The sequence below is a fragment of the Oncorhynchus tshawytscha genome, linkage group LG04, assembly GCF_018296145.1.
Source record: "Oncorhynchus tshawytscha isolate Ot180627B linkage group LG04, Otsh_v2.0, whole genome shotgun sequence".
NCBI classification, from domain to species: Eukaryota; Metazoa; Chordata; class Actinopteri; order Salmoniformes; family Salmonidae; genus Oncorhynchus; species Oncorhynchus tshawytscha.
In genome coordinates this window covers 48,352,047-48,424,135 of record NC_056432.1, presented here as the reverse complement: position 1 = coordinate 48,424,135, position 72,089 = coordinate 48,352,047, and the positions used below count along the sequence as shown (strand labels likewise).

Below are 72,089 nucleotides of genomic sequence, written 5' to 3'. Positions count from 1 at the left end.
CATGCGCAGTGCAATAGCACTATAAAAACGTCCTTCTTCAGACACCCACATACAGGTTGAAAAATCCCTGTTAGGGGTGTCTTCTCATGCAAGACCAAGGGAGTAATCTATCTCATCACCTGTTCATGTGGAAAATCCTACGTAGGACAAACTATTAAGACAACTAAAACAACACATAGCTGATCACCGCAGCTCAATCAGGTGTAAGAACATTGCCTATCCAGTAGCAGCTCACTTTGTTGAAGCTACCCATCCAATCTCCCCCCTCAAATACACAGGCATTGAGCATGTTGCTCTACCAAGGAGAGGAGGTAACATCGAGATCCTACTACTACAAAGGGCGGCTTACTGGGTATTCTATCTCAATTTTGACCCCTAGTGGTCTGAATATTGACTTTGATCTCAGGCCCTTCTTATGAATAATTCTTTCTTTTATGAACAAGTCTTAGAAATTGATATATTCTTTCTACAGCTTATTATCATACCCCTAATATGTTCCCCATGTTGATGATGCTTATTATGCATTAAGATTGAACCAAAAGATAACATGTAACAAATATGAAATTAAATACAAAACAATTAAATATGTGAAATTTCATTAAACAATAATGTATCTTGATGCTAATATTATGTACAATATTCAATTATGTTTCTATATGATAACAACAGACAAATATATTTAATATGCCATAAACTATTTTTTTAACAGTTTCACTAATTAATTCTAATTAATTTAATCGTTATGACACACCCCTCACTATTTTCATTGGTTGCACTAATTGCACTGTTTGTCTTCATAACCTGGTTCAAGTATTCCTGACATTACCCTGAAGAAGGCACAGTGATGCTGAAACGTTGGTAAATACCCAATAAATTACTGGGAGTTTATATATGGAGTGTGCGACTCTCTTTATTTTGATAGTTTATAGTTTATTCGCCGTTAGTCAGCACCTCCACACAAACTAATCTTTCTGGGTGTGTGCCAGCTCATGTTTTTAATTCCAAACGTATTGCTCACCATATGTCTGCTGCAGAGGGACAAGTGAAGGCCATGAGAAAATTAGTTTCGATCAGACTCCCTACATAAAAAGGTGGAGAACAAGATACAAAGGAAAAGTACTAGTTTTGGCGCAAAAATAAGATTGCGTTATTGTCAAAATGTTATGATATATCATCAAAAATAATATCCCGATATGTACTGTAACTGTATCGATTGTTTTTACCCATCATTATGGAGTGGGTGGAGTAGAACGTGTTGCTGGGTATTTAGACCAGAGTCCCCCATAACACCATGTATAGGATTCTACAGACCCCACTGAGTATTCCCAACACAAATTTTACATCGGCACATATAATACTTTTTTCTCTGTAAACCAATATGTATTTCACACACACAGTGTAGTGCATTGTGGGCATTTATTGAACTTTGGAAATATGTTTGAAACCCCCATTTAATGCAAATGTCACTTAAAAATGAACAAGTATGAACCATTGTTGATGTTTTGACAATCCTTTTTCATAAACAATATCATGAATAAATACAGGTTAATGACACTTTTCTACTATTACGTGGGGGACTTTTATTTTTAACGTTTTCCAAAATTCCGTGAACGGATGTACTTTTCAAATGTTGCTGATGAGACGCTGGTCCAGTCTGGGACCTCAAAAACAGCTGGAATCTGGAACTGAGCCTAGAAAATAGTCGAAGACAAAACCTGGGCATTAGCTAACTGAGCTAAAAGGTATTGTAAACGAAAACAATTATTTGTTATAATATTATATATTAAGCTATATGAAATCGTGTTTGTTGAATACTTGTGTAGCTATCTGCATCCCTCTTTTTGATGACCCGATTCGTTTCCAACTGCTCGCTAGCTAACGTTAGCTAAAAGGCTAACCTGCTTGCCTTGAGATGCTGGAGTCGATGGTCATTCCACAGAATGGTGATACTTGCTCAATTAGCTAGCAGTCAGACATTTTTTTCCCATGTCAAATGTTCACTGCCTATACTGCATGTTAATTAGCTTGCTAGTTAGGCATTTAACGTTTGATGTAACTAACGTTAGCTAGCTATTTGTTTTCCAAATGCCAGCCAGCCATCAAGCTAGCTAGCTAACTAGGGACTCCCTAAAAACACATCACTTCGTACGAAGATATTTTCTTAGCAGGTTCGGGAAATATTTTTCGCTTACTACAAGCTTCACTCCGTTGATCTACGTGGGTGGAGTGGGATTTTTGTAGTAGGAGACACCTTTTGGTAGTGTGCAACTGCAGCCTGCAATTCTGGGCGTTGCTGCATGTTCAGCAATGCCCCCCGTCGAGCATCCCATTGGCTCCTTCATGAACACCGCCCATCGAGCGCCCGCATTTGTTCCTCAATGACTGCCAAGGTGTCGCCCGACAATGACTAGGGCGACACCATGTCCTAGCTAGCTACCCCCCCCCATCCCTCCCTACCGAAAATTGTAGTTTATTTTAGACTGGTCTAAAGAAGCATGATATGAAGGAAATGTAGTCTATTTCAGAAGAACAGAAAAGCTTACTCTGAGTTGTCCTTATGTTAGGTCTTGATCTGACTTTGCCAAATAGCTGTGGGCTACTCTAGTTCATTTAGCAGACAAGATTTGCTTAGAATTCTGTGGCATTATTTTATAGCACGAAGAATGAGAAAAAAGAAGAAACCCAGACACTGCTCTTGATAGTATCACTGCTCTTTAATAAGCTTTACTTATCGTCAGTGTTTTCTAGAATACAATTGAAGGATACAATTGGACAAATCTGAATAAAATAGAAAGGATATTTTCTCCAAGCGATTTGAGGGAGTGCGCACATACGGCTATTCTGTGTTGAGCGGTGAACAAAGAAATGGGTGTTGCTGTGTGCTTAATTTAGAGTTAATAATGTAACTTTAGTTGTTCTACAAATGTTGGGCTATATGTTTTGATGTTAATACATTGTAAGGCTGCATGATGCGACTAATGATGATTTGAAAAAAGCATGAGCTCTGCTTTGTTTGTTTTTTTGCGCAGGCTGTACACACTTCATCAGTCACTCATTCACAATTTGACAAACACTTGATAATGCCTAGAATTTCACGGCAGCATCCCCTTTGTGTGGCCAGAATGCACCCTAAAAGAATCCATGCCTTTTGCAGCCAGTGGCCATTGTGCCCTTCTCCCTGAGTGCTGCGTGCTCGGTAGCACCTCACTAACATGGCTCTCCATCATGTGATCGGATCTTTCTCACAGGTACAAGTGAAGACAGACGCATCGGGGACGCAACTGCGGGCGTCCTTATACAATTCCGAGGTGCATATTGAAGATATTGGAAGAACTTTCCACATTTACTTTTCATCAGCCAACAAGATGAGTAGGCCTAACGGACAGCAAAAGCCCTAGCCCATGTCAATCTGTATCCCCCATAGTACAAAAGTCTACCTATTCTGTGTGAGAGAAACATTTCCAAACATAGTCTGGGATAGTTGCTGGATGCGATAGGTCCTAAATTAATATAACCGCGAGCATCAAAAAACATTAATTACGCAATGTGGCTGACACAACAGATCATAATGTTTAGCTTAAAATGTTGATAAACTATTAGGCTATTTCTTCACATAAGCTCAGCAATGCGCACATGGCAGTAGGCTATAAGCGCAAATGTTCTATTAGTGGGAAAACACCATTCTCAAAAGTGACCGCAAATGCAATTATGCATGTAATGCTTTTATTTAGGGATGGACCAGTATGACATTTTTTGGCCGATACGGATATCTGATATTTTCCTTGCCAAAAATACCCGATAACCGATATTAACATTTGTAGCTGACTTTTAAGCGTTCTAGTATAGTTGAAACGCACACACTGACCCAACAGTTATTTTGTTGGCATTTACCTATGTCCCCATCACCAGTCAAACATAATCAAAACATATTTATTTCACTTACTTGCTGTGCTGTTTCGTTGTTCAGTCATTTCATTCTGAACCAGGATTTCATCATACATGTCAAGCAGTGAAGTTTCAGCTCTGTCTGTCCGTGGCCTCTCTTCCTCGGTGCGCACTGTCACTGTGTCCGTTTCCATCTTGTCCAGCTGTGTATGTAACATTTCACGTAAACCCCGTTTCTTGTCTGCATCGAAGTAGCGGTCCTTGTACCTAGCATCGAGCATGGTGGCGACACAGTAAAGAGGCTCAGAGAGAAAACCACCTAATCGCTCGTTCACAGCCTCGAGTACTTTTGTAATTTTTAACCCCACGTCTGTGTCGACAGTATTGTTGAGCAGGCGGTTCAATGCCATGAGAGGGTATCACATCTGCTGCAGACGCTGTTGATTAGCTTATTTCTCGAGTCAGTTGTTCGAATGGCGCTAGGAGTGTGTTCATGTTTCAAACATGTTCTCAAATGCCATTGAAATGGCAGCAGTGATATGAGGACCAGCATATTCTTGAGCATGCAATACGGCTTTCCTCAGCATGCTCATGACATCGCTGGTTCAAATGTCAGTCTTGACACCTTAGCAAGTAGCATAACGAATTCCATTATCTTTGCGTCAATGGATTTTGCCTTTAGTTGTCTCACAATGTTTCTTACACTTTCAAATGACTGCTCAACTTGAACTTGTTTAGTTGTTGGAAGTGTACGTATGTTTTTCTGCGTTTTGTTTTGTGTAGCTCTGTATTTTTCGTGGCGTCATTACGTCATCTACTTACATATGCACGTCAGCTATGACATCGGTTTTGCACATCAGCTTTAAGCTAGACATCGGGCCAATATTGGCATTTTTAGCTAATATCGTCCAATTCCGATATATGCTCACCAATTATATTGTGCATCCCTACTTTATGAAAGACCATTTTCCACCCCCATGCTAGTGGCTAATGCTTAGAAATGATAATCCCAGATGTTGTGTATCGCTTTGAGCCAATCAGGTTGCAGTCTGTTGTTTACCCAAGACTGAACGTAAGGCGCAACATCAGAAGGTAGCATTCCTAGACATTAGCCACTCTAGCACGGTGGTGAAAATGGTGTTTCATAAAGAAAGTATGCCAGTTTTTCTCTGCCTTCTCCCCGTTATAAAGCTAGTTAAGGAGGAATATGATGCCCCACTGGGGACACGAGTGTATTACTGGGAATGCACATTGAGCCTTGGCTTCCCAGGCTAACCCAGTTTGATTTGATTTGCTGCTTGTGTATTCATTCATATATATCAGCTAAAAATAGAATGTTATCATGTTTTGGTCACAGAGTAAAAAAGCACATGGCTAGCTAGTTGTCTACAGTAGGTTCTACCATTTCACAATAGCCTATAATCACCTTTTTGGCGGATTCTTGTTGTTTGGTTTACTGTTTGAACAGTCGTTGAGATTATATTTGGTTAGTAATGCAAAATAGGCTACTTTGATGACTAGCCTATAGATCAGATCAAGGAACCAAGCGACAACACTGCCCCCTCAGCTGCGGAAGGAATGTAGTAACATACTCCGGTAGTAAGAGCATGTTGAATGCCGAAGCATATGACCCTTTACTTGACCTCAGCCTAATTCTCCTAACCTGCTACGTAAATTCTATTAACATGTTACGATAAAGTCACTTTCGGTCATAGCTGTATTGAAGTGGCATGTTTTAGGCTATTCCAGCTTGGGAACGGGACTTGGCGTTTATTACTAATTACCACAGCCACAAAATCAAAATGGTCTATATTGTAAAAATGTATGAAAACAAACATGATTTTTGGTCTTAATTTAAAGTTTGGGTTAGGCATACAGTTAACAGTGTGGTTAAGGTCAGGCTTAAGATCAGATTTTATGAAGCAACATTTTTGAAATAGACAGGGTTTATGACTTTATGTCTGTGGTAACTAGTGACGACCAGATTTAGCCTAGATAGCGTACTAGCCTGGGCAGCCGGTAGTGTGCGCTATAGATAGTGAAGATCCATAGCGCCCATTAGCGGCTTTCCAGGCTATTAGCGGCTGGCCAGGCTATTATCTTGTTTTAAGATGGCGCCGAAGAACATGGCTGTTGTTTTACATTCTCCCAACCAGTTGTGCTATTTTGTTCGTTTTTTTTGTGTTTTGTGTAACTTATTTCTTAACTTATTGTGTACATAATGTTGCTGCTGGCAACATCCGCATCGAACTAAAGAGCTGCCACTTTCAAGGAGCAGGAGCCTAATCCGGGCGCTAAGAAATCCCGCTATGCCCTCAGATGAACCATCAAACAAGCAAAGCGTCAATACAGGATTAAGATTGAATCCTACTACACCGGCTCTGACGCTCGTTCGATGTGGCAGAGAACGGCGCTCAGAACCCAAAACAGCCAGAGGAATATCCACCATTTTGGAGTCAACAAAGTTAGAAACAACACCATAAATATTCACTTACCTTTGATGATTTTCATCAGAAGGCACTCCCAGGAATCCCAGTTCGACAATAAATGACTGATTTGTTCCATAAAGTTCCATCATTTATGTCCAAATAGTCACTTGTTGTTAGCGTGTTCAGCCCAGTCATCTTCATGAGGCGCAGGCACTTTGTCCAGACAAAAACTCGAAATGTTCCGTTACAGTCCTTTAGAAACATGTCAAACGATGTATGGAATCAATCTTTAGGATGTGTTTAACATAAAACATCAATAATGTTCCACCCGGAGAATTCCTTTGTCTTCAGAAAAGCACTGGAACGAGAGGTAACTCTGTCGGGAGCGCGCGTCATGAGACCAAGGCACTCTGCCAGACCACTGACTCAGATGTCTCATGAGCCCCTCCTTTATAGTAGAATCCTCCATTCAAGTTTCTAAAGACGATTGACATCTAGTGGAAGCCATAGGAAGTGCAACTTTATCCATATCGCAATGTGTATTCGGTAGGCCAAGCTTTGAAAAACTACAAACCTCAGATGTCCCACTTCCTGGTTGGATTTTTCTCAGGTTTTCACCTGCCACATGAGTTCTGTTATACTCACAGACGTCATTCAAACAGTTTTAGAAACTTCAGAGTGTTTTCTATCCAATACTACTAATAATATGCATATGTTAGCATCTTGGACATAGTAGGAGGCAGTTCACTCTGGGCACACTATTCATCCAAAAGTGAAAATGCTGCCCCCTATCCCAAAAAGGTTAACCTTTCTTGCACAGGCGTTCCACTAGCGACCCACCTCGACAACATCCGGTGAAATTGCAGAGCGTGCAATTCTAATTACAGAAATAGTCATATTTAACATTCATTAAAATATTCATGAATTCGTGAAAAAAGCTTAACTTCTTGTTAATCCAGCTGCCAGATTTCAAAAAGGCTTTACAGCGAAAGCACACCATGCGATTATTTGAGAACAGCGCCCCACACACAAAAGCATTTTAAAAAACAATGTCAACCAGGCAGGTCCCAGTTACATCACAAATGGTCCTTTTCTTTGACAAAGTCCTTCTTTATATCCCCAAAAACCCAGTTTAGCTGGCGGACTTCATTCAATAATCCACCGGTTTCCCTCCTTCAAAATGCATACAAAATGAATCCCAAATGTTACCAATAAACTTCTCCAAACAAGTCAAACAACGTTTATAATCAAACCTCATGTACCCTAATATGTAAATAAACGATCAAATTTAAGACGTAGAATCGTTATTGTCTTTACCGGAGATAAACAACAAAGAACGCACTCTCATCCACGGGCATGAAAACACTACAGCCAAAATGGGAGCCACTTAGAAAAACTAAGTGCGGTGAACTGGGGACCTCGATCAGACACTATATCCTCAGGCACCCTGTAGTGCCGGAAGAGGTGCTTAAACAAGGCCTTCGCAGTCTGTAGGGCCGTAGGGAGACCATGCAGAGGGATGAGACGACAGGACTTAGAGAAACGATCCACAACGACCAGGATCGCGGCGTTACCCTGTGAGAGTGGAAGATCGATCAGAAAATCCACCGACAGGTGCGACCAAGACCATTGTGGAACGGGTAAGGGGTGTAGCTTACCTCTGGGCAGGTGCCTAGGAACCTTACACTGGGCGCACACCGAGCTGGAGGAAACATGAATCCTCACGTTCTTAGCCAAGGTTGACCACCAGTACCTCCCCCTCAAACAGCGCACTGTCCAACCGATCCCAGGATAATCAGAGGAGGGTGACGTGTGGGCCCAATAGATCAACCGGTCACGAACAGCAGACGATACATACAGACGCCCAGTGGGACACTGGCAGGGAGCGGGCTCTGCACATAACGCCTGCTCAATGTCCGTGTCCAGCTCCCACACTACCGGCTCCACCAGGCAGGAGGCGTGGAGTATGAGAGTGGGATCCATGGGCCGCTCCTCTGTGTCATACAGCCGAGACAATACGTCTGCCTTCACGTTCTGGGAGCCTGGTCTGTAGTAAAAGGTAAACACAAAATGGGTGAAAAACATGGCCCATCTTGCCTGGCAAGGGATCAGTCTCCTCACCGCCCGGATGTACTCCAGATTACGGTGGTCAGTCCAGATGAGAAAAGGGTGTCTAGCCCCAACAAGCCAATGTCTCCACACCTTCAAGGCCTTGATGACATCCAACGGCTCCCGGTTCCCCGCATCATAGTTTCGCTCTGCTGGGATGAACTTCTTCGAGAAGAAGGCACAGGGGCGGCGCTTCGGCGGCTTACCCGAGCCCTGAGAGAGCACAACTCCTATCCCAGCCTCGGATGCATCCATCTCCGCTATGAACGCCAAAGAGGGATCTGGATGGGCCAGCACGGGAGCCGAGGTGAACATAGCCCTTAGGTGATTAAAAGCCCTGTCCGCCTCAACTGACCTCTGCAAGCGTACCGAGCCCCCCTTCAGCAGTGAGGTAATGGGAGCCACTACCTGACCAAAACCCTGGATAAACCTCCGGTAATAGTTGGCAAACCCTAAGAACCGCTGCACCTCCTTTACCGTGGTTGGAGTCGGCCAATTACACACGGCTGAAATGCGGTTACTAGAGCGAGAGCCAAATTGGCATGTTTAGGGGGAATGCGCATGTGGAGACCTGGTCTGGACTCTCCATCGTAGTAGCACCAACGGAAACCCCTAAACACCTCCCCGAGCACTCTCGCGACCACCCCGTGAGAGCCCTCTGTGGCCAAGAAACAGTGGGGTTATGACAAGCTAACCAGGGTAGGCCTAGCACCACGGGAAATGCAGGAGAGTCAATAAGGAAGAGACCAATTCTCTCCTTGTGACCCCCCCCTGCGTCACCATGCACAGCGGTGACCTCCCTAATCAACCCTGACCCTAATGGTCGACTATCTAAGGCGTGAACGGGGAAGGGCACAGCCACGGGAACAATGGGGATCCCTAAACTATGGGCGAACGCTTTATCAATAAAATTCCCAGCCACGCCTGAATCGACGAGCGCCTTATGCTGGGAATGCGGGGAAAACTCAGGGAAAGTGACATACACAAACATATGTACAACAGAGGGCTCTGGGTCAGAATGGTGCCGGCTCACCTGGGGTAGCGCCAGAGCCAATATACTGGTTAACTATTATGCATATAGCAACAAAAAGAAAGGTGCCAATTCTACAGGACACTGAAGATTGTTTCAGAACTGTGGACAGTGACCATATCCAAAATAATATTTGATTTATTAGTGTAGCACCATTATTTTTACATAATACAACCATATACAATTTCAGTATCACTTGTCTTACAGTGATGGGCTTTGCCATCCCCGCAGACTCCGCAATAGATTAGTCCATTGAGACAGGTGCGAATCAGACGGGTGTCTTGTGCACCATGAAAAAGTAATCATAATTGTGACTGCTTGACTAAAGAAATCTGTCGACCAACAGCCTATCGACCAATCAATCGACCAGTCAACTAAATGGGGTCAACCCTAAACACTGCACAGCTAGTCACATTATGTTGAACAGTCTAAGTGAGTCACCTATAGGATTTAGCCTGTAGACATTGATCAGCTTTGTTGGGTGACTTTTGGATCGAGACAGTTCAAACAGCTACTCTAGGTCATAGAAACTTGGTCATCACAGATTTGCAGGAAGTGGCCTATAGTCAATTGTGTGTCCCAAATGGCATCCTATTGCCTATATTCTAGTCTATGGGCCCTGGTCAAAAGTAGTGCACGCAATATGGAAAAGGGTGCTATTTAAGACACGGTCCAGATCTATAAATCACAAAGTTGTCTTTACTTAGGCTGTAAATGAATGTGGAATGCTAATATCAGGCTTTATCAAACAGGTTGCTTCTCACTAGGGTGTCAAGAATAATGCTGACTGAAGATGGATGCTCCTGAGTACTTGGATTTGGATGAGATTGACTTCACTGATGATTCAGTGGTGAGTAAAAGTCCAAAACTCAGGTTGTTCTACAGTAAATAGTTACACACCATCTGGCTATGCCAGGGGATGTAATATAGTCTATGGGACAGTTTCCTGGACACAGATTAAACCTAATCTCCATTGAGTTTGCTTTTTAGTCCAAGACTAGTCTTAATCTGTGTCGTCTGGGGAAACCACCTCTATATGGAGTACTTTCTAGGCTACAGTTGGCTTAATTAATATTTCAATGTAATAAGCACTTATAGACAAACATGTTGATGGTCTCTTCCCTGTAAAAGTATTCTGTGACATCCTTGAAGAACATTCCAGAGCTGTCCAGAAGAAACGATGGTCAGGGAGAAGAAAGACAAGGTGTGGCATGTAGGCTATTATTGCAAATGTATTTTTTTTAAATGAATGTCTTATTATTTTGTAGCACTACAGGTAGCCTAAATGGCAGATAGAAACGTTTTTGTTTTATTTTACCATCTTTAGCCCCAGCCATCAACTGGAGCCGTGGTGTGTCGTCACATAGTGGCGGTGGAATCAAGCCGACCGGCATCGCCGACGTCCACAGCAAATTCCGGCCTGTGAAGAGGGTCTCGCCACTCAAACATCAACCGGAGACCTCTGACAACGAGAGTGACAACGAGGCTCAGGCTCACAATGGGGAAGGCAGCAGCAAAGAAGAAGCCTCAGACAAAACACCTGCAGCCTGCGAAGGCCAGGGATTTAAAGCCAAGAGCCTGGGAACCGGAGGAGCTCTTTTTGGGGAGCTGGAGCACTACGACCTGGACATGGATGAGATACTGGATGTGCCTTACATTAAATCCAGCCAACATGTCTCTACTCTTCCCAGAGTTCCCCATGACAAAAGGACAGTGGGTGGCGGTGGCAACGCCAGTGACAGGTGCCACGGCGTTAAGACCTCCACACTTACCCACCCTGAGAGCCTTGCAAGTGTCACCCAGTACTGTATGCTTTCGCCCGTCAAATGGTCTGATATGAGGAAGTTGAAATCTCTGGACCCGGACAATCACCGGCCACACGCTGGGGGCTATGACCACTCCACACCAGGATCACTTAGCAGTTCCTCTGCCTCAGACATGGATAAACTTTTAGCCAACAGGGCCTACCCAGAGACACAGGCACACAAGACAGGGGCTGACACCCCTGGGAGCAGCCAGGCTATGATGTTCCCCCTCCAGGGCTGTGCTGGGTCTAGGCAGGACAGCAGTAAGACCTGGAACGGTACAAGACTGCACGGAGAGTGTGATGACGAGACCAAGAAATCCCAGAACATCATCAATATCATCCGAGAAGGGCAGATCTCTCTGTTGGTAAGTCAACAGTATGGGGAAAAGCCATAACAATATAGTTGTAGGCTATATGAACAATACCATTTTGTATCAGCAACTCACTGAGTGTTATTCCTGGTGTTCTCTGTCCATAGCCTCACCTGGCCGCTGATAACCTGGAGCTGATCCAGGACGAGGAGGGGAACAACCTGCTCCACATCTCTGCGTCCCAGGGCCATGCTGACTGCCTGCAGCACCTCACCTCCCTCATGGGAGAGGACTGCCTCAACGAGCGCAACAACCACCAGCTTACACCTGCTGGGCTCGGGGTGAAGGTGAGTGAGGGGTTAGAGGACGGGTGAGAGATTGGGTCAGGGCCTCTAGAAAACTTAACTTGTGGACATTGCGAGTCAACCATGTCCAATGATGTCCACCTACCATGTCAACCAAGGCAGACGTCTAGGTTTCATTCTAAATGGCACCCTATGGGCCCTAGTCTAAAGTACTGCGCTATATAGTGAAAAGGGTGCCTTTTGGAACAACTAGAGTTGGTTGTTAGTTAAGACCTTGATATTCCTGTGGGGAAAGATGACACCATGTCTCCGGCTGTGCAAGTCTGGGTTTTGGATACTTATCTGTATTTTTCTCATTTACCCTCTTTCATTCCTTGTCTTCAATAAAAGAGGACACTGTCTATATCAAACTGATCTACAGAATAACTTGTGCATGTTTGTGTGCGTGCAGAACGGCCATTTGGAGTGTGTGCGCTGGATGGTGAGTGAGACGGAGGCCATCGCCGAGCTAAGCTGTAGCCGAGAGCACCCCAGTCTCATCCACTACGCAGCCCGCTACGGACAGGTGAGGGAGACGCACACCGTTTTATAACCCTATCATTGGGGAAATCTAACTATTAGAATTAGAACTATTCGAATTTTAGCAACCATGAAATGGCGGAGCGATTTCTGCGAAGTGCATCTTTTAAGTGTGGAAATTAGAGGTTGACCGATTATGGTTTTTCAACGCCGATACCGATTATTGGGGGCCCAAAAAAGCCGATGCCAATTTAAATAAAATATGTAAAAGTACAACGTTTGAGTTCCTTGCTCAGAACATGAGAACATATGAAAGTTGGTGGTTCCTTTCAACATGAGACTTCAATATTCCAAGGTAAGAGGTTTCAGGTTGTAGTTAATATAGTATTTATAGGACCATTTCTCTCTATACCATTTGTATTTCATTAACCTTTGACTATGGGATGTTCTTATAGGCACTATAGTATTGCCAGTGTAACAGTATAGCTTCCGTCCCTCTCCTCACCCCTACCTGGGCTCGAACCAGGAACACATCGACACCAGCCACACTCGAAGCAGCGTTACCCATCGCTCCACAAAAGCCGTGAGGGAAATAACTACTCCAAGTCTGAGCGAGTGACGTTTGAAACGCTATTAGCGCACACCCAGCTAACTAGCTAGCCATTTCACATCAGTTACACACATTAGGCTGATAGGCTTGAAGTCATAAACAGCGCTGTGCTTGCGAAGAGCTGCTGGCAAAACACACAACAGTGCTGTTTGAATGAATGCTTATGAGCCTGCTGCTGCCTACCATCACTCAGTCAGACTGCTTTATCAAATCATAGACTTAATTATAACATAATAACACACAGAAATACGAGCTTTTGGTCATTAATATGGTCGAATCCAGAAACTATCATTTCAAAAACAAAACGTTTATTATTTCAGTGAAATACTTAACCGTTCGGTATTTTATCTAACGGGTGGTATCCCTAAGTCTAAATATTCTTGTTACATTGCACAACCTTCAATGTTATGTCATAATTACGTAAAATTCTGGCAAATTAGTTCGCAATGAGCCAGGCTGCCCAAACTGTTGCATATACACTGACTCTGCGTGCAATGAATGCAAGAGAAATGACACAATTTCAGCTGGTTAATATTGCCTGCTAACCTGGATTTCTTTTAGCTAAATATGCAGGTTTAAAAATATTTACTTCTTTGTATTGATTTTAAGAGAGGCATTGGTGTTTATGGTTAGGTACAGTCGTCCAACGATTGTGCTTTTTTCACAAATGCGCTTTTGTTAAATCATCCCCCAGCGTTGCATCGATTATATGCAATGCAGGACACACTAATTAAACTAGTAATATCATCAACCATGTGTAGTTATAACTAGTGATTATGTTTGAGTGATTTGTTTTTTATAAGATAAGTTTAATGCTAGCTAGCAACTTACCTTGGCTTCTACTGCATTCGCATAACAGGCAGGCTCCTCGTGGAGTGCAATGAGAGGCAGGTGGTTAGGACGTTGGACTAGTTAACTATAAGGTTGCAAGATTCGATCCCCCGAGCTGACAAGGTGAAAATCTGTCATTCTGCCCCTGAACAAGGCAGTTAACCCACTGTTCCTAGGCCATCATTGAAAATAAGAATGTGTTCTTAACTGACTTGCCTAGTTAAATAAAGGTATAAAATGTAATAATTAAAAACTGCAAAATCGGCGCCCAAAAATACCGATTTCCAATTGTTATGAAAACTTGAAATCAGCCCTAATTAATTGGCCATTCCGATTAATCGGTCGACCTCTAGTGTAAATATATACAGTATATTGCAGTGTGGTCACCACTGCAGCATTTCTGTTACCGCAATATCTATCCACACTTAGTATTATATAGTATGACTTTTGAATCCCATTTTCTTTAATCTTTTTTAGTGTATATTTTGTCCTTTTGGATGTTCATGATCTCTCTTTTAGGAAAAGGTTCTGCTGTGGCTGCTCCAATTCATGCAAGAGCAAGCCATTTCTCTGGACGAAGTGGACCAGTACGGAAACAGTGCAGTGCATGTAGCTGCTCAGTACGGCCATCTCACTTGCATTCAGGTATGTAGCCTTCTGTGGCTGTTGGAAAAGCATGACGCCTTCGAACAAGGTATGGTAGTAGGTGCTAGGCGCACCGGTTTATGTCAAGAACTGAAATGCTGCTGGGTTTTTCACACTCAACTATTTGCCGTGTGCTTCAAGAATGTTATTTTTGAAGATATTGATTCTTTGGCTCCCCAAAGAATATATATATACAGTGGGGCAAAAAAGTATTTAGTCAGCCACCAATTGTGCAAGTTCTCCCACTTAAAAATATGTGAGAGGCCTGTAATTTTCATCCTAGGCACACTTCAACTATGACAGTCAAAATGAGAAAAAAAAATCCAGAAAATCACATTGTAGGATTTTTAATGAATTTATTTGCAAATTATGGTGGAAAAAAAGTATTTGGTCACCTACAAACAAGCAAGATTTCTGGCTCTCACAGACCTGTAACTTCTTCTTTAAGAGGCTCCTCTGTCCTCCACTTGTTACCTGTATTAATGGCACCTGTTTGAACTTGTTATCAGTATAAAAGACACCTGTCCACAACCTCAAACAGTCACACTCCAAACTCCACTATGGCCAAGACCAAAGAGCTGTCAAAGGACACCAGAAACAAAATTGTAGACCTGCACCAGGCTGGGAAGACTGAATCTGCAATAGGTAAGCAGCTTGGTTTGAAGAAATCAACTGTGGGAGCAATTATTAGGAAATGGAAGACATACAAGACCACTGATAATCTACCTCGATCTGGGGCTCGATGCAAGATCTCACCCCGTGGGGTCAAAATGATCACAAGAACGGTGAGCAAAAATCCCAGAACCACACGAGGGGATCTAGTGAATGACCTGCAGAGAGCTAGGACCAAAGTAACAAAGCCTACCATCAGTAACACACTACGCCGCTAGGGACTCAAATCCTGCAGTGCCAGACGTGTCCCCCTGCTTAAGCCAGTACATGTCCAGGCCCGTCTGAAGTTTGCTAGAGAGCATTTGGTTGATCCAGAAGAAGATTGGGAGAATGTCATATGGTCAGATGAAACCAAAATAGAACATTTTGGTAAAAACTCAACTCGTCGTGTTTGGAGGACAAAGAATGCTGAGTTGCATCCAAAGAACACCATACCTACTGTGAAGCATGTGGGTGGAAACATCATGCTTTGGGGCTGTTTTTCTGCAAAGGGACCAGGATGACTGATCCGTGTAAAGGAAAGAATGAATGGGGCCATCTATCGTGAGATTGAGTGAAAACCTCCTTCCATCAGCAAGGGCATTGAAGATGAAACGTGGCTGGGTCTTTCAGCATGACAATGATCCCAAACACACCGCCCGGGCAACGAAGGAGTGGCTTCGTAAGAAGCATTTCAAGGTCCTGGAGTGGCCTAGCCAGTCTCCAGATCTCAACCCCATAGAAAATCTTTGGAGGGAGTTGAAAGTCCGTGTTGCCCAGCAACAGCCCCAAAACATCACTGCTCTAGAGGAGATCTGCATGGAGGAATGGGCCAAAATACCAGCAACGGTGTGTGAAAACCTTGTGAAGACTTACAGAAAACGTTTGACCTCTGTCATTGCCAACAAAGGGTATATAACAAAGTATTGAGATGATAAACTTTTATTATTGACCAAATACTTATTTTCCACCATAATTTGCAAATAAATTCATTAAAAATCCTACAATGTGATTTTCTGGATTTTTTTCTAATTCTGTCTGTCATAGAAGTGTACCTGTGATGAAAATTACAGGCCTCTCTCATCTTTTTAAGTGGGAGTACTTGCACAATTGGTGGCTGACTAAATACTTTTTTGCCCCACTGTATACATACTGAACAGAAATATAAAGTTGCTTGACAATCACCGGCTGATAACATTTTGTGACTGCCGTTATGTCGTTATTAAAGATTGAAAAAAGCAAGGGGCCTAAACAGCTACTCTGGGGAATTCCTGATTCTATCTGGATTATGTTTGAGAGACTTCCATTAAAGAACAACCTCTGTGTTCTGTTAGTCAAGTAACTCTTTATCCACATTATAGCAGGGGGTGTAAAGCAATAACACATACGTTTTTCCAGCAGCAGAATGATCGATAATGTTAACAACATGTCAACACCTCTAACAAGACAGCACCCACAATCATTTTATCAATTTCTCTAAGCCAATCATCAGTCATTTGTGTAAGTGCTGTGCTTGTTGCGTGTCCTTCCCTATAAGTGTGCTGAAAGTCTGTCATTTTGTGTACTGTGAAATAGCATTGTATCTGGTCAAACACCATGTTTACTAAGGGTTGGTAACAGGCTGATTGGTCAGCTATTTGAGCCAGTAAAGGGGGCTTTACTATTCTTCGGTAGCAGAATGACTTTAGCTTCCCACCAGGCCTGAGGGAACACATTTTCTAGTAGGCTTAAATTAAAGATGTGGCAATATCATCAGCTATGATCGTCAGTAATTTTCCATCCAGATTGTCAGACACCGGTGGCTTGTCATTGTTGATGGACAACAATACTTTTTTCACCTCTTCCACAATGACTTTATGGAGTTCAAAAATACAATTCTTGTCTTTCATAATTTGGTCCGATATACTCGGATGTATAGTGGTCAGCATTTGTTGCTGGTATGTCATCCCCAAGTTTGCTTATCTTGCCAATGGAAAAAGTAATTCAAGTAGTTGGCAATATCAGTGGTCTTTGTGATGAATGAGCCATCTGATTCAATGATGGTGCCGAGTTGGCATTTTTTTTTTCATTTAAGGTGCCCCAAAGCTTTTTACTATCATTTTTTAAAATATAATTTTTCTTTGTTTCATAAGTTTATCTTTATTTACTTTAGTCACATGATTTCTTAATTTGTAGTACATTTGCCAACCAGACTTATTTGCCATACTTTTGCCTCATCCCTCTCAACCATACATTTTTTAAATTCCTCTTTGGTCCAAGAGGATCGAACAGTTTTTACAGTCATTTTATTACTGGATGCATGCTTATTAGTAACTGGAATAAGCAATGTTGTAAATGTGTCAAGTGCAGCGTCTGGTTGTTCCTGGCTTGCTGAATCAACAGCAGGAAACAAATCAGGAGTAAATGATCCGCTCATTCTATTGTGCCCTTGTCTATAAAAGAGAGGATCTGGACTTTAGACTGTGCTTTTACAAAATAGAATGAGGATGCGGGCCGGCTGTTGATTCAGCAAGCCAGACGTATCAAAGTACGGTCGGTGACCACATTAACTATGTTTCAGAGAGACAAGCTGGGCCTAGGAAACATTGAAAACACTGTTTTACTTTGTTTCTGCACTTCTATGTACGTTAGATAATACAGATTTCATTTGCATGTTTTGTTGTTAAACTAAGTTGTTTTAGAGGAAGAATACTGGACGATAAGGACATTTGTAAATGTACTTTTTGGATGTTTGCCCATCCATTTGCACTAAATGCTTTCTGTACCATTTTCTTGAACAGCTATTCATTATTTTGGTAAGGCTTCAATGCCATTTCAGACACTACTAACAGCCGATAGGTCTTTGTTTGGAGCGCCTACTACATGAACTGACAAAGCAGCATGTCTTTCTTTCCTCAGACCCTGGTGGAGTACGGCTCCAACGTCACCGTGCAGAACCAGGGCGGCGAGAGGCCTTCCCAGAGTGCCGAACGGCAGGGCCACACCACCTGCGCCCGCTACCTGGTGGTGGTGGAGACGTGCATGTCGCTGGCCTCCCAGGTGGTCAAGCTCACCAAGCAGCTCAACGAGTGAGTGGGAGGTTCCTGTCTGACTCTTTTGATCTGTCCCAAAAAGCATCCTATTGCATACATAGTCCACTACTTTTGACCAGAGGCCTATGGGTCCTGGTCAAAAGGAGTTCCCTATATAGGGAGCAGGGTGTTATTCAGGATGCGGCCTTTAACTCACCTCAGATTACTTGTGTTGTCTGAAATTACTCCCTATTCCCTATATAGTACTATTAGCAGAGTTCTGGATTTGAGTCACATGACTTGGACTCGAGTCTCAAATTTGATGACTTGAGACTCAACTTAATAGAAAAGAAAATAACTTAATACTTGATTTGGACTCTCAAGACTTGAGACTGATGACTTGAAATTATCCGGACAGGTTTTGTAACATTTTGTCACTCATTGTGGCACAGAGTCTCCGTGGATCACTCTCCATGCAGTCAGAGACAGTAGCCACAGCATCGCCTTAGCAAAAAAGGCGGCAGATTGGCTAGTGAAATGCACACTCGACCCTCACACCCTCAACACAGGTCGGGTGAGCTAGCGAACAGATTGCTGATTTGCTGTACAGGTGCAGCGAGAGGATTGCCATAATAAATAAATATGCATCTCCCCAAAAAATTGGTGATCAAGAATATTAACTGCAGACAGCCTAGTGGTTAAGAATGTTGGGCCAGTAACAGAAAGGCTGTTGGTTCGAGTCCTCGAGCTGACTAGGTGAAAAATCTGTCTGCCCTTGAGCAAGGCACTTAACCCAAATTGCTCCTGTAAGTCGCTCTGGATAAGTGCATCTGTTAAGTAATTAAAATGTAAATGAAATTTCACCAGCAATGGGGCATCAAGGTACAATTAGTAGCATAGGCTTACTGGTCTATTGGTATGTCAAAATTGCTTAAAATTTATAGTTTACTCATGAATCTTGCATTTGGAATTTGATGTTAAAATTCATTATTACTGTGGCGCAATTCTCGCCAGTGTAGAGAGCTTTGTTTTCTTGTTGAAATGGTTGCTGTTACTTTCACATGTTTTAAATGCATACATGGTAAATCTATATTTAATCTAATCCGACAATAATTGCTAGCGTTTCATCATTCCATGCCCGTACTGTTTATTGCAACACTTGGACTTTTCTGTTTGATACGATACATTTTAATTGACCATTTCTTACACTCTGAGGCGGCACAAGGTTTATTGTACACATGAGCGTTTGAGACTCGTGGTGGAAGCTCTGTTTATTTAATTCAATGTATCGTTTCTCATATTTCCCTGTTTATGTCGGAGTTCCGTGTGTCTGTGTCCTATGTCTCTGTCATTCTTGTTGCGCCCACCTCAGTGCCTATTCTAGGCTACGTGGACTGTGTGCCACACTTTGGAGTCAGTACGTTGCACAAGAGAGAATTATTGTTCCATGTATGAATGTTGATGAAATATTATTAATAATCAATAAGTCTGATGAAGACGTATGTACCATTGTTACAACACTTGTTTCTCGAATAATAGGGACTTGGTCTCACCTCTGGCTATCAGTGCACTTCATCTCTGGTCAGAAGTAGTGCACTACATGGGGAATAGGGTGCCATTTGGGATGCACATAAACCTAGTCTTTACACCAATGTGGATAAAAATAAATAATAATTTCTTTAAAAGGGTGTAATAACCGCAGTATTTCAGAAAATGTACATTTTTAGCATGCAAACTTCTTCTTTACAGCGTTTTGGAAAGGGAGATGCACTGAGGATTTTCTGGAGGTTCATTTTAATGAAATAATGTTTTAAAAATGAAGATTTCCTTAGCTGGTTAATTTACCTTGCCTGCATGTCAGTGTTATCATTATATATTGTTCCAAAACATTTCAGACAAGCAACAAAGACGAATGCTCTACAGAATCAAGTTCAGCTACACCTGGATCCCTTAAAAGCAGAGGGAACTTTGCCACGATCGCCCAGGTCTGATCTTCCACCACATTCTGTACTGTACACCATTCACACATTGATTACAAGCACGTACATGTAAATTAAATATATCCATTATATCCATGTCATTTCTGCCTTTTTGATGATCAGCTCCCATGTCCCGTCTGTGGAGGCGTGGCCTGAGATGACCCTGACCGCAGAGGGGACACCCGGGGATGGCCACTGGATCCTGAGGCAGAGGAGCGTCGACTCAGACACCGTCCTGCGCCAACTACTGGGTAAAGACATCTCAGACAAGGTGTGCACCAAGGAGAAGCTGTCCCTGGAGTTCCAGGAGGGCTCCAAAGCGGGGCCTCCTAGTCTGAACGGGGCCAACCCTGGGCCCCTGCGCAGGATGGGGGTGGTGGAAAGACGGGAGCTGAAGCTGGCCAGACTCAAGCAGATCATGCAGCGCTCTCTCAGCGAGTCCGACTCGGACACCTACCCCCCTGAAGAGGCCAAACATGGGCCCCCCCCAGGGGTGCGCCTAGAGAGACCCAGCCACCTACCCATTGCAGAGAGCGAGGAACCTGTCGGCAGCCTGCATCTGGGCATGAAGAAGCACACCTCGACCACCGAGCACAAGTCAGCTTTCGCCCTCAGCACCTCCAAGTCCATGGATGGATACCCCTCGCCCACATCGGACAAAAGCGAGCTTGACGCTGACGGGAAACCGGAGGCCGGTGGAGATTTCCCCGACTACAACAATGGACAAAAGATCACGACGAGCCCCAAAAGTGCACTCAAATCGCCTACCTCTCGAAGGAAGACCTCCCAGAACCTGAAACTGAGGGTGACCTTTGATGAGCAGGTGGTTCACAAGACGGGGCCACCAGAGAGTGAGCCGCCCAAGGGTGCCCACAGTAAAGAAGGAGCCGGAGGTAGGACTCCCACAGGGTCTGAGACGGTGAAGCGCCCGTTCGGGACATTCCGCTCCCTAATGGAATCGCTGAGTGGAAATCAGAACAGCAACAATAATAATGTCCAAACGTCTCCCTCTGTCAAACAGTCAAGCTGTGGTGTGTCCCAGGGCTCGCCTGGCAGGAAAACTGAGGTTAAAACCAGTCCATGTGGGCACTCCAAGGGCAAGAGCAAAGCTAGTGCTGTTTAGGGGCCTTTGTTGTTGTTTTTTAAAGGACACAATAAAAAGCATTGTACTTTCTCTCACAGTATTTGATCAACTTGACAATTTATCTGTAACTGAAGTGTCCTCTGAAGTATCCAATACAATTGTATTAGAGTATGTATACTTATGCACACACAGTTATACCATTGGTAAAACAATCTGTGGTTTTTCTCATGCACTTAATGTGCACTAGCACAAAGCGTATACACTGAATTAAAAATATAAACGCAACATGCAACAATTTCAAAGATTTTACTGAGTTACTGTTCTTATAAGGAAATCACTCAATTGAAATGAATTCATTTGGCACTAATCTATGAATTTCACATGACTGGGAATAGAGATATGCATCTGTTGGTCACGGATACCTTAAAAAAAAGGGTAGGGGCGTGGATCTGGTTTAACCACAATTTGCCTCATGCAGTGTGACATCTCCTTCACATAGAGTTGATCAGGCAGTTGATTGTAGCCTGTGGAATGTTGTCCAACTCCTCTTCAATGGCTGTGCGAAGTTGCTGAAAATTGGCGGGACATGGAACATGCTGTCGATCCAGTGCATCCGAAACATGCTAAATGGGTGACATGTCTGGTGAGTATGCAGACCATGGAAGAACTGGGACAGCTTCCAGGAATTGTGTACAGATCCTTGTGACATGGGGCTGTTCATTATCATGCTGAAACATGAGGTGATGGCAGTGGATGAATGGCACGACAATGGGCCTCAGAATCTCGTCATGGTATCTGCATTCAAATTGCCATCGATAAAATGCAGTTGAGTTCATTGTCCTTATCTTATGCCTGCCCATATAATAACCCCACCACAACCATGGTGCACTGTTCACAACGTTGACATCAGCAAAACGCTCACACACACAACACCATGCACGCTGTCTGCCATCTGCCCGGTACAGCTGAAACCGGGATTCATCCGTGAAGAGCACACATCTCCAGCTTTCCAGTGGCCATCGAAGTTGAGCATTTGCTCACTGAAGTCGGTTACGACACCAAACTGCAGTACGGTCAAGTCCCTAGTGAGGATGAGCATGCAGATGAGCTTCCCTGAGACGGTTTCTGACAGTTAGTGCTGAAACTCTTTAGTTGTGGGCTCCTGAGTGGCGCAGTGGTCTAAGGCACTGCATCTCAGTGCTAGAGGTGTCACTACAGACCCTGTTTCAATTCCAGGCTGTATCATAACTGGCCGTGATTGGGAGTCCCATAGGGCGGCGCACAATTGTCCCAGCGCCGTTCTGGTTAGGGTTTGGCCAGGGTAGGTCGTCATTGTAAATAAGAATTTGTTCTTAACTGACTTGCCTAGTTAAGTAATGGTTAAATAAAAAACACTGTTTCATCTTTATTTACCTTTATTTAACCAGGTATCTGGTTATCTTATCTGCTGCCGGGGTGGCTGATCTCAGATGATCCCACAGGTGAAGAAGCCGAACATGAAGGTCCTTGGCTGGCATGGTTACACATGGTCTGTGTTTGTGAGGCCGGTTGGGCGTACTGACAAATTCTCTAAAAGGATGTCAGAGGCGTCTTATGGTAAAGAAATTAACAGTAAATTGTCAGGGAACAGCTCTAGTGGACATTCATGCAGTTAGCATGCCAATTGTACACTCCCTCAGAACTTGAAACATCTGTGGCATTGTGTTGCGTGACAACTGCAACTTTTGTCCCCAGCACAAGGTGCACCTGTGTAATGATCATGCTGTTTAATCAGCTTCTTGATATGCCTCCCCTTTAAGGTAGATGGATTATCTTGGCAAAGGGGAAATGCTCACTAACGAGGATGTAAACAAATTTGTGCATTTATTTTTTTATTTTTTTAAATAAGCTTTTTGTGCATGTGGAACATTTCTGGGATCTTTTATTTCAGCTGATGAAACATGAGACCAACACTACATTTTGCGTTTATATTTTAGTTCAGTGTATTTGCAACCACTGTATATATTTAAAGCTTCCTTCACATCACTTCTAGTCATTCGTAGTTTCATTATCTATGCAGTGGTTGGTTATTGCCAATATTTGAGTTCCTGTCTGTATCAGTGACATGTATTGATGAGAGGTTTGAATGCAGTGATTTAATATAACCACACTTCGAGAATGAGGACAGGTGTCCTTTTCTAATTATGATAGCATTGTTAGGGCTCTGGTGGAATATAAATGGTTGATCATGTTTTTTGTTCTTATCTTTGGTGTAACACATATTTGACAAAATGTCAAATGATGAATTTGACACTTCCTTCAGTACAAATGCAATAGTTGCTCTAGTCTATGTGCGGTGTTAAACCTAAAGTGTATTTTACATTTTGTAAAAGAGTTGTTAGGTTTTGTATGCACAAAGACGGAATTAACCAAATGTTGATGATGCTTTGTGCCCTCCCACTAGTTTACGACAAACTCAGAGCTGAAATAAACCATTACTTGTCTTCTGTCTCCTGTTTGTCTGTATGATTCTGTGGATTCAAAACAAGTCTGAAATTGTTACGGTTTGAAACATTACCTGGGTCGTTCTCAGATGTTAGTCCAAATGCAGTCATGAGTCAGTATTGGCTCACCACAATCCATAATCAAGATAAAATGCCATCATGATGAGGTAATACAGAGTTATTACACATGTAATGTAAGTTGTGTCCCCCCAAGTATTCAATTCAAGTAACTTTATTTTCCTGTGCAGGGAATGTCTTGTGGGGTGTGGTTCAATAAACAAAAATACAGTACATACAAATAATCAGAACAGGAAATAAAGGAGTCCATTAAATTGTGCCCATTCAATCATTTCTTAGCAAGCATAGTTAAAGATGACTACTCTATGTTAAGGAGCCTGACAGGTTGGCACATTCTTTTTAGATACAACACATTGGGTTTATGCTGTTTTTTAAACCCAATTCAACCAATAGATAGGCTGTATCAAAGTGTAATATGTCATTGGTTCGTTCTATTGAGATAGATCATTGAGACTGATGGGTTTAAATAAGATCATATATTTTTCATGGGGTGACACTTAAGACAATCTTTCAATATGGTTTGTTCAGACATCAAAATGTATGTTAAAAACAAGAATAATGTCAGCTTGTTGTTATAGCCACTATACATGTTGTGGCTTCATGCTATCAGAAACACATTACTGTAACGTTATACATAACAATATTTTGGTATTTTGCAGGAAATCAACCTATATTTACCTGTAAGTATCCCAAAGGAATCTAATGGATCTTCACTAATTGTAGTTTTTAATCTTAGTCCACAATATGAAACATTTTCCATAGGTACACAATTAGCCTAACAATAATTCACAGATGTGAGTAGTGTCAATTGAATAGATTCATGAAATGCATCAGTTTGGGAATCGGTTGAGAGACATTTTCATTTTATACCACAGGAGCAGATCGCAGTTCATGTTCCAAAAAACGAGCAATTTTTTGGTGAAGTTAAACTGACAAATTAGACCTCATTTATTGGACAACAGTTTGAGTCAATATCCCAGGGAGCCATTCCACACCTTTGAAGACCCAGGGAGTTTAATTGGGTGATGGTGTGAGAGGAAACGTTTAAGCATGGGGCGCCAGGCCTGGTGTGCAACATGAAAATGGAGGAGACAAGCACTTGATTTGACAAGGGGAGTCATATATAGATTTTTGTGTCCATTGTTTTGGCTTATTTGTGTGTGCTTTACTCAGTCAATCAAATATAATTGACACCACTGGGCTCTGTTGTTTCTGGGATGACAGCAGTAAATGCCAGTGGAAAAAAACGCTAGGAGGAAACTTCTCCCTGTGAAGGATGGGAAAAGGTTTCTGCCTGGCCTGTGACAATCTTTCACCCGTCAACAGCATTAATTGATGTAATGGCAGAGATGATGGATACTAATAAATGCAACCTTTGAAAAAAGGTAATTGTATTGCTCACATGCGTGCTGGTTGAACCTGGGAGCCGGTAAACAATGATACATCACAAAAGCCCCACGTATTATTTTGTTCATGGCATAGGAACAACTTGAAAAGCACATTTTTGTAAGACACAGTTTTGTACATACACAAGCAAACACATTTGCATGTAAAAAGATTGTAAAAAAAAATAATGAAAGTATCCAGCATTCACTCGTTGTATTGCAATGGAGTTTGTTATTTTATAGATTTGCTCACAATAAGACATTTGCAACTTTATATTGTATATGGTTAGTCATTGTTGCATTATATTAAGATAGCAAATGGCCATCTACTCATTCAGAAAAATGCTTGGTATCCAGTAGGGTAGATTGTTCCTTCCACAGTGTACCAGAAGAGGGAAGCATTGCTGTTCAAGTTGCACCACATGCAAAAAGACAAAATAACAGCAGCATTCATTCTCTTAGTACTGTTTTACATCTTGTAACTCACAAACCAAAGCCATTTTTGTTTATCTCAACATTTATTTGCTGATATTATTTACCTGTGCTGACAAAAGCTGTCATCTTTATCCAGCAATGAACAGGTAGTCTTTCAAAGCAATTTTATTTTTACTTAAAGACATTTTGAGAATGAAAAATTAGGTGGAACCTGAAAGTCCAGTGATTTTCAATCTGGCTCCAAAAGTCTTAGGTCACATGGACTAATTGTCTGTTGGTATATTGAAGTCGTTAAGTAAGGGTTATCCACAAAGAAAAGGAGTTAGGTCTTGTCTCTGTGCCGTATTAAACATATACCCGGTATATTGCCATAGTATGTTTAAAGTAATACTACACTCAAAACGTTAATGCAATCCTCCCAAAAATGTGCATGCCAGCAGTCAAGTTTTCAATATAGAGCATGTTCATAACAGAGCAAAAACTCTTACGATGATGCAAACTCATTAAAACCTCCAAATGTATCATTTATTTATGCTAAAAACATTAAGTGATTGGTAATAACGTAATAATCATAACTATTTTAATATACATAACCAGAGAGTAGAAAAGATAACTTGCAAATAAAAAATTTTTTTTTTCATATTCATGGAAGAAAGAATAATGGCTATTTGGTTTTTAAGCGAGTGCTATTTTGGAATTAGAAAGCAGCACCATTCACACTCCGTATTTGGACTGGAATGCTTGGGTTTTTAAGTTATTCCTGATGGACCCCTTATAAACATACCACACATTACATAGTGTATATTTGACTTATGTGGGCATGAGACTGGTATGCATCAAATGTGTTTTAGAAATATACTGCAAAACAGGGGTCATCTGGCAGATGTATATTACAACCACTATTTAACTGTCTGAAAATACCTCATGAGCACATCATGAAATTGTAATGTCAACTTTTTGATTTGCATTAGTGAGGAGGAAATAGATAATAGAGAATGATATCTTTCCCTTTTTTACAGCATTAATAATGATGCTTGTTTGTAGAGCACCTTGTAAATCATAACAACATGAAGTCTGTCAACACAGCCACTAGAGACAGGCAGCTCATTGTTAATCCCTAGTCCCCGGAGATGGCTCCAGACCAAACATGGGGCCTGTCCCAAATGGCACCCTAGGCTATTCCCTATATAGTGCAGTACTTTAGACTAGAGCTCTATGGGTCCTGGTCAAAATTAGTGCACTACACAGGGAATAGGGTGCCATTTAGGACACATTCCATAATAGTAAAACACTCTATTTAACATCTCAAAGGGGCAATCCAGAATTTGAAAAACAACAAAGCGGAGACCTCACCCCTTGATTTGGTAAACAGCTGTGGGATGAGGCTGAAGAAATGTAACCACTCTCAAATTTTTAAACAGAGCTATTGAAGCAAGGACTAACCATCCATGAGAATTATAGTTTTAGCCATGCTTTAAGTTCGTTTACAATCACATTGCTTACAAATGATGCAGTAAAACAATCTTATATTTTAGGTTCTGATGGCGAATGACAGTTGAACTGAGCTCATGAGGCGTTTATAAATTATATTCTTCAAGAATCAATGGCTATATATCATTAGTTTATACGTCCAAAAATATATCTACCAATCCCAGATTGCTCCTTTAATAACAGTCACTCATAAGAGGAGAAGAGGGCAAATAATGGTCACCCAACAAATTAAAGATTGAAATGTGAAAATAGCATCAGTAGAAGATCATGATAAACAAATGGGTTTTTATTGCAGTTTACATATTTTGAAAGTTGCAACATATGGTACCCATTTTCCCTTTGGAAGAGAGAGAGAGAGAGGAAAACATTTTATGTACATACAGTACAGTGTTGCAGCACAGTATGAAGTCAAGTATGTGTTGAAATATGTGTGTAGTGGGCATCGCTTGAATTATGTCATGAAAATCTCTCATGGACATATCTCCGTAAACGTAACTGGTACCGGTAGAATATGTCAGGAAGGAATGGGATGCGTGGGATAACGAGCAGCAGCAGTTCCGGTGTTTGAATTTTTCAGCACTGGTTATTTGGACAAATTACGGTTTTGCAGGTGTTAGCATCTTTCGAATTTCTGAAGCGGATGGGACATTCGGCCCATAAACAAAGAGATAGGGTGGAGCTCTTTGTTCTGGTTCCACTCCTTGTTCTAGCATCTCTTCGAGCAGCTGACCAATTACGGAGACTTTAATTAATTAAGGGTTAACCGAGATTACTGAAATGATAACAATAGATTGGATTTATTTTGTGTATTTCCGTGTTTAACACTACTTTGTAATGGGGAATTTACCTCATCCACCACCAATGGTGCGCATACCTGGTTGATACAACTGTGCACAGCTGCCATTGGAGAGAATAGAGAAAACAATAGCTGCTGTCATATTCAGAGAGATTGTCAAATTATTCCTTATAGATGGTACCTATGTCTGTCAGTCCACTGAGTGTCCGTACAGAGTGGTGTTCTTGTACTGCTAGAAATTACCCTTGACCTGCTGTCAGGCTGCTTGCCTGCCTGAGAACTCCTTCTCAAACAAGTAGCTGACAGGTATTCTGGAAACAATACAACTCAATCTTAAAAAATATATTTCCCAAAAACTTCTGTGGCTGTTTTTATCTCAACGTCCTTTCTTACTCTAATACTTTCCCATTCCAATTGTAAAAAATAAAAAGTTTTTCAGCAAAAGTCTATTTCTCAAGCAAGAATTTTGCTAGGACTGTCTGGGAGTGGTCTGAGTGAGGAGCCTAATTGGAGGGGCCAAATGGGAGGGATATGTAACCTGAAAACGATGGTGTTATTGGCAGAGGTTTCGAATTCTCTTTGTTATTGGTCTATGAACTTATACTGCCTGGGGATGTCACCCATCAAGCCAAAACTCCACACATGCCAAACCTACAGGATTAGAAGGTCCTGTGTAAATTATATTTTCAACCAGCAACTATCAGGAAATAACACTGATCACATTTTTCACACATTTAGTGTTAGTTACATGTATATGATACAAATCACAGGAAAACCCAATTTGATTGCACTGGGCCTTTAAAGAGTACTTCTGTCATCTATCCTATGCTGTCTGTCTGTCTCACTTTGTGTTGCAAGCCACTTTATTCACCCAAATGCTTTTCTATGTTGTCATTTCATGAAAGCGTTCCAGTTGGACAACTCTTCCCGCTGACTCAATCTGCAGTGTGTACAGATTCCTCACATTACCATTTCCTGAAAGACACACATTTCTTGAAATTTCTAATGTAAAAGTTATGAAAGAACAAAGCATGACTAATTGTATACTTCCTGGGCTGTTTTCCCAGACACCGATTAAGACTAGTCCTGGAATGCACTTTCAATGAAGATTCTCCATCGAAAATGATTTTTATTCCAGGACTATAGGCTTAACCTGGATCTGGGACATCAGCTCCAGTAGTTTTACAAATGATATCCTTTGTAGTGGACTTCAAGTACAGTGCAGCCTTGAGGTCCTGCAATACTGAGTTTTATAAAACATTATCATGCTTACGAACAGGAAGAAAAAGCTTACTCCATTACTGGGCATCCTTTACCATAACCAGGAGTTATATTGACGGAGGAAAGGTGACGTTTCCACCACCTTCTATTTCTGAAAACTATTATGAAAGAGTTATTTGCTGCCTAAAGCCTACCAGTGTTTCCCAAATGGATCAGTCAGGAGCCAGCTAGCCAATTCCTCTTGGGTCCTCCTGGTTTGGGTGTGGCAAGAAATATGGTTAGAGAACCACTGACCTAGTCCCACTTTGACCTTCTATATACCGTTACCAAAGTTGATTGTGAAAATTGTGCCTTGGTTTATGATTAGAAATTATTCAATTTCTAGGACATAGGGTAATCTATAGCCTGGTCCCAGATATGTTTGTGCTCCATGACAAGGAGTTGACATTATTGCACGAACAGATCTGGGATCAGATTAGGTAATCTAGTGTTAAAAAATAGTGATGAGTTCTTATTAAACAGAAGGGGAAATGTCTGCAAGTGCAACCAATGATCCAAGGAGAACCCTCTTTATTCTAACATCCAGTCATTATTCAACTTCTTTATCATGCCCTGGATTTATTATTTTCCTATTAAATTGTAGCCTAATATTTCCGGGGCTGCACTTTTCATTGCGTATGTCACACTGTGCTTCAACCCACTCCAATGCCATAGTCGGATGGGCCCAGCATACATTTATTGGAATGCAATGGCTCCTTTAACCTATTCCATTGATTGGTGAGTGTCTCCCATTAAAGCTCAGAAGTGTGTCCACGGAGAAAGGAATAAGAAGTCCCTCAATGCCGGCCTGCCTCCCTACCAGGCCCTTGGCCCTGCCCTCAGGGGAGTGGCAGCTTCACCAGCGCTTCATTTAGGCCTGTGTTCTCTTAGCCACCTTATTTGCTGTAAATAGCAGCTCATTATCGCGGGGCAGACAAGTGCACTGTCGTTACAGCTCGATGCCTGCGTTCAGCCCGTCTGCGATTCTGGACTGGGGGGGTCTAGGGGGTTGAGGGTGCAGGGAGTGGGGGATGGTGTCCCGTGGGGCCCTATCTTGGGCTCTCAAACTGTCAGGGTTCAATGCGAGAGTTTAGTTTGAGGATTTAAAACATTTTGTCACCCTTGCATCCCGGCAAATGACCTTTACAGTTGTCATTTAGTTAGAGACAGATGTGGTCGCAGTTTCCTTAAGTCACCCATAGTCCTGTGCGATGCAATTCATCCAACACAGTTTTATACTTCTTTAACTAATAGCCTAGTCACCCTATTTTGTGACATCAATAAAATAATCTCCCCATCTCCCTTTCTCTCTTTGTATCCTGTTGGAACATGTCTCCCATACTGCTGATGTGATATGTGACACAATGGATTAGACAAGGTAATGGAAACCTCCCATGTTTCTAAGCATTCTCTGTAAAGTTATGTCAAGATGTCTTCACCAATACATTGTCTGACGAGATATTCCAACTTTTTACACAGAGTAGCCTAGCTAGTATCTTCTACAAGTAATCCTATGCCTATCTTTATCATGAGTGGCAAAACCTTTAAAATATATATCACAAACTAGCATAGAGGTAGGTGTACAGTAATGTGTATAAACTGTGATCAAACATCTACAGCAAGTCTTTGTGTCTGGGTATAACATCCCTTATTCATCAATGAGCCATTTCTGTGTAAAAAGTGGTAAATGTAAAATGTATTTACATTGCAATTATATTACAGCATAGGTACACATAATTACAGTGCAGGTATACTGTAGGCCTATTTACATTGTTACTGTACACATGGTAGATCTGCAGGCCTTTTAGAAGCCCCTTTTCCATAGGCAAGGTTCCGAAGAGTGTGCAAAGTTACTGTGGAAATTAAATAGGTCAATTTTTTTCAATTGCTCTCCAGCTAGTGATACTGGAAATACATAAATATCATGTGAGCAGTGTTAGGGAAGGTACTCTGAAAATATACACTGAACAAAAATATAAACGCAACATGTAAAGTGTTGGACCCATGTTTCAAAAGCTCCTTGAAATGTTCCATATGCACAAAAAGCGTATTTCTGAGGCCCATTGTGAGGCCCTTTTTTTTTTTTAAAGGTATATGTGACCAACAGATGCATTCATTGTTCTTCACCTTTATATAACTCTGTAAGCAAGTCAGTTATGAACAAATTCTTATTTACAATGACGACCTACACCAGCCAAACCCTCCCCTTACCCGGACGAAGCTGCGCCTCCCGTTCAAGGCCGGTTGTGAAACAGCCTGGGATCAAACCAGGGTCTGTAGTGACACCTCTAGCACTGAGATGCAGTGCCTTAGACCACTGCGCCACTCGGGAGACCCTAGAATGTATTATCAGTTTTTTTTTTCACCTTTATTTAACAAGGTAGGCTAGTTGAGAACTAGTTCTCATTTGCAACTGCGACCTGGCCAAGATAAAGCATAGCAGTGTGAACAGACAACACAGAGTTACACATGGAGTAAACAATTAACAAGTCAATAACACAGTAGAAAAAAAAAGAGTCTATATACATTGTGTGCAAAACGCATGAGGAGGTAGGCGAATAATTACAATTTTTCAGATTAACACTGGAGTGATAAATGATCAGATGGTCATGTGCAGGTAGAGATACTGGTGTGCAAAAGAGCAGAAAAGTAAATAAATATAAACAGTATGGGGATGAGGTAGGTAAATTGGGTGGGCTATTTACCGATAGACTATGTACAGCTGCAGCGATCGGTTAGCTGCTCAGATAGCAGATGTTTGAAGTTGGTGAGGGAGATAAAAGTCTCCAATTTCAGCGATTTTTGCAATTCGTTCCAGTCACAGGCAGCAGAGAACTGGAACGAAAGGCGGCCAAATGAGGTGTTGGCGTTAGGGATGATCAGTGAGATCCACCCATGCACGCGCTCCAGCAGGTGTGTGTTGCCATCATGACCAGTGAACTGAGATAAGGCGGAGCTTTACCTAGCATGGACTTGTAGATGACCTGGAGCCAGTGGGTCTGGCGACAAATATGTAGCAAGGGCCAGGGGACTAGAGCATACAGGTCACAGTGGTGGGTGGTATAAGGTGCTTTAGTAACAAAACGGATGGCACTGTGATAAACTGCATCCAGTTTGCTGAGTAGAGTATTGGAAGCTATTTTGTAGATGACATCACCGAAGATCGGTAGGATAGTCAGTTTTACTAGGGTAAGTTTGGCGGCGTGAGTGAAGGAGGCTTTGTTGCGGAATAGAAAGCCGATTCTAGATTTGATTTTAGATTGGAGATGTTTGATATGAGTCTGGAAGGAGAGTTTATAGTCTAGCCAGACACCTAGGTACTTATAGATGTCCACATATTCTAGGTCGGAACCATCCAGGGTGGTGATGCTAGTCGGGCGTGCGGGTGCAGGCAGCGAACGGTTGAAAAGCATGCATTTGGTTTTACTAGCGTTTAAGAGCAGTTGGAGGCCACGGAAGGAGTGTTGTATGTCATTGAAGCTCGTTTGGAGGTAAGATAGCACAGTGTCCAAGAACGGGCCGGAAGTATACAGAATGGTGTCGTCTGCATAGAGGTGGATCAGGGAATCACCCGCAGCAAGAGCAACATCATTGATATATACAGAGAAAAGAGTGGGCCCGAGAATTGAACCCTGTGGCACCCCCATAGAGACTGCCAGAGGACCGGACAGCATGCCCTCCAATTTGACACACTGAACTCTGTCTGCAAAGTAGTTGGTGAACTAGGCAAGGCAGTGATCAGAAAAACCGAAGCTACTGAGTCTGCCGATAAGAATATGGTGATTGACAGAGTCGAAAGCCTTGGCAAGGTCGATGAAGACGGCTGCACAGTACTGTCTTTTATCGATGGCGGTTATGATGTCGTTTAGTACCTTGAGCATGGCTGAGGTGTACCCGTGACCGTCTCGGAAAACAGATTGCACAGCGGAGAAGGTACGGTGGGATTCGAGATGGTCAGTGACCTGTTTGTTGACTTGGCTTTCGAAGACCTTAGATAGGCAGGATGGATATAGGTCTGTAACAGTTTGTGTCCAGGGGGTCTCCCCCTTTGAAGAGGGGGATGACTGCAGCAGCTTTCCAATCCTTGGGGATCTCAAGACGATATGAAAGAGAGGTTGAACAGGCTGGTAATAGGGGTTGCGACAATGGCGGCGAATAGTTTCAGAAATAGAGGGTCCAGATTGTCAAGCCCAGCTGATTTGTACAGGTCCAGGTTTTGCAGCTCTTTCAGAACATCTGCTATCTGTGAAATCCAGAGATTAGGGCCTAATCCTAATGTATTTATTTATTTCAATTGACTGATTTCTTCACATGAACTCAGTAATATCAATTAAATTGTTGCATGTTGCGTTTATATTTTTGTTCAGTATAGTTTACCAAGCTATCTATCAAATGTATTTATAAAGCCCTTTTTATATCAGCCGATGTCACAAAGTGCTATATAGAAACCCAGTTTAAAACACCAAACCACAAGCAATGCAGATGTAGAAGCACAGTGACTAGGGAAAACTGCCTAGAAAGGCAGGAACCTAGGAAGAAACCTAGAGAGGAACCAGGCTCTGAGGGGTGGCCAGTAATCTTCTGGCTGTGCTGGGTGGAGATTATAACAGTACACGGCCAAGATGTTCAAACGTTCATAGATGACCAGCAGGGTCAAATAATAATAATCACAGTGGTTGTAGAGGGTGCAGCAGGTCAGCACCTCAGGAGTAAATGTCAGTTGGCTTTTCATAGCCAATCATTCAGAGTTAGAGACAGCAGGTGCGGTAGAGAGAGTCGAAAACAGCATGTTCGGGACAAGGTAGCACGTCTGGTGAACAGGTCGGGGTTCCATAGCCGCAGGCAGAACAGTTGAAACTGGAGCAGCAGCACGACCAGGTGGACTGGAGTCATCAGGCCAGGTAGTCCTGAGGCATGGTCCTAGGGTCCTCAGAGAAGAGAGAGAATTACCATCTAGCAATTACTTTACACTGAAAGAAGTCTAGCTACACTAAATCTACCCTTAAAAAGTGACAGTTCCGGATTTATCTACTTCCCCAGAGTTAGATGAACTCACAGATACCATGTTTATGTCTCTACATCCAGTAATAAGGAAGTTAGAAGTAGTTGTGTGAGCCAATGCTAACTAGCGTAAGCACAATGACTGGAATCTACTAGCATGCTAGCAATTACTATAGAATCAGTAATTGCGCTAACGCTAGTTAACAACTTCCTACAAACTGCAGGCAGTGACATAAACATGGTATCCAAGCATTCATCAGACTGAAGTACATACACAAAGGGCTTTATTGCCAAAATCCAAACATATCGGTTTAAGAAAAATATTATTTACTTAACCAACGTTACTTTGAAAAAGGAAGTTCACTAGATCCAAACTACTTTGTGAAAAACTCATATGTAAATCTTAAATGTCATAGACTACAAATTGCAAGAACGTATCACTTTGGGGTCATATGTTAATTAACAATGCATTAAACACTAAAACAATGTGTCAAGTGGGAATTAGGCAGGTCTGATGCCGAAAAAGAAAGGAAATGACTGCCTACTTAATCCATATTCTCTTGCCTTTTAGCAAAATAACTAGTGTAGTTCCAGTAGTTAGCTACACTGCTACATGGCAAAACAATTTGTATTAACTACTGAAACCAGATTTGAATTTAGTTCAACTACTTCAAAATGTAGTTGAATTACATGTAATGTTACTTCACTTCACCCAAACACTGCACTTTTCGTCATCAGCATAAACTAAATGAGTTACTGCGACCAGAGCGAAATATGATCTCCATGAAAGCGCCAGCTGTCACAAGACTAAATCAAAGATTAAATTATATGGACAAGATAGCCAAGTGACCGCTCTAACAATGAACATACACTCCCTCAATAATTGAAGAAGGGCGATGAGAGGGCAGATACGCTTGTGAACAACAGGTACAACTGTCGTGGTCGTTTTTCTCAAAGTTGCCGTAATGCCACGTACATTTCCTTATATCAGTGCAAAAGACTTCTGTTACAAACTTCTATTCGGTCAAATAAGCCTCACGTAATTCAACACTCACTCGTGTACCTCGATACAAACAGGGCATAGTTTACGCGGACAGATTTTTGGGCGGAGTAAATGCTCTCGCTTCGCCTCTTCCTCTCTGACTAAACTGTTCCTGTGAGTCACATGACAGCTAGCGAACCTCCTGACTCCTTTCTGTCGATTGTTTTCTTACTCGGATATTATTGCTAAAGGAAGATGGCTGCGGAGATGGAACCGCCACCACTGGGAGATGCAGGACAGACTGACTTCAGGGAAATAGAAGATGGAGAAGGCTTTTTTGTCAGTACTGTCACTACACTAGAGGTAAGAGTGATCCGAGGCCGAGGATTGAAAGCAACTAGGGGCTTGATGCTCATTGATACAGTACTAGACGACAAGTAAGTCAGGCGACCTTCCGTTGTTGTGAGATAGATGCTGCTAGGCTTATGACACGGTTGTGCTTCGGGTGTTAGTTTCTTTAAATGAAAATCATGCAACAAAGTAGCCACTACAGTTTATTATAATCATGAATGATAATCTGTAGCCAGCTCACTATCCTGATGATGGCCAATAACGCATACTGGGAGGGGGTTTGTTCTTGAGATTCAGCCGTGCGTCAGAAAAACGCAGAACGTCTGCGCTGTTTACTGGTTTCCGGGTTTTCAATAGATCAGGGGATGTGTGGTACAATTTTAATTTCATATTATTTGTTTAAAATGGGATAAACCAACAATGGGACACTAATTGGAGTTCTACAAACATTAGCTTGGTCTTTAGCCGAATTTGTTGCTGTGCAATTTATATTTGATATTTTAGTTATTTAACAGGCGGTCTTATGCTCTTAGTTGTAAAAGCCTAATATTCTACAAACGTTTAGAAATATCTCTTTGGAATATCACCAATTATGGGAGAGTGCACGAGCCCAATCCTAGAAGTTGACTCTCCTGAAATGTAGACCATAATCTCTCCGTCAGTCATACATTTCCCTTGTGAGCTGTGAATTTACAGGTGTAAGTCAGGTGTATGTTTATTGCATAGCTGGTCCTTGGAAATGTCCAATAAACAAATGAAAAATGATGAGCATACATGTTAACTAAGTGGACCTCTTTCTGCACTTTTAAGTGGAGTGGGACTAAGGTTAAGAGTAGTCTCCATTGACCGCTGCCTCACCCCCCACACAATTCTTCTTCTTATTATTGTTATTATTATTATTATATTTTTTTTTTATTAATGTTCTGTCATATCTTTTCTACTATCAAGGAAGTGGTAGGTTTTTGCCCCAACTTAGTTTGGTAACTTTTACTTTTCAAAAGCTAAAAATGTTGATTGAATGTGAAGCCTGAAGGCCCATCAGATAAGACACTTCCAGATCATGTTGCACAATGAAGCTGTATGTGTGCAGCAAAAGTTCAACATTCACCTTTTGCTACCCTTTCCGTCAAGCCATCTACATGTGCCATTTGATGCATACGTTTGATTAATCCAACCTATGCACTACACAGAATGCACCGCAACTGCCTCTGCAACGCAATGCTGCAAGGCAAACGCAGCATTCCTTTGGAAATGAATGTACTTCTGGTGTACCAAAACGCAATGACAATGTAGGTGTGATCGAGGCCTCATTAACATGTTACACCTACAGCGTCATTCCGTGAATGTCGAACTTTTGCTGCACACATCCAGATCATGCTGCATACCATTTTGCGCAAACACGCTGTAAGTGTGATCGAGGCATACGGCTTTGCTGCTGCTGTTTTTTTGCCTGTGGTGGACTTTAATTTTGAACTCAGCAGCATAACATTGATGCCAAGGAGAGTTTCCTGATTTCTGTTATCCTGTGCTGAGTAGTAGGTGGAGGAAACCTCCCATTATCAGTCCCACTTCCGCTCCTTTCTCCTTAGCTCAGCTTTTATTTACGTACACTCTAAAGTGTTCTTGAATTGTGACGGTGTCTTTTACTTTGTTTTGTACACCAACTGAAAATAACATTTTTGGTTATTGAAAATACATTTCACAGTGGTTTAGATGGCACAATGATACTCTACATTATACATGGCTTATTTTTATTTTTTTATCACAAACTGAAATTAGGCAAAGTATTAGAATTTTAGCAACCAGGAAATTGAGTGTTCTGCATATTGCACCTTTAAATTCATTTAAAACAATATTTTCCCGCCCATTATGATTCCTCCTTTTTACAGTATGGCTGCTCATATCCTATTTCATTGGAACCTGACATGTGTTTTTTTTGTGTGTTTACTTTCCAATAAAATAATGTTGTCATCTGAGGATGTGATGATGCAACAGTTTCAGTTTTTGTACTTGGTTCCTGTAGGCCCATATGCTAGTTTGTTTCCAACATGTCACATAATAGGCCTATACTGAAATTAATTGGTTTTTAAGTTAACATTGGTTTAACCTTTTATCTAGGCCTATGTTCCCCTAATAAGATTAGTCTTAACTGATCAGATTTCTTTTGGTCTTTGGGCTTCTGTTATTTTTATTACGTTTGTGCTTTTCTGCAGTCTCCAGAACCCTCATCTCCAGATCCACCCAGCATGCCTGCAGAAGGCATCAGCACAAATGGACCTAAGCAAGAAGACATTTCATTGGATGATGACCCAGAGGATCTGTTTGCAGGTATTCCCATCACCTCTGATTAAATGCCTCTCCTCGGTTAACTCTATTATTTAAGGGATAGTTAACCTAAATTACAAAATGTCCTATTGGTTTCCTTACCCTTTAAGCCGGGGGGTAGGCAACCCTGTTCCTGGAGTGCCGCAGGATTTTGTTCCAGCTAGGCACCATACCTGACCAACTGAGCTAATTGAGCAGTTCAGTGATTGCCTAAATTCTACACACCTGGTCTTCAAAAACTGTAGCACTCAAGGACCAGGCATCCCTACCCCTGCTGTAAGCAGTCTATGGAAGACACCAATCTATTCTTTTTGGTTTTGTTTACCTGGCCACTGTCTTAAAATGCTAACTTTTTTTGCACTTATGGCGCAAAACCAATCCAAGTGGATATCCCCTAGGGGTCATTCCATTTGATTTTAATCACTTTTTGACCGCAGCCCTTTTGATTTGAATGAAACTTTTTATACATATTTGTCCATGGTATAAATGCAAATGCAAAATAGCTATGCACAAGGACTACTTTTAACAATTTACACAGAACATTTACAAAAACAGATTTACTTGAACAGTGCAGCTGCAAAGCATGGTAACAGAATGATGGCACCAACAGCACAAACTGTCATTCTGTTACCAAGCTTTGCATCTGCACTGTTCCTCAAGTGTTTTTGTTAAATTTCCTGTGCGAGTTGTTAAAAGTAGTCTTTGTAAATTGCAGTGGTCTGAAGTAGAGGTCGACCGATTAATTGGTATGGATGATTAACGAGGGCCAATTTCAAGTTTTCATAACATTCGGAAATCGGTATTTTTAGGCGCCGATTTGCCTATTTAAAAAATAAAAATAATAATATATATATATATAAATAATAATAAAAACATTTTTTTTATATATATATTTTATTTAACTGGGCAAGTCAGTTAAGAACACATTCTTATTTTAAATGACAGCCTAGGAACTGTGGGTTAACTGCCTCGTTCAGGGGCAGAACGACAGATTTTCACCTTGTCTGCTCGGGGATCCAATCTTGCTACCTTACCGTTAACTCGTCCAACGCAATAACGACCTGCCTCTCTCTCGTTGCTCTCCACAAGGAGACTGCCTGTTACACGAATGCAGTAACCCAAGGTAAGTTGCTAGCTAGCATTAAACTTATCTTAAAAAACAATCAATCATAATCACTAGTTAACTACACATGGTTGATGATATTACTAGATATTATCTAGCGTGTCCTGCGTTGCATATAATCTGACTGAGCATACAAGTATCTAAGTATCTGGCTGAGCGGTGGTAGACAGAAGCAGGCGCGTAAACATTCATTCAAACAGCACTTTCGTGCGTTTTGCCAGCAGCTCTTCGTTGTGCGTCAAGCATTGCGCTGTTTATGACTTCAAGCCTATCAAGTCCCGAGATGAGGCTGGTGTAACCGAAGTGAAATGGCTAGCTAGTTAGCGCGTGCTAATAGCGTTTCAACTGTCACTCGCTCTGAGTCTTCTAGTAGTTGTTCCTCTTGCTCTGCATGGGTAACGCTGCTTCGATGGTGGCTGTTGTCGTTGTGTTGCTTGTTCGAGCCCAGGGAGGAGCGAGGAGAGGGACGTAAGCTATACTGTTACACTGGCAATACTAAAGTGCCTGTAAGAACATCCAATAGTCAAAGGTTAATGAAATACAAATGGTATAGAGAGAAATAGTCCTATAATAACTATAACCTAAAACTTCTTACCTGGGAATATTGAAGACTCATGTTAAAAGGAACCACCAGCTTTCATATGTTCTCATGTTCTGAGCAAGGAACTGAAATGTTAGCTTTTTTACATAGCACATATTGCACTTTTACTTTCTTCTCCAACACTTTGTTTTTGCATTATTTAAACCAAATTGAACATGTTTCACTATTTACTTGAGGCTGAATTGATTTTATTGATGTATTATATTAAGTTAAAATAAGTGGTCATTCAGTATTGTTGTAATTGTCATTATTACAAATAAATAAATAAAAATCGTCAGATTAATCGGTATCGGCTTTTTGGGCCTCCAATAATCAATATCGGTATCGGCGTTGAAAAAAATCATAATCGGTCGACCTCTAGTCTGAAGTAGGGCTGTGGCGTTCGTGACATTTTCTTAGCCGGTGATTGTCATGCAAATAACTGCCAGTCTCACGGTGATTGGCTTTCATTAACATAAACACATTTAGCGTCTCCTGGCTTCCACACATAGCCTTACAAGCCTCTGATGCAGGCCTTTGGAACATGTACTTTTGAAAAAGTCCAATTAATCCTTGTAATATAACCTACACCATCTCATTAAAGCCATTATTTATTTTAGACAGGTCCAAAGAATTATGATATGAAGAAAATGTATTCTATTTCAGATTAACAGAATAGCATACTCTGAGTTGTCCTTATGTTAGGCCCTGATCTGGCTATGCTAGTTCATTTAGCAGACAAGATTTGCTTAGAATTCCATGGTGTTATTTTATAGTATGAAGAATGCAATTAAACATTGCTGAATAACACATGAGTAGGCTCTCTATTAGCAAAAGCACTAGGCTATGTCAATCTACTGTCCCCCATAGTACAAAAGTTGACCTATTCTGTGCTATAAATAAATATTTCCAACATAGTCTGAAACTGTTGTGGGATGCGATAGATCTCAAATTAATACAACCACTAGCGTCAAAAAACATGTTTTAAGCAATGAGGCTGATGCAACAGATGAGAACGTTAAGCATAAAATGTTGATAAACTGTTAGGCTATTTGTTTACATAAGCGCAGCAAGGCGCACACAGCGCAGCGCATATGTTCCATTAGCAGGAAAACACCATTCTCAAAAGTGACCACAAATGAGATTATGCATTTAATGCTTTTATTATAAAGGTGCATTTTTATGTTGAAAATTATCTTTCCCAAACTTTAAACTCACGCGCTGTGCATGAATGGCAGTTCGGCTCTACACCCATTGTAAAGTGAATTAATGTGATTCATTTTAAGTAATTTGGCCACTTTAGTTGTGATACAAACCTTAGCAAGTTTGGTAGGTTACTAATGACAATCAGCAGCATCAGAGCTTGGAGAAGCATAATTACCGTGACTAAACGGTAATGTTGTATTTGACTGCCATCATGACTCGTGACCGCTGGTGTGGCGGTAATACGGTCACCGTAACAGCCCTAGTCTGAAGTAGGGCTGGGTGATATATCGAATTAATTTTATTAATTCAAATTTGTTTTTGCGCAATACTCCAAATGTCTGTATTGCAGAATCTAGTTTTTTTTTTTTTGTATTTAATGTTTTTATGAGAGTTTCTGTCCTCTTGTTCTCATGTTGTCTTTTTGGTCTAGTTTGCTCCTTCTGTGCTGTGCATCTTCCCATTTACACCAGAGATCTCTATATAATGACGAGATGCTCATGTCTCCGCCCTAACAATGGGAGTCGTTGTGAGAGAGAGCTTTCCACTTTGTGCAGATAATGTGTATACAATTTAAAATAAATTGGAAATATAGTTTATTTATTTATTCTCCTATCATGATGGAACGGTCTCCAACCCTATACCCTAGACACCCAACTGAGCAACCCATACACTAAGGAGTAGTCCTTCTCTTTTATGTGCCTGAAATGTATTTTAATTTTTTAAATTTCACCTTTATTTTTGGTCCCATTTGAGACCAAGGCCTCTTTTTCAAGGGATCCCTGAATTAACACAATTTATCAAATTTACATCATTCAAGCATACAGTGTAATAAAAGCATACAGTGCTACAAGCAATTTAAGGTATTTTTCACACAGTTTTGAGCTACAGTTCAAATCCGAGTTTGGCTATTTGTTGTTACATTTGTATTTTTCTTCAGGGGCGGCAGGGTAACCTAGTGGTTAGAGCGTTGGACTAGTAACCGGAAGGTTGCAAGTTCAAACCCCCGAGCTTAAAAGGTACAAATCTGTCATTCTGCCCCTGAACAGGCAGTTAACCCACTGTTCCTAGGCCGTCATTGAAAATAAGAATTTGTTCTTAACTGACTTGCCTGGTTAAATAAAGGTTACATTTTAAAAAATTGGTCTGGTTGGTTTCTCATTGTCAAATGAACAAAATTCTGAAACAAAACCATGTGTCCATGCAAGTCATTTGTTTAATGGACAAAAATACTCAAGTTAAATCCATTTATGATTGATTGTCATGAAGCATCACTTGTCTTCCAACAACATGCAGGAGTAAATAGTTCAATAGCTGCTCTAACTGCGACGTGAATAGGACTATAGCCTATATCAGTAGCCTGTATCCCCGGTATAGCCCCCGTCTTCTCTAATCTGCATCAGATGAGTTCATAAATGTGCTGGTACCTACAGAATATTTCAGAGATCTAAGGTTATAAAAAAGTTATAATGCTGCACAACCAATAATAATGTGCAACTCTGGTTCTTTTCCTGTGTTTGGTCCGGTCTGCGTTCGGGCCGAGACCACCCTTTTTGAACAAACCACAGTGCGTTGTTTAGTGTGCTCCCAAGTGCAGATGGTGTTCACACCAGTCCAAACTAAACAAACTAAGGGTGTGTGAAAGCCCCCTAAGAAAGAAACACATTCCTCAACAATGACAACAATGAGGTCCTCCATTAACAACCTTAACTTTACTAGAGGCACCAGAGCATCAAGGTGCAGAGAGCTCTGCAGATCATTCCATACACGGGTTGCAAAAAACGAAATGCAGATTTCCCTAATTCTGTAATAATCAACGGGACCTCAAGAGTTCGTCATCCCTGTGATCAGGTCTGGTGACTCGTACATTATGTCTGTAATTCTCCCCCACGATGAATAGATCTGTCTCCGTTCGTTCGTACGTACATTAATCACACGAGATATCTCAGACACCGCTGGCCTGATTTTGACCAAACTTGGGTGAATGATGCTTCTTGCCATAGAGGACCGGCATTTACACTGATTGGCCCAAGGGGGTGCTATAGTAATCAACTGAATTTTGAACAAGCATATCTCCTGTCCTGTTAGAGCTACAGTCATGAAATGTTGTACGAATATGCAGCCCCTCATGAGCAATGTGTCCTATAAGGACCTATAAGCTCCGCCCATTAGAATTTCAGCAAATTAGACTTTGTCTCCCACCAAACTTTGAACAAACATTTCTCCTGCCCATGTTTGAGCTACAGTCATGTAATTTTGTACATACACTATATATACAAAAGTATGTGGACACCCCTTCAAATGAGTAGATTCGGCTATTCCAGCACACCCATTGCTGTTTGGTGTATAAAATCACACACAAGTCTGTCCATAATAAAGCGCTACTCTGCATTCTTAACACTATCAGGCCCTAGTTTTGTCGCACCTGGACTACTGTTCAGTCGTTTGGTCAGGTGCCACAAAGAAGGACTTAGGAAAATTACAGAACAGGGCGGCACGGCTGGCCTTGTAAAAAAAATATATATATATATCTCAACCGTCAAGGATAGTCATGGTAAGTTATGCAAAATGGGTAAAACTTGAGCTTCTCTATCTCCTAAATGTTTTTGCATTCAGGTCCAAAAAGATTCTTTCTACCATGGGCAAATAGATACAGTTGAACTCGGAAGTTTACATACCCTTAGGTTGGAGTCATTGAAATTCGTATTTCAACCACTCCACAAATTTCTTGTTAACAAACTATAGTTTTGGCAAGTCGGTTAGGACATCTACTTTGTGCATCACACAAGTAATTTTTCAAACAATTGTTTACAGACAGATTATTTCACTTATAATTAACTGCATCACAATTCCAGTGGGTCAGAAGTTTACATACACTGAGTTGACTGTGCCTTTAAACAGCCTGGAACATTCCAGAAAAGGATGTCATGGCATTAGAAGCTTCTGATAGGCTAATTGACATCATTTGAGTCAATTGGAGGTGTACCTGCAGCTGTATTTCAAGGCCTACCTTCAAACTCAGTGCCTCTTTGCTTGACATCATGGGAAAATCAACAGAAATCAGCCAAGACCTCAGAAAAAAAATGGTAGACCTCAACAAGGCTGGTTCATCCTTGGGAGGAATTTCCAAATGCCTGAAGGTACCACGCTTATCTGTACAAACAATAGTACATTATTATAAACACCATGGAATCACACAGCCATTATACCGCTCAGGAAGGAGACGCGTTCTGTTTCCTAGAGATTAACGTACTTTGGTGCGAAAAGTGCAAATCAATCCCAGAACAACAGCAAAGGACCTTGTGAAGATGCTGGAGGAAACAGGTACAAAATTATCTATATCCACAGTAAAACGAGTCCTATATCGACATAACCTGAAAGGCCACTCAGAAAGGAAGAAGCCACTGCTCCAAAACCGCCATAAAAAAGCCAGACTACGGTTTGCAACTGCACATGGGGACAAAGATCATACTTTTTGGAGAAATGTTCTCTGGTCTGATGAAACAAAAATAGAACTGTTTGGCCATAATGACCATTGTTACGTTTGGAGGAAAAAGGGGGAGGCTTGCAAGCCGAAAAACACCATCCCAACCATGAAGCAGCATCCTGTTGTGTGGGTGTTTTGCTGCAGGAGGGACTGGTGCACTTCACAAAATAGATGGCATCATGAGGGAGGAAAATGATGAGGATATATTGAAGCAACATCTCAAGACATCAGTCAGGAAGTTAAAGCTTGGTCACAAATGGGTCTTTGAATTGGACAATGTCGCCAAGCATACTTCCAAATTTGAGGCAAAATGGCTTAAGGACAACAAAGTCAAGGTATTAGAGTGGCTATCACAAAGCCCTGACCTCAATCCCATAGAAAATGTGTGGGCAGAGCTGAAAAAGCATGTGTGAGCAAGGAGGCCTACAAACCTGACTCAGTTACACCAGCTCTGTCAGGAGGAATGGGCCAAAATTCACCCAACTTATTGTGGGAAGCTTGTGGAAGGCTTGAAACGTTTGACCCAAGTTAAACAATTTAAAGGCAATGCTACCAAATACTAATTGAGTGTATGTAAACTTCTGACCCACTGGGAATGTGATGAAATAAATAAAAGCTGAAATAAATCCTTCTCTCTACTATTATGCTGACATTTCATATTCTTAAAATAAAGTGGTGACCCTAACTGACCTAAGACAGGGAATTTTTATGAGGATTAAATGTCAGGAATTGTGAAGAACTGAGTTTAAATGTATTTGGCTAAGGTGTATGTAAAACTTCTGACTTCAACTGTCCTTTAAGTTTTGTTCAAATAAGGTGTGTGGTCAAAAAGTGATTGGTGTCAAATGGAATATAACAATTTTTCACATTTCATGTCCAAATCATCCCAAAGTGTAAAATTCATTGTTTAGCTCAATAAAGTTATTGTAAGATGTTTTGGATGTGAAACAAGAGAAATGCAAATTATAATTTGGGTGAACTATCCCTTTTTAAAAATAAACCGTTTAACTCTGAAGCGTTCATATTTCGCTCTTCAAAGGTTAAACCGTAGCACTACGTGAATACCATAATTCTCCAAGTGTTTCCCTTTCCATTTGGAGTCATCACTTGTATTTTGTTTCTCCAGTGTAATGTTTTGTTTGTATCATTCTCTATTCTTTGTCTGTATTTCAGAAGCAACAGAGGAGGTTTCTCTGGATAGTCCAGAGAGGGAGCCCATCCTGTCAGACGGTCCATCTCCGGCCATCACCCCAGTCACCCCCACAGCTATGCTCACCCCCAGGATGGGCCTGGGCACTGCCGAGATGTTTGAGAGATCCCTGGATGAGGTAAGTTGGCCCTAGATTCTGATCTTGGGCCAGTTTTGGATTTTCCCAAATAATAGTTAAGGTTCGTATTGGGGGAGGAGATGCTGATCCTAGATCTGTACCTTGGGAAACTTCACCATGGAGCATTCTCATAACACAAAGGTCAAGGTGGACTTTTAATACCATCAATGTTAGCCTCCAAAACACTGTTCACTGCAAGGAGAGGTTGAGAGTGCAACTTTCATTATATATTTTTTCCTTTTAGATTGAAGAGGACGATAGTGGTGACACCTTTGACATGCATATAGCAGTGTCCGATCCAGAAAAAGTTGGTACGTTTAATACCGTGTTAATGTATTCATACATTAAAGTGATACTTTGGGATTTTGGCAATGAAGCCCTTTGTCTATTTCCCCAGAGTCAGATGAACTCATGGATACCATTGTTATGTCTCTGTGTTCAGTCTGAAGGAAGTAAGAGGTGGTTTTGCGAGCCAATCCTAACTAGCGTTAGCTCAATGACTGGAAGACAATGCTTTTTTTGTTTTTGTTATTAATGAAAAATAAAACACCAACTTCATTAGATAAGTATTCACTCCCCTGAGTCAATACAATCTTTTTTGGTAAGTCTCTGAGAGCGTTTGCATACCTGGATTGTGCAATATTTGCCCATTTTATTATTTTCTTAACTCTTCAAGCTCTGTCAAGTTGGTTGTTCATAAACATTCATTTTCAAGTCTTGCCAAATATTTCCAAGTACATTTAAGTCAAACTGTAACAAGGCTACTCAGGAACATGAACTCTCTTCTTGGTAAGCATCTGCTGTATAGATTTTAGGTTATTGTCCTGCTGAAAAGGAATGAATGAAATCGTCTCCCAGTGTCTGGTGGAAAGCAGACTGAACCAGATTTCCTCCAGTCCTTGCCGATGAAAAGCATTTCCACAACATGATGCAGCAACCACTACGCTTGGAAATATAGAGAGTGGTACTCAATGATGTGTTGTGTTGGATTTTCCCAGAATACAACATTTAGGACATTTAGTGCCTTTTTGCAAACAGAGTGCATGTTTTGGAGTATTTTCTTTTCTCTCTATAGGGTTTCCTTTTCACTCTGTCATTTAGGTTAGTATTGTGAAGTAACTACAATGTTGTTGATCCATCCTCAGTTTTCTCCCATCACAGCCATTAAACACCGTAACTGTTTTAAAATCACCATTGGCCTCCCTGAGCGGTTTCCTTCCTCTGGGGCAACTCTGTTAGGAGGGACGCCTGTGTCTTTATAGAGACTGGGTGTATTTATACACCATGTAAAGCCAAATTAATACATTTACCATGCTCAAAGGGATATTCCTTGTCTGCTCTTTCTATTTTTACCCTGCCAATCGGTGCACTTCTTTGCGGGGCATTGGAAAAGCTCCCTCGTCTTTGTGATTTGAATCTGTTCTTGAAATACACTACTCAATTGAGTGACCTTACAGATAATTGTAAGTGTGGGGTACAGAGAGGGGACAGTCATAAATAAATCATGTTAACCCCTATTATTTCACACCGAGTGAGTCAATGCAACATTATGTGACTTGTTAAGCAAATGTTGACTCCTATGTTTATTTAGGCTTGCCATAACAAAGGGGGTGAAGACATTATTATTATTATTCATTTATATAATTTTCTTTTCATGTTGACATTAATGCCGCATTTTGTGTAGGTCCGTGAGGGGGGAAAACAATTAAATCCACTTCAATCCCATTTTGTAACGCAACAAAATTTGATAAAATCCAAGGGGATGAATACTTATGATATACATTGTATTATTCTCTCAAGTAGAAAATGAGCGACAATGCTGTTGTATCGAGGAGAGAATAGTTAAACCAATGCCGTGACTTTGGTTTACGCTAATATTTATGTTTCTTCTTTAAGGGGATGGAATGAATGCTTACATGGGATACAAAGTAACTACAAAGGTAAGGAAAATATCTTCATATTCTACTTTTTTTTGGGTTTTTTTTCACTTGGGACAAGTTCAGAGTAGGGTTGCAAAATTCTGGTAACTTTCCCCAAAAAGTTATCAGGGAAGGTTGCAGTTGAAGTTGATATTAAGATTATACACATGTACTGCACATTCATATCCACACTTTGAGTGGGGTATACTGTATGTTAGGTCAGAAGGCAACAAATAGATTGACAGTGTTAATAGGCATGGTTTTAGTGCCCATATTTGATATCGCTGTAGTTATTATTTGTAAACTGTATCATGAGGTGACTCAAGACAACAAAGTGATTCCCCTTTTTTTTTTTTGTACCTGTACAATAAGTATATTTGTGTTAAGTTTTTATTATTAGATGAATGGGTCTATTCTTTTAAATATGTTTTTGGACAGATTTGGCTCATTAATCTAAATGGTCTGAATAATGATGATCCAAGCTTCTTTGAAAATACATATAATAATTTATCAAACCTACAAGCAATACAAGACTCTTGTTATGGTGGGAGATTATAATAGAGTTTTAAATACCTCAGTGGGCCGTAAAGGAAATCACACTACAAACTACAAACTATCACCCTTATGCTCTTATGGAAATCACGAATATCGTGGATATATTGGAACTAGTGGATATATGGAGGCTGAAATATCCTGACCTGGTGAGATATACATGGAGGAGGATTAATCAAGCTAGTCATCTTTCTTATGTCATTCTCGCTGGCACCCAAAAGAATTAGGAGACAGAATGAGATCGGACAGTCAAATAATTGGCATATATATATATATATATATATATATATTACTCTTACAGAATTTCCATATGGGCACAGATATTACAAGTGTAACCAAAACCTATTGCATGAAAATGTTTTTTTAACCAGCACAGAAGAATTGATAACTGACTTTTTCCCACGTAAAAATATGCAGTGCCTTCGGAAAGTATTCAGACCCTTGACCTTTTCCATATTTTGTTATGTTACAGCCTTACTCTAAAACAGATTTTTTTTAAATACTCCACAATATACACACAATATCCCATAATGACAAACTGAAAACAGGTTTTTAGAAATTTTTGCAAATCTTTTTTTTGTGTTTTTTTTACAGAAATACCTTATCTACATAAATATTCAGACCCTTTGCTATGAGACTCGAAATGCATCCTGTTTACATTGATCATCCTTGAGATGTTTCTGCAACTTGATTGGAGTCCACCTGTGGTAAATTCAATTGTTTGGATTTGGAAAGGCACACACCTGTCTATATAAGGCCCCACAGTTGACAGTGCATGTCAGAGCAAAAACCAAGCCATGAGGTCGAAGGAATTGTCCGTAGAGTTCTGAGACAGGATTGTGTCGCGGCACAGATCTGGGGAAGGGTACCAAAACATTTCTGCAGCATTGAAGGTCCCCAAGAACACAGTGGCCTCCATCATTCTTAAATGGAAGAAGTTTGGAACCACTAAGACTCTTGATTGAGCTGGCCGCCCAGTAAACTGAGCAATCGGGGAAGAAGGGACTTGGTCAGGGAGGTGACCATGGTCACTCTGTCAGAGCTCTGGAGATCCTCTGTGGAGGTGAGAGAATCTTCCAGAAGGACAACCATCTCTGCAGCATGCCACCAATCAGGCCTTTATGGTAGTGGCCAGACGGAAGCCACTCCTCAGTAAAAGACACATAACAGCCCACTAGGAGTTTGCCAGAAGGCACCTAAAGACTCTGACCATGAGAAACAAGATTATCTGGTCTGATGAAGCCAAGATTGAACTCTTTGGCCTGAATGCCAAGCGTCACGTCTGGAGGAAACGTGGCACCATCCCTACGGTGAAGCATGGTGGTGGCAGCATCATGCTGTGGGGATGTTTTTCAGCGGCAGGGACTGGGAAACTAGTCAGGATTGAGGCAAAGATGAACAGAGAAAAGTACAGAGAGATCTTTGATGAAAACCTGCTCCAGAGTGCTCAGGACCTCAGACTGAGGCAAAGGTTCACCTTCCAACAGGACAACGACCCTAAGGGGCGGCAGGGTAGCCTAGTGGTTAGAGCTTTGGACTAGTAACCGAAAGGTTGCAAGTTCGAATCCCCGAGCTGACAAGGTACAAATCTGTCGTTCTGCCCCTGAACAGGCAGTTAACCCACTATTCCTAGGCCGTCATTGAAAATAAGAATTTGTTCTTAACTGACTTGCCTAGTAAAATAAAGGTAAAAAAAATATATATATTTTTTAAAAAATAAGCACACAGCCAAGACAACTCTGTAGTGGCTTCAGGACAAGTCTCTGAATGTCCTTGAGTGACTCAGCCAGAGCCTGGACTTGAACCCGATCAAACATCACTGGAGTGACCTGAAAATAGTTGTGCAGCAATGCTCCCCATCCAACCTGACAGCTTGAGAGGATCTGCAGAGAACAATGGGGCAAACTCCCCAAATACAGGTGTGCCAAGCTTGTAGCGTCATGCCCAAAAAGACTTGATGCTGTAATCGCTGCCAAAGGTGCTTCAACGAAGTACTGAGAGAAGAGTCTGAATACTTATGTAACTGTAATATTTCAGTTTTTTTTTTATTTTATAAATGTGCAAAAATGTCAACCTGTTTTTGCTTTGTCATTATAGGGTAGTGTGTGTGTGTGTAGGGGGAAAAAAAATATTTAATCCCTTTTAGAATAAAGCTGTAACGTGACAAAAGTGAATGGGTCTGAATACTTTCCGAATGCACTGTACATAATAAGTTGTATTATTTGTGATAAGTTTAAAAAGAAAAATTACGTTTTCCACTCTTGCCTTGTCAATGTCTTCTTCCTCCTTCTTCTAGACCTCTATGACCATTTTCAGCAAGAATGAAACCACTGTAAGGAGAAGGTTTAGTGACTTTCTAGGCTTGCACAGCAAACTAGCCTCCAGGTACCTGCATATAGGATACATAGTCCCTCCTGCTCCAGAGAAAAGCATTGTGGGTGAGTGAATTCTGCATGGATGTGAATTGAATTGAATACGGTATTATTGTTGTTGCATCAGCTAGTTTAGTCATGTATGTCATGAATTGTGGTAGCAAAACAGCAGAGCTGATTTTTCCTACAGTAGTGTGTAAAGAGGGCAGTCATTTTGCCTGGGCAACATTGTTCATCTACAGGAATGACTGTGTGTAAACATTTGTATATGTCTTCATCTACAGGAATGACTAAGGTCAAAGTTGGGAAAGAGGATTTGTCTTCTGCAGAATTTGTCGAGAAGAGAAGATCAGCCTTAGAAAGGTATCTATGAACATACAAGAAACCCTTCTCAAAATCAGTAGTTTTTCAGTACTTCAGACCTACTGCAAACATGTAACCATTCCATCAAATCATTATTCTGCTGTTTCATTTGTTTTGGCGATCTTTACGACATACATCCACGCCTGTCCTCCAACAGGGAATGATCCTCGCCACGCAGCTCATTTAATGCCCTACTTGTCAGACGAGACAGCTCTCATGTCTTACACAAAACGTTTACGTGAAAAGCCCCTTCAGTCTAAAGAGCATTCTTGTTCTGGTCTTTTGTGGCTTGAAAGGTTAACCTAGAAATATTAGGTAAAAAATTATCACAGCGCTCCAGGGATTCGAGCCTGTCAACACGTGAATGGGGGGGGTTTCCTCCCGAGCTTCACACCGTATCCTCTGGACAGAGCTGTCCAACATTTTCGATGTTCAGCCCGAGGATGACTACTGCTGCCCCATCCCTGGTTTTAGCCCATTCTGATGAATCGAATAACAATTTACGTTAAGTGAGGCCCTGACATTTCTCTGCCCTTTTTATCATCTGCCCATTGACTGACATGAAGGTCAGTGTTTACAAGTGGACAGGGTGTCAGATTTATACACCTCACTGTTAAAGAACTGAATCCTGATGGCCAAAACAATTAATTTTAATTGTAACATAAGGTATTTTAATATATATGCATTCAAATAACTTACTTTAAATTAATTGTTTTGGCCATCAGGATTAGGTTCTTTAACAGTGAGGTGTACAAAGCTGACACCCTGCCCACTTGTAAACGCTGACCTTCATGTCAGTCAATGGGCAGATGATATATACAGTTGATGTCGGAACACTTAGGTTGGAGTCATTAAAACTCGTTTTTCAACCACTCCACAAATTTCTTGTTAACAAACTAGTTTTGGCAAGTCGGTTAGGACATCTACTTTGTGCATGACACAAGTAATGTTTCAAACAATTGTTTACAGACAGATTATTTCACTTATAATTCACTGCATCACAATTCCAGTGGGTCAGAAGTTTACATACACTAAGTTGACTGTGCCTTTAAACAGACTGGAACATTCAAGAAAATGATGTCATGGCTTTAGATGCTTTTGATAGGCTAATTGACATCATTTGAGTCAATTGGAGGTGTACCTGTGGATGTACTACCTTCAAATGCAGTGCCTCTTTGCTTGACATCATGGGAAAATGAAAATAAATCAGCCAAGATCTCAGGAAAAAATGGTAGACCTCCACAAGTCTGGTTCATCCTTGGGAGCAATTTCCAAATGAAGGTACCACGTTCATCTGTACAAACAATAGTACGCAAGTATTAACATCATGGGACCACACAGCTGTCATCCTGCTCAGGAAGGAGACATGTTCTGTCTCCTAGAGATGAACGTACTGTGGTGCGAAAAGGGCAAATCAATCCCAGAACAACAGCAAAGGACCTTGTGAAGATGCTGGAGGAAACGGGTACAAAAGTATCTATATCCACAGTAAAACAAGTCCTATATCAACATAATCTAAAAAGGCCGCTCAGCAAGGAAGAAGCCACTGCTCCAAAACCTCCATAAAAAAGCCAAACTACGGTTTGAAACTGCACATGGGGACAAAGATCGTGCTTTTTTGGAGAAATGTTCTCTGGTCTGATGAAACAAAAATAGAACTGTTCGTCCAAAATGACCATCATTATGTTAGGAGGACCAAAAGGGGAGAACACCATCCCAACCGTGAAGAACTGGGGTGGCAGCATCAAGTTGTGGGGGTGCTTTGCTGCTGGAGGGACTGCTGCACTTAATAAAATAGATGGCATCATGAGGGAGGAAAATTATGTGGATATATTGAAGCAACATCTCAAGACGTCAGTCAGGAAGTTAAAGCTTGGTTGTAAATGGGTCTTCCAAATGGACAATGACCCCAAGCATACTTCAAAAGTTGTGGCAAAATGGACAACAAAAGTCAAGGTATTGGAGTGGCCATCACAAAGCCCTGACGTTAATCCCATAGAAAATTTGTGAAAAAACGTGTGTGAGCAAGAACTGAAAAAACGTTTGTGAGCAAGGAGGCCTACAAACCTGACTCTGTTACACCAGCTCTGTCAGGAGGAATGGGCCAAAATTAACCCAACTTATTGTGGGAAGCTTGTGGAAGGCTCCCCAAATTGTTTGATCCAAGTTAAACAATGTGAAGGCAATGCTGCCAAATACTAATTGAGTGTATGTCAATTTCTTACCCACTGGGAATGTGATGAAATAAATCAAAGCTGAAATAAATCATTCCCCTAGTATTATTCTGGGGGGTTACCAAACCAATTTTTGAATTGGATGACAATTTTGAGTGATAGTTCCATATTGCAATATTATTTTGGATGCTATTATATCGATATTTTGTCTCCACATACCGATTTTTGTTAAAAATAAAAAATAAAAAAAATTAAAAAAAATTGCTAGTTACCGTTAGTTAACACTAGTCTGCTGTACCTGCGCCAAAACTCTGGTGTTTTTTTATCCTATAGATCCTATAGCTTGTTCTCCATCTTCCTTTTTTAAATGGTGAGCCATGTTTTAAGCACAAGGATCAAAACTAATTTTCTCATGTGCTTTTGTCTCTCTGTAGCAGAAATATAGAGAACAATCTGTTTGGAACATCAAATTGCAATACATATAGAATTGTGAAAATCAAAATACATTTTGTATTGGCACCTAAGTACATTTACATTCATGTAGTTTAGCAGTCCCTCTTATCCAGAGCGACGTAATGTAGTGAGTGCATACATCTTTGTATTTTTTTCATACTGGTCTCCCTTGGGAAATGAACACACAACCCTGGTGTTGCAAGCACCATGCTCTACCAACTGAGCCACACAGGATCAAGTGTCGTGATATGGTATTGTGAGGTCCCTGGCAAATCCTAGCCCTACTGTATTTAATATTTTTTCATTAATTGTTACCTCTGCAATGAGCATGGTAATGATTTATCTACACAATGTAACCTTTTCTTTTATGCTCAATAGGTATCTGATGAGAACAGTGAAACATCCCATCCTGCTGAAGGATCCGGATGTCATGATGTTCCTGGAGAGTTCAGAGGTAGCGTTTAATCTCAATCTGTGTACGACACCCAATTGAGAATGAATTTTAAAAAAGCACATTTTTTGTTATTTTGTGGTGGTATTTTTCCCCTATTTTACTATCCTTTAATAAAGCCAACTTCTGGAAATAGTTTGGGATAAGCTTAAGAACATATGTGACCTTTGTTTTGAAAATGGCCAGTGTCACAGCAACATGTTCCAATGAAATTACTGTATTAATCCAGATGTAATGAAATGCCACTGTAGAAAAGAAGGATAAATGGCTGAAAGCAATTGAAAGCTATTTTTGCCCATTGTTCCTCTGAGAGTTTTCCCAGTAAATGGATTAAATTAGATTCTAACAACATTGAAATGTATGGGAGTGGAGAAAACCCCACACAGCTCCTGGCGCGGGGCTCCCTCTGGGATTGGGTCGGAGCCCTAGCCTGTTAACCGGTTTGTTTGCACTTATTTGTCATTTTATCCCAGCTGCCGAGAGCGGTTAGCACCCAGGCGCTGAGTGGGGCCGGAATATTGAGGATGGTAAACAAAGCTGCCGACGCTGTCAACAAAATGACAATCAAGATGAATGAATCGGATGCGGTAAGGGCTGATTTTTGGACTTGAATAATGAGACGAATTAATGAGGCTTTCCACTTGAATTCTAAGATTGTGTGAGTGAAAAGAAGTAGAGGCACAAGCCAGGTGCTGCTCGGGGGGTGGTCCTTTCCTTCCTTACTGGGAAAAGCTATATTATTTTTATTTTCTACTTCATTGCAATTTATTAACTGCCTTTTATTTTTGATACACTTGTCATTCAAATGTAAACTGTAAAAGCGTTTTTGGCATTGGGTAGCTTGTGGATATGGGGCCTGTCTTACACCGTCAATGTGTTGAATGTAAACCTAGCATCTCGCACAGGGTGACTCAGTATGTAAAAATAATTTCAAATTTAATGTGTTAATTTATTTATTAATCAATAATTGCAAATGTTTTGAAAACATACATAGTTACTAGTTACTATCATTACTTATTCATACTATTATAATTTAATTCTGTGGAGAAACTGTATTATGTTTCAGCTTGATTTTATTTCTGTGAGTGTCAACAGTGGTTTGAGGAGAAGCACCAGCAGTTTGAGAACCTCGACTTGCAACTCAGAAAACTGCATGCTAGTGTGGAGTGTCTGGTCTGCCACCGGAAAGGTAATCCTCCCATGAGTCCTGACCCTGAGCCCCAGTTTAGACAAATACTCTAGACATGTAAGGCCACATTCTGCTCTTTTAAATGCACAAGCAGTGCGTAAAATATCTGCAACTCTGCAATTACTCCAAAACTTGATTGCACAGCGTGTAGTGCTTTTTCACAAACTGCCAGTAAAATTCTTCCTATAATGTATATTTAATATACTACAGTTGAAGTCGGAAGTTTACATACACCTTAGCCAAATTAATTTTAACTCCGTTTTTCACAATTCCTGACATTTAATCCTAGTAAAAATTCTGTGTCTTAGGTCAGTTAGGATCACCATTTTATTTAAAGAATGTGACATGTCAGAATAATAGCAGAGAGAATGATTTATTTCAACTTTTATTTCTTTCATCACATTCCCAGTGGGTCAGAAGTTTACATACACTCAATTAGTATTTGGTAGCACAGCCTTCAAATTGTTTAACTTGGGTCAAACATTTCATGTATCCTTCCACAAGCTTCCCACAATAAGTTAGGTGAATTTTGGCCCATTCCTCCTGACAGAGCTGGTGTAACTGAGTCAGGTTTGTAGGCCTCCTTGCTCGAACACGCTTTTTCAGTTCTGCCCACAAATGTTCTATAGGATTGAGGTCAGGGCTTTGTGATGGCCACTCCAATACCTTGACTTTTGTTGTCCTTAAGCCATAACTTTGGAAGTATGCTTGGGGTCATTGTCCATTTGGAAGACCCATTTGTGACCAAGCTTTAACTTCCTGACTCATGTCTTGAGATGTTGCTTCAATATATCCACATAATTTTCCTCCCTCATGACGCCATCTATTTTGTGAAGTGCACCAGTCCCTCCTGCAGCAAAGCACCCCCACAACATGATGCTGCCACCCCCGTGCTTCACAGTTGAGATGGTGTTCTTTGGATTGCAAGCCTCCCCCTTTCTCCTTCAAACGTAACGATGGTCATTATGGCCAAACAGTTCTATTTTTGTTTCATCAGACCAGAGGACATTTCCCCAAAAAAGTATGATCTTTGTCCCCATGTGCAGTTGAAAACCGTAGTTTGGCTTTTTTATGGCGGTTTTGGAGCAGTGTCTTCTTCCTTGCTGAGCGGCCTTTCAGGTTATGTCAATATAGGACTCATTTTACTGTGGATATAGATACTATTGTTTGTACAGATTAATGTGGTACCTTCAGGCGTTTGGAAATTGCTCCCAAGGATGAACCAGACTTATGGAGGTCTACAATTCTTTTCTGAGGTCTTGGCTAATTTATGTTGATTTTCTTATGATGTCAAGCAAAGAGGCACTGAGTTTGAAGGTAGGCCTTGAAATACATCCACAGGTATACCTCCAATTGATGATGATGTCAATTAGCCTATCAGAAGCTTCTAAAGCCATGACATCATTTTCTGGAATTTTCCAAGCTGTTTAAAGGCACAGTCAACTTAGTGTATGTAAACTTCTGACCCACTGGAATTGTGATACAGTGAAATAATCTGTCTGTAAACAATTGTTGGGAAAATTACTTGTGTAATGCACAAAGTAGATGTCCTAACCGACTTGCCAAAACTATAGTTTGTTAACAAGACATTTGTGGAGTGGTTGAATAACAAGTTTTAATGACTTCAACCTAAGTGTATGTAAACTTCCGACTTCAACTGTATATATCGTGTGCTGTCTAATTCTGGACAATATCTGGTGTTACAATTATCAAACAATTGCCATGTATAATACAATTCTCAATTGAACAATGTTGTTATTTAGTTAAAGGCCCAGTGCAGTCAAACACGTGATTTCCTGTGTTTTATATACTGTATATTTCCACACTGAGGTTAGAATGATACTGTACATGTTTGAAAGTTTGATAATACCCGTTTTAGTATAAGAACTATTTGAAAAGACTGCCTGAAATTTCAGTCTTGTTTTGGCGGGATGGAGTTTTGGCCTGCCTGGTGGAGTTACCAGTTAATAGACCAACAAGAAAGAGCATTCCAAACCTCTCTGCCAATAACAGCTAGTTTTCCGTTTTCCTCTCCCCACTCAGACCACTCCCAGACAGTCCCTCCGATATTCTTGCTTGAGAAATTGCTCTTTGCTAAGAAGCTGTTTTTCTTTATATTTGATTGTTTCAAATTAAAACACAAATTGTTTTAAATTAAAACGATCACCGTAAGGTACTTAATTTTTAGCCAGAAATGATTTGATATTGAGATAAAAATGGCTGCATTGGACCTTTTTAATTGTCTTGCACATTATTTGTGAACCATTTAAATTGGACCACTTTGCAATTCTTCACCTATGAACCTGCTCTCTTTCTGAACAATGTCATGATCACTTTCTCTTCCTTTCTCTTCTCTCCTCGTCTTCAGAGCTGTCGGTAAACACGGCATCCTTCGCCAAGTCGGCAGCCATGCTTGGGAACTCCGAGGACCACACAGCTCTGTCGCGGGCCCTGTCGCAGTTGGCCGAGGTGGAGGAGAAGATCGACCAGCTGCACCAGGACCAGGCTTACGCTGATTTCTACCTGTTCTCCGAGCTGCTGGGGGACTATGTACGTCTCATCACTGCAGTCAAGGTATTCACTGGAGACCTATACCACTGTGCTGGAATAAAGCACTGGGGAACAGATATATTCTGTGTGGGCCTCAAATTTCTTTATCTGTATTATTTTTTAGCCCATACCGATATTCTCAGGTTTAGGATGTGCGTATCACCTTCTTTTTTTGATCATTGGACACCTAGCACAGTCCTATGAATGTATACCCTTACCAAGGCTTCATTATCTGCAATACATTTCCAATGTTCCTTAGTTGTTGAATTTCACCTAGAGTAAAATAACTTACACACCAGCCTTCTGCTGCTATAAACCTTGTTGCAGGCCCTAATTCTGCTTTTCAACATTTTGTCTTGGCTGTTGTAATAAAGGCACATTCCCATTTCGATTCCTTTTAATGTGAGGTTAGCAGTGAACCTAAACGTATGCTTTGTCTCTTTCCGTAGGGTGTATTTGACCACCGGATGAAGACTTGGTCAAAGTGGCAGGACACCCAGCTCTTGCTGCAGAAGAAGCGTGAGGCTGAGTCCAAACTCCAGTTCGCAAACAAGCCTGACAAGCTACAGCAGGCTCAGGACGAAATCAAAGAGGTAAGCGAAAAGTGCACCTCACTAACAAGCAAACAGACATTTTAATGATATTTGTGCTCAAATAGGCTGGATAGAATTGCAAGGGAGGGCAGCTATATAGTGGCAGGACACCCAGAACAAAAACATAAACGCAACATGTAAAGTGTTTCATGAGCTGAAATGAAAGATCCCAGAAATGTTCCATATGCACAAAAAGCTTATTTCTCTCAAAATGTTTGCAGAAATGTGTTTACATCCCTCTTAGTGAGTATTCCTCTTTTGCCAATAATGGCATATCAAGAAGCTGATATTTTTTATAGATTCTTTTTTACCTTTATTTAACTAGGCAAGTCAGTTAAGAACCAATTATTGTTTTCAATGACAGCCTAGGAACAGTGGGTTAACTGCCTGTTCAGGGGCAGAATGACTGATTGTCAGCTCGGGGGTTTGAACTTGCAACCTTCCGGTTACTAGTCCAACGCTCTAACCACTAGGCTACCCTGCCGCCCCAATTAAACATCATGATCACTGCACAGGTGCACCTTGTGCAGGGGACAATAAAAGGCCACTCTAAAGTGTGCTGTTTAGTCACACAACACAATGCCACAGATTTGTTTTGAATGAGCGTGCAATTGGCATGCTGACTACAGGAATGTCCACTAGAGCTGTTGCCAGAGAATTGAATATCTCTACCATGTTTATTTCTCTACCATAAGCTGCCTCCAACAACCTTTTTAGAGAATATGCCAGTACATCCAACCGGCATCACAACCGCAGACCATGTGTAACCACGCCAGTCCAGGACCTCCACATCTGGCTTCTTCACCTGCGGGATCATCTGAGACCAGTCACCCAGACAGCTGTTGACACTGGGATTGCAAAACCGAAGAATTTCTGCACAAACTATCTCAGGGAAACTAATCTGCATGCTCGTTGTCCTCACCAGGGTCTTGACCTGACTACAGTTCGGCATCGTTTCCGACTTCATTCGGCAAATGCTCACCTTTGACAAGTGTGCTCTTCACGGATGAATCCCAGTTTCAACTGTACCGGCGTCTTATGGGCGAGCGGTTTGCTAATGTCAACTTTGTGAACAGAGTGTTACCCGGTGGGGTTATGGTATGGGCAGGCATAAGCTACGGACAATGAACACAATTGCATTTTATTGATGGCAGTTTGAATGCACAGAGATACCGTGACGAGATTCTGAGGCCCATTGTCGTGCCATTCATCCGCCGTCATCACTTCATGTTTCAGCATGATAATGCTTGGCCCCATGTCGCAAGGATCTGTACACAATTCCTGGAAGCTGAAAATGTCCCAGTTCTTCCATGGCCTGCATAATCACCAGACATGTCACCCATTGAGCATGTTTGGGATGCTCTGGATCGACGTGTACGACAGCGTGTTCCAGTTCCCACCATTATCCAGCAACTTCGCACAGCCATTGATGAGGAGTGGGACAACATTACACAGGCCACAGTCAACAGCCTGATCAAGTCTATGCAAAGGCGATGTATCGCCCTCATGAGGCAAATGGTGGTCACACAATATACTGACTGGTTTTCTGAGCCATGCCCCTACTTTAAAAATAAAAAAAGTTATCTGTGACCAACAGATGCATATTTGTATTCCAGTCATGTGAAATCCATAGATTAGGGCCTAATGAATTTATTTGAACTGCAACTCAGTAAAATCTTTGACGTTGTTGCATGTTGCGTTTTATATTTCTGTTCAGTGTAATTAGTTACAAAATGTATTCAAGAAGTTAGTTTTCATTAAAATGGTATTGAGAATAGTATCTGGATGCTACTCAATCAAGCGGAGTCGAACCCAAAACATAAGCTTAATTAAATTCACCTCCTAAAGCTTTATTTCACATTCCATTACTGACTGGAAATTCAGGTACTCCTGAAGGGGTGTTTAAACTTGAATGTTGCATGTTAACCCTAGTTGCTCTCCTTGATTTGGAATAGCAAGCCAACCTTAGTGTGTTGGTTGTTTTGGTAAAAAATTACTTGAGTTTATTTTGGCATTCATCTCTAGATCTGTTATTTGGGCATCAGCTTGGAAAAACTGGTTAAAGAGTCACAAATGATTAGCGTTAGCTTATATTGCTCATTTGAATATGATCAGTTTTGACATGCTTACAATTAGGCCATCATTACATGTTCCACTACTCAACTTAAATGTCATTAGCTTTATGAGAACACTATTTATTTCTCTCCTTTTCCTCTCCTGCTACATCTCCTCCCTATGTGTATTGCCATCGATTCAATTGTTAAAACGCTTCTGAATTGTATGCACATACTTTACACTTTATTTTAAACATAAGTAAATGTTTGCATTAAATATGAGAAACCTAAGAAATACTTTGCTTAGGATGTTTGTAACAGACAAGGTGAAAAATCTATCTATGCCCTTGAGCAAGGCACTTAACTATAATTTGCTCCAGGGGGGCCTGCTATTATGGCTGATCCTGTAAAACAACACATTTCACTGCACCTATCCTGTGTATGTGACAATAAAACATATTTTTGTATTATCCATGTACTTACTAATTTACCAAATATTGAACCATACTGCCCCCTCTGGTCAATAATAAGTATTACACTAAGGACAATAAGATTCGGGGGATGGTAGATTAATCCAGACATTTTGTCATAACGCATGCTACTGGAGATCTTCACAAAGGGGTTGTTTTTTAAGTTGAATATCTCCCCTTTCTGTTTTGGGCATTGCATGCTAACCAGGGTGACTCCTGTAACGGCTACTACCCTATTAACTGTTTGCTTTGATCAGTGGAATGCCATTCCTCTATAGTTCACCTGTGTTTTGCAACAGTGGGTTCATGTTTGAATTATTTTAAGAACAAAACATTTTCAGCCTCTTTAATTTCTGCATTTTCCCTGCCATGCCTCTACCAAGGAGATTGAGGAGGTAGGACCCTGGGCTTGGCTTTTTTAAATTTACTTTTCTTCATCACTTACAGTTCCCTCCATTTCACCACTAAACTGCACCCATTGGAGTGCCTATCTAGTGTCACATGGATCATCTTTGTCAAAAGACTGTTTGGCTGGTTCATTTGAAACTTATAATGATATCAATAGACAAGTGATCACTTTGGGACTAGGGCAGGGTTTCCCAAACTCTGTCCCCGGGACCCCAAGGGGTGCACGTTTAGTTCCCCCTGCACTACACAGCAGATTCAAATAATCAACTAATCATCAAGTTTTTTTTTTTTATCGTCTGTACTATTAGGGCAAGAAACAAAACGTGCTCCCCTTGTGGTCCCAAGGACAGAGTTTGGGAAATGCTGGACTAGGGGATGAGGATTTGACAAAGTGAGGGTTGAAAACCTAATGAACTGAATATATAAATGGACTGTGCAAATTGGCACAGCATTGTGCAAACTGCTTCATGTGACTGTCTTACACTATCTATACAAACAGGACTGTTTCGTATTTGCAAGTGTAAAAATGGGCTTGTCTTAAATTCAAACTTTTTTTACTCCAACTTAATATGCATTGCTTCACCATTAACTTGGTATTGTCAATCATCTCCAGTGAATAGTGAGTTTGCTTTAATTTGTCTATCCTCATTACTAGTAATTACTTAATACCTTTTTACATTTTTTTTCAAATGCAATTGACTAATGGATAATGTATACAGTAGTAACTGACCAGTAACAGTTAATTATGCAACAGGTTAGTGTATAAATCCAGTACACCAGTGTAGAATACATCTGTACACTTGTGTACTTGTTTTGGACCGTGGACTTTCTTAGTGGAGAGAACTTGTCATTTTGTCTTTGCAGCTGGAGGGGAAGGTCCAGCAAGGTGAAAAAGACTTTGAGCTGATTTCCAAAACCATTCGAAAAGAAGTGAGCCGATTCGAGGTATGATGAACACGATAAAACACCTTTTGTGTATTTGGTTTCGCCCCAGAATATGGGCATCATGTGGATGGGAGGGGCCTGTTAAACTAAAGTTTAGAAATAAGACAAGTGCAAATGTTTACCCTTATTGGTAGTTTGATATTTCCATAAAGACTGAATTGTTGATTTGTGATATCAGGACAGCCCTAACTAAAATATATATTTAAAAAATTCTGCAGTATTATGATAGTTTTGATAGTGATTTATTACACCGACCGTATGTGTTCTCATCATAATGTTATTTTGTCTGACCTGTGACCATGTCTCTCTTGTTACAGAAAGAAAGAGTGAAGGACTTCAAAGTTGTCATTATTAAATACCTGGAGTCGCTTGTGCAAACACAACAGCAGGTACAGCATATCTGGGTTTGGATTCCTATTGGTAGTGTAGTGGGAGAGTAAAATTACATAACTACACACACACACACACACCACTTGCACCAACTTGTAACAAATGTCATAATTTATGTTTCATTACGAAATGTATTAAAATATGTTGACAATTCAGTGATTATCTTGCATGTTTTCCCAGAATTCTACATACTATCTAATTAGCATAATACTCTACTTAGAATAAAATATGCCTGAAAACATACTTTGCAATAATATATATTTTTAATATAGTATTTGAAAGGGAAATAAACATATGGGCCCAATACCACCTAATGTTTTGCTGTTAGATTTTTTTTTATACTGACAATAGACATTCATGAACTTCATTTTCCTAAGGATTACCTTAAAAGTCTAACGCATGGTCATGTAGCTAATTGGATTCTCGCTGTATTTTCCCTTCTGCTCCACAGCTGATAAAGTATTGGGAGGCGTTCTTACCCGAAGCCAAAGCTATCGCATAATAACTGGATGGCCCGCCTTGCCTGCGTTTTTGCCAACCATAGCACCCCTGTCTGATGATCACACATTTTCTTATGTTTACGTCCAGATCACGCCTTCAAGAGAATGCATGGAGAAACAAAATACACGTTTTGACATGCATAATAAAACCACTTAATTTTGGTGGAGAATTGCTCTGTTACCCTATGATTTCACCTGAAAGAAGCACCTGTCCCATTTCTGTTGAGAGATTAACCGCACGAGGACTGTGATAAGCCAGGGACTTCGCACTCCCTGATTGATCAAACACTACTACTCTGTCTTATTTACTACCAGTATGATTTGTGCATTTAATAATTGCCACCTAATGTGCAATGGTTGACGATTTCTTTTACTAGATTTTTTTGTTGTATTGTTTAATTTGAAAGCCTTTTCTTTTGACTTTACATTCCCGTGCCGCAAATGTTTGAGTACTTTAATTCTAATAAAGGAATGTATCTCGGAGTTGGTTGTGATGTTTTGAAATGGTGTTGTCGTTGTGCATATCACTTTTACTGACAGGCCTTATCTTTGTACTGTACACAAAGGAGTTTTCGGTTACTATGGTGCTTCATACGCATTTCAACTACCACATGATAGTTTTTGAGGAGAGCTTGTTTATTTTCTTTAACAGTTCCATTCATTCTCATTAAAATATACTTTAATACACTAACACTACATGTTATTGAGACATACACTGAGTGTACAAACATTAGGAACACATCTAATGTCTTCTCATGACCAACTATCCAGGTGACTATCCAGGTGAAAGCTGTGATCCCTTACTGACGTCACCTGTTAAATCCACTTCGACCCGTGTCGATAAATTGGAGGAGATTTAAGGATTTTTAAGCCTGGAGACAATTGAGACATGGATTGTTTGTGTGTGCCATTCAGAGGGTGAATGGGCAAGACAAAACATTTTAATTGCCTTTTCAATGGGGTATGGTAATAGGTGCCAGGCACACTGGAGTGTGCTCACGCTGAACAGTTTCCCGTGTGTATCAAGAATGGTCCTCCACCCAAAGGACATCCAGGCAACTTGACACAACTGTGGGAAGGATTGGAAGTCAACATAGGCCTGTGGAATACTTTTGACACCTTGTGGACTCCATGAATTGAGGCTGTTCTGGGGACAAAAGGGGGTGCAACTCTGTATTAGGAAGTTGTTTCTATTGATTTGTACACTTATTGATAGAACTACCAGTTTGTTATAAGCAGTGGCCAATTTACAACTTGATTTTCTTTTACTGGCCAGTATTACATCTCTTTGTAGCCCAACAACTTTATACAGAACACAACCATCCCGACATGTCCTGTCCAGTGTTTAGAACTGCATAATACGTCTTCAAAGAGGCTGTCAGAAAGTCCAGTGCACATGACTTTGCATTGTCGCTGTCATATTGACAAGCTGTCTTATTAATGCATTGCTTTAGGTATCTGTAAAAGAGGAAATTCATATGTGAGGCAGCCCATTATGAGAGACACGAAGTGAGTCCACTCCTTAAGGGCCTTTGTGTATGGCACCATGTCACTATTGACACCACTCAATTTTGCGCTCTTGCAGGGAACCACAAAGCCCAGTTTCACGAGAAACTCACAGGTGTTTTCAATAGCACACACATTCCTACCCTTTATCAGGATTTGATACAATGCAGGAGATTAAGCTGTTGTAACAGGAAACACTCCAAAATCATATCAGGGGTGTATTCATTATGCCGATTCTGTTGCAAAATGTTCTTAAATGGACAAAACGGGGAGGGACCCACCTGAATTTCTCCAATAGAAACTCATTTGTTTGGACTAATGATTACAAGTTGTCACGTACTGTACTACTTATACTACATCTTGAATTAAATATATCCACCCATAGTTAGTTTCAGTGGGACATGTAATGCCACCTCATCAAACGTTTGGTTGATTCAACCAATTGTTAGTTAAACCGGTTAGTTAGGATATTGTTTGTTGGTGAGATAAAAGTCAGGGCCAGGGTTGGGAGTAAATTCCATTTCAATTCAGGAAGTAAACTGAAATTCCAAATTTGTACTCATAGAGAAGCATTGAAAATGGAATTGTAATTTCAGATTCCCTTCTGACTCTTGTAAAGAGGAACGATACCTGCTGTGTGCACACACACACACATATATAACATGTACACACATGCACACTGATGCCGCACACACAAACTTACACACTTTCACACTCACCACATATGCTACGGCTACATTCTATTATCTATCCTGTTGCCTAGTCACTTTACCCCTGTATGTACATAGCTACCTCAATTACCTTTTACCCCTGCATATTTACTCGGTACTGGTACTTCCCTGTTTATAGCAATTTTTACTTGTTATTGTTATTCACTATGTATTTATTCCTCGTGTCACTACTTGAATGTTTTATTCAAATGTGTATCTTCATCTTTAACTCGCCATTTTTGGAAAAGGACCTGCATTTCACTGTTTGTCTACACCTGTTGTTTACGAAGCATGTGACAAATAGAATTTGATTTGATTTTGTATGAACCTTATCTCACTATAGGATTTTGTCGTACTGTTTTGTAGTATTGTCTCTCTCTTACTGACTCACCCTGTTCCATGTAGGAACTGCATGGAACATGCATCAATAGCCTCTTCTTATTATCAAAAAGAAGGAAAAATAAATTGTGACAGGGTTGAGCTACTCAAAACATATTTTTATATGTGATTGTTTATGGGGAAAAAACTCTTTCTAGCCCACTGTATTCAGTACTCTGGATATGATATCCTGTACATTTGTATTTAAAGTTGTAATTTGCTTTTAGTTAAATGCAATTACATTTTTATGTAAATAACGTATTGTTAATAAATCAGCTGTTTGTAAGAGTGCTGTTTGAGTTGCACTGTAAAGGAGACACAAAGTGATCGCATGGATTATTCTAGAAAAGCCTATTCTGCATCCTTTAGACCAAAACTTATCCTGACATCGGAGGCATTCAGTGCAGGTTTAGAATAATGTAGGTACATTTATTTTACCTCATCAATTACACAAAAACACTCTGAATGTCTCTCTATTTTCCCTTTGTAGTTTTAACATTCCTCAGTATATGTACACGAGGTAAAAAAAAAAAGAGCCGAATGAACAAAAAGCTACAGAACAGATAAAAATGTTGTCTAGCATTGGCTTTATTTATCATATCTCCAAATAGCAATGTAATGGTGTGTTGTGGTCAAAATACAGTGACCTTACTTGATCAAGTACACCCTCAGCCCACAGATAAGAAGAGCAATATAATAGAGTACACTGAAAAGAGTGTACTGTAATTATTTGTGCCCTGTCAAGAGAAGGCCCCTGGACCCCTAGCGATTCAAATCTGAGAGCACTACGTACAGCAGGAAACTAACCCTTGCCAACATGAGACAAATATCGCCCTGCTCCTGCGACATGGCTGAAATTGCACCAGTTTGTCATGCACACTGCTGCCAGCTCTCCCAAAATATAATTTGCTTGCAAATGTGAGCCCCCTTTCTCCCAGATCTCTAGCAGTCGTCCCAGTGGTTAGACATTTGTCTTTCCACTGTCACTATCAGTGAGCAATGATTACTCTCTGGGCTTTGTATTTTTCTATACGGTTGTGCTGATAAAGAGATAATAAAGATAAAAATATTTGAAAGCATCTGATTGTACTATTTTGTAATTATGCAGGATTGTGGACATGATGTAAAATAAACTGTTTCCCATAGTGGTTATTTTTGGTGGTTTTTGTGTAATCTGCCTGGTTATGCCTTTTGGTTTTTCTTTACATATTTTAGTCAAAGTTGTACAGGGTGATCATTCATACCAAAGTGTTTGCTCAGTCGCTTACATGACATTCACGCTTAAATGATGTGAACGGCATAAGTTTTATAAACAGTGTTACTCATTGTGTATTTATTATTACTTTTATTATTACGTGTTATTATCTTTCTATTATTTTGTATTTTCTCTCCCTCTCTCTCTGCATTATTGAGAAGGACCGGTAAGTAAGTGTTTCAGTGTTAGTCTACACCTGTTGTTTCAAATACAATTTGATTTTTGATTTTAGTATTTTTTTCTGACTTTTAGTGTGAAGCAAAGAGTATGTAACACAGCTAACTCACTGATAGATTGCATGATATTAGGGTTTCCTGATTTCGCAAATTTCTATTAAATCTGTCTCGAGTTCATATACTAAAGGATAAGGGAGGGCTGAAGTTCAGTGCCCAATCGTATTCATTTCTTTCTCTTATCTGTTGATAGTGGGGCTCATGTGGTCTCGGATGATCCTTTGCCTGCTCATTTTGTGGCTGAAAGAGAAATGACTCCCCATTGCGCTCCCGTTAGGTTCTGTGTCTTACCACCTAACCTTAATTCCACAGCTCAACACTGAGCATGTGGCCCTCCGGCGTCAGGGACTCCGGGTCATTGGAGTCAGAGGAGATGAGGCCTGATAACTAGAAAAGTGCTCAGATGAGCAAGTCGTTCTGTTCTGGTTCAATGCAGAAGATGTGATATTATCCATGGGTGACTATTAAACTGGGCTCAATCTGCACTTCCAAATGAGGGTCACTGTCTGCAAGTGTGGACACAGCATTTAAAGGAGTTGAAGTGTTTTGTTTAAGAGCATTTGAACCTAGAGTGCTATCACTTTAGTCAAAGTTAGAGACTGCCATACACTAGGTGCTTCTTATCCTATGGGGTGAATAATATACATTAAAAGGAGGTTTCAAAATGAGGGAAAAGCAGCCTTAGGGGTGGGTCGAACAAAGGTTGTGCAGCCACTCTGAATAATATAATAGTATTTTGTTTGCTAACAAACTAGAATATGTATGTGAATTCAGATTACTTCTCAATTGCTTATAGCAATATTGTCAACTTGGCCATTTACATGACCACTAGATCTTCGTTAAAGCACTCTCCCTTGTTTTTAAGATTCCTTAAAAAAACATTGATTGTCTTCACAGAATGACTTACTGTCCAAGTGGTAATGATTATGCAGATACCACAACCTTTACGTTTGACTTGAGTTCCCATGGGTACCAATGCCACTGTCTTGTTACAAGCATGTCTGTCCCCTTGTGCTTAGTTTGTTTTTTTATTTCTCGTTCATATTATCTATTCAGTTCTTTATTTGTAAAGTAGTTGGGTGTACCATTTTGTAGGACACGTGGAGGAGGAGAGATATTTATTTAATGTAATAAATGTTTTTGAAGGACACAAAGTGAATTTCAATACCACAATGTAAATGCTTTAGTGATGTAGCTATACTTCTCCCTTGTCCTTTTGGTGACATTCATTGTTGATTTAATCATGCTGAAATTCCTTGTGGAACATTGACAGTGGCCTTTTCACAATATCTCTGCTCTTCCTCCGGGTTAGGACTGTTTTCCTTTCATATTCAGTTTTTTCTGCGACTTGATTTTATTTGACAGAAAATATTCCTGAGAACCACAAAAGCCATTGTGAATTTCAGCAATGGCAGACATATTGATCCTGCGCATTTGCATACATAAATCTATTGGCTATCTGACACTTGCCAATATTTTCCCATCTTGAGAGCTGTGGTGCTGACTCCTGCACAGCACATTATCATTTGTGATGGGCATTTTATGGACTCTGACAGTTTTCCCTCACTGTCTACTCATGGCAATACGAGCAGTTAACTGCTTTTCCGCTCTTTCCATTGAAATGAATGGCAAAACAATAGAGTGCAGATGTTATAAAATTCAGTTTGTTATTTTATTTTAATGGAACTTCTTTGAGAATCTGATTTAAGATATTGATCAAGTGCTTTTATTAATGTCACCAACAATCAAAGCCATTATGAATGCGTTGAGAAAAGATCATTTGCCTCATTGTGAGCGGTCCAAAATCGAGTCTCCTGCTGCCTATTTTCTTTGTTCGCTTCGGGGAAAGGTCAGAATTGCAAATGGAATTAATTTAATTGTGAGAGGGTGCAGCTGGCAGTGTCAAATGGCTTGGGCTGGAGTTCTTCCCATTTCATTAACTGGCCACGTTCCAATTCCTGGCCCTGTAAATGCACTGTGACATCCAAGCATTTAGTATGCAGGAGATTATGAATGGGCACGATTATCAGTTAATAGCTCTGACGTGCTAGGAAGCCGCTCCCATCAACACCTATACAAACCAATCAGCAGGGTCTTTAAAATGATATAAATACAAGTGGCGTGATGTAATGAAGTTGTGTTCTTTAAAGCACTCTGGTGGGCAGCATAATGTCTTGGTTGGTAAGTGCCTATCTCAGATATAACCTCATCTGCTCCCTTGAATAGTTTTACACGGATCAATAAACAGTTTCCCCTGGCCTTTCACTGGTGTCACTTGACACTGAGGGATGGAAATTTATGTCAGAAACTAGCTTGACAGTTTTCCTTTTGCTACTTTGGAAATTACTCAAACGTTGACGGCTACTGCGGAGGTCATTTTCAAACACAAAGTTCCTTCCCACTGGGCACAAACTAGTTGAATCAACGTTTATTTGTCAATGTATTGTGGTGGTGGAATCTACATGGGAAATACATTGGATTTGAAAAAAAGTAAATTGTGGTTTTGAGGGTAACATTTCAAACACAGGATAATGTCATCATGGTAACCAAATTTCAACACAGACAAACCTTGTATAAAATATGTTGAATTTGTACATTTAAAAAACGTCAGATCTTCATAGTTATAACCACCAGTGGAGGCTGCTGACGGGAGGACGACTCATAATAATGGCTGGCAAGGAGCGAATGGAATGATCTATCTACAGCCACCCTTTGGTCTTCTATCCAGGGTTTTAACCAGGCCCAGCCCAGCTATGATATTTGTCACAGGCTATTACCAATGTGCTATCATGAGAATGACTGAGAACTAATTAGACCACTTAAAAACTAAATAGGGTCACTGTTGCTATCAAAGTCTTTCCAAAGGGTATAGGTTTAATAGATCAATTAAATGTGACCATGCTTTATGACTCATATATAATCAATGATGCTATTTAGGCCTACAGCTCCTTCAGAAAGTATTCACACCCCTTAACTTGTTCTACATTTTGCTGTCTTAAAGCCTGAATCTAAAATGGATTAAATTGTGATTATTTGTCACTAGCCTAAACACAATACCCCATAATGTCTAAGTGAAATTATGTTTTTCAAAATGTTTACAAATTAATTCAAATTGAACCCTTTGTTGTGGCAAGCCTAAATAAGTTCAGGAGTCAAATTTGGCTTAACAGGTCACATAATAAGTTTTATGGACTCACTCTGTCTGCAATTATAGTGTTTAACATGATTTTTAAATCTCAGTACCCAACACATACAATTATCTGTAAGGTCCCACAGTCAAGCATTGCATTTCAAACACAGAGACTAGGGAGGCTTTCCAATGCCTCGCAAAGAAAGGCACATATTGGTAGATGGGTAATAATATATATTTTTAAAGCAAATATTGAATGTCCCTTTGACACCGAGTCACTATAAAGATACAGGCATCGTTCCTAACTCAGTTGCTGGAGAAGATGGAAACCGCTGAGGGATTTCACCATGAGGCCAATAGTGACTTTACAACAGTTACAGAGTTTAATGGCTGTGATAGGAGAAAACTGAGGATGGATCAACAACATTGTAGTTACTCCACAATACTAACCTAATTAACAGAGTGAAAAGAAGAACGCCTGTATAGAATACAAATATTCCAAAACATGCATCCTGTTTGCAATAAGGCACTGAAGTAATACTGCAAAAATAATTGGCAAAGCAATGAACTTTTGTCAAAAATACAAAGTGTTATGTTTGGGGCAAATGCAATACAACACGTTACTGAGTACCACTCTACATTTTTTCAAGCATAGTGGTGGCTGTATCATGTTATGGGTATGTTTGTAATTGTTAAGGACTGGTGAGTTTTTCAGGATGAAAAATAAACTGAATGGAGCTAAGCACAGGCAAAATCCTAGAGGAAAACCTGATTCAGTCTGCTTTCCACCAGACACTGGGAGACTAATTCACCATTCAGCAGGACAATAACCTAAAATCCAAAGCCATTCTATACTGGAGTTTTTTTCACCTTTATTTAACCAGGTAGACTAGTTGAGAACAAGTTCTCATTTACAACTGTGACCTGGCCAAGATAAAGCAAAGCAGTGCGACACAAACAACAACACAGAGTTACACATGGAATAAACAAGCGTACAGTCAATAACACAATAGAAAAAAATTAAGTCTATATACAGTGTGTGCAAATGGCGTGAGGAGGTAAGGCAATAAATAGGCCACAGTAGCGAAGTAATTACAATTCAGCAAATTAACACTGGAGTGATAGATAAGCAGATGGTGATGTGCAAGAAGAAATACTGGTGTGTAAAAGAGCAGAAAAGTAAATAAAAACAATATGGGGATGGGGTAGGTAGATTGGATGGGCTATTTACAGATGGGCTATGTGCAGCTGCAGCGATCGGTTAGCTGCTCGGACAGCTGATGTTTAAAGTTAGTGAGGGAAATATAAGTCTCCAGCTTCAGTGATTTTTGCAATTCGTTCCAGTCATTGGCAGCAGAGAACTGGAAGGAAAGGCGGCCAAGGAGGTGTTGGCTTTGGGGATGACCAGTGAGATATACCTGCTGGAGCACGTGCTACGGGTCGGTGTTGTTATCGTGACCAGTGAGCTGAGATAAGACGGAGCTTTACCTAACATAGAGTTATAGATGACCTGGAGCCAGTGGGTCTGGTGACAAATATGTAACGATGGCCAGCCGACTAGAGCATACAGGTCGCAGTGGTGGGTGGCATAAGGGGCTTTGGTGACTAAATTAATGGCACTGTGAGAGACTGCATCCAGTTTGCTGAGTAGAGTATTGGAAGCTATTTTGTAGGTGACATCGCCGAAGTCGAGGATCGGAAGGATAGTCAGTTTTACTAGGGTATATTTGACGGTGTGAGTGAAGGAGGCTTTGTTGCGAAATAGGAAGCTGATTCTAGATTTAATTTTGGATTGGAGATGTTTAATATGAATCTGGAAGGAGAGTTTACAGTCTAGCCAGACACCTAGGTATTTGTAGTTTCCCACATATTCTAAGTCAGAACCGTCCAGATTAGTGATGCTAGTCGGGTGGGCGGGTGCGGGCAGTGAACGGTTGAAGAGCATGCATTTGGCTTTACTAGCATTTAAGAGCAGTTGGA

The 72,089-nt window shown here is 40.7% G+C and overlaps 2 protein-coding genes across 5 annotated transcripts; both read left to right on the top strand.

Annotated features, from left to right (window-relative positions):
- Positions 1–1,603: 1,603 nt before the first annotated feature.
- On the top strand, positions 1,604–21,296 carry LOC112249545 (synuclein, alpha interacting protein). 3 transcript variants are annotated; one of them, XM_042320839.1, is made up of 10 exons: positions 1,604–1,742; positions 10,206–10,303; positions 10,606–10,657; positions 10,781–11,625; positions 11,739–11,918; positions 12,328–12,441; positions 14,356–14,481; positions 18,031–18,200; positions 20,039–20,128; positions 20,246–21,296. In XM_042320839.1, the coding sequence occupies exons 2-10, from the start codon at positions 10,247–10,249 to the stop codon at positions 21,243–21,245; spliced, it is 2,634 nt and encodes an 877-aa protein (XP_042176773.1). In that variant the 5' UTR covers positions 1,604–1,742; positions 10,206–10,246; the 3' UTR covers positions 21,246–21,296. The 3 variants fall into 3 exon arrangements, with proteins under 3 accessions (XP_042176773.1, XP_042176771.1, XP_042176772.1); XM_042320837.1 differs by having other exon boundaries at positions 10,585–10,657; XM_042320838.1 differs by having other exon boundaries at positions 1,625–1,742; positions 10,221–10,303; positions 10,585–10,657.
- Positions 21,297–35,288: 13,992 nt separating this feature from the next.
- On the top strand, positions 35,289–63,380 carry snx2 (sorting nexin 2). Of its 2 annotated transcripts, XM_024418415.2 has the most exons (16): positions 35,289–35,480; positions 37,682–37,796; positions 45,360–45,514; positions 45,759–45,825; positions 47,411–47,454; positions 50,282–50,423; positions 50,642–50,720; positions 53,726–53,801; positions 54,272–54,385; positions 54,894–54,987; positions 57,356–57,561; positions 57,987–58,130; positions 61,038–61,049; positions 61,927–62,007; positions 62,325–62,396; positions 62,849–63,380. In XM_024418415.2, exons 1-16 carry the CDS (start codon positions 35,373–35,375, stop codon positions 62,897–62,899), a joined length of 1,560 nt encoding a protein of 519 aa, XP_024274183.1. In that variant the 5' UTR covers positions 35,289–35,372; the 3' UTR covers positions 62,900–63,380. The 2 variants fall into 2 exon arrangements, with proteins under 2 accessions (XP_024274183.1, XP_024274184.1); XM_024418416.2 differs by lacking the exon at positions 61,038–61,049 and having other exon boundaries at positions 35,290–35,480.
- The last annotated feature ends 8,709 nt before the right edge of the window (positions 63,381–72,089 follow it).

Bases quoted from the DNA above. Each gene is read 5' to 3' on its own strand.
- LOC112249545 (XM_042320837.1), top strand. From the start codon at position 10,247: ATGGATGCTCCTGAGTACTTGGATTTGGATGAGATTGACTTCACTGAT. The intron at 12,442-14,355 runs GTGAGGGAGACG...TCTCTCTTTTAG, and splicing joins ACGCAGCCCGCTACGGACAG to GAAAAGGTTCTGCTGTGGCT. The intron at 18,201-20,038 runs GTGAGTGGGAGG...AAAACATTTCAG, and splicing joins CTCACCAAGCAGCTCAACGA to ACAAGCAACAAAGACGAATG.
- snx2 (XM_024418415.2), top strand. From the start codon at position 35,373: ATGGCTGCGGAGATGGAACCGCCACCACTGGGAGATGCAGGACAGACT. The intron at 57,562-57,986 runs GTATTCACTGGA...CTCTTTCCGTAG, and splicing joins GTCTCATCACTGCAGTCAAG to GGTGTATTTGACCACCGGAT. The intron at 62,008-62,324 runs GTATGATGAACA...CTCTTGTTACAG, and splicing joins AAGAAGTGAGCCGATTCGAG to AAAGAAAGAGTGAAGGACTT.